The sequence below is a fragment of the Leopardus geoffroyi genome, chromosome A2 (assembly GCF_018350155.1).
Source record: "Leopardus geoffroyi isolate Oge1 chromosome A2, O.geoffroyi_Oge1_pat1.0, whole genome shotgun sequence".
NCBI classification, from domain to species: domain Eukaryota; kingdom Metazoa; phylum Chordata; class Mammalia; order Carnivora; family Felidae; genus Leopardus; species Leopardus geoffroyi.
In genome coordinates, this window is record NC_059331.1 from 95,618,203 (window position 1) to 95,686,226 (window position 68,024).

Sequence of the window (68,024 nt, forward strand, 5' to 3'; positions counted from 1 at the left end):
CCTTTTCTGGCTCCTTTATTCTTTATTTCAGTGAATGGCACCACCACATACCCAATTATTTAAACTAGAAACCTAGAACCATTTTTTTTTTAATTTTTTTTTCAACGTTTATTTATTTTTGGGACAGAGAGAGACAGAGCATGAACGGGGGAGGGGCAGAGAGAGAGGGAGACACAGAATCGGAAACAGGCTCCAGGCTCTGAGCCATCAGCCCAGAGCCTGACGCGGGGCTCGAACTCACGGACCGCGAGATCGTGACCTGGCTGAAGTCGGACGCTTAACCGACTGCGCCACCCAGACGCCCCCCTAGAACCATTTTTGATGGTTCTTCCTTCACCCTCAACTCCCGCACGAAATTCTGCTTCCTAAATATTTCTGAAATCCACCCACCTCTGTCCATCCCCCTCGTAACTCCCCCAGTTTGTGGTACTATCATCTGATGTCCTCTTGATCAAGGTTTTTCCATCCAACCCATTCACACAGCACACAGAGACATTCTTACAAATCAGAAATAACATCGTATAATTCTGTCATAAGAAGGGTTTACAACACGTCAGTCACTCTTAGGATAAAATCCAAACTTAATATGACTTTAAAAGTCCTTACTTTCCCCATCCTACCTTTCTACACTCAGTGTTCCTCCTTCCTCCTTCACTAACATCTCTGAAGTCTCTTGTTTTCTCCTACCTCTGAGCCTCTGCTGCTGACTCTGTAGAACCCTCTTCCCTTTCACCTAGCCCTGTGCGCTTGGCATATTCCTACTCATGCTGAGAGTAAGTGGATCATCCCATGAAAATCCCCCTCAGACTCTCCTGGATTGTGAAGTGACCTATATGGTGTTCCCAGAGCATCATGCCTCTCCCAATCCAAGCATGTATTACACTTCATTTTTCTTTTTTTAAACTCAGCTTAGTTGAGTTATAATTTATGCACAATTAAATTAGCCAATTTAAGTGTATAATTTAATACATTTTAACAAATGTATCAATTGTGTAACAACCACCACAATCAAGATATAGAATATTTCTATTAGCCCAAAAATTCCGTTGTGCTTTTCCTAGTCAGTCCTCCCCCCAACACCTCTGCCTTCAGATTAACCACTGATATGCTCTGCCATTGTAGTTTTGCTTTTCCATAAACATAAATAGAATCATACATGCACACATAGGCAGTCATTCGTGGCTGGCTTCTTTCACTTAATGGAATGCTTCTGAATGAAATTCATCCTTGTTTCATATAAGAGTAGTTCATTCCTTTTTTTTAAATTGCTGTGTAGAATTCCTTCACATAGATATACCAGTTTGTTTATCTATTAACCTGTTGTTTCCAAAATGTTTGCTTCCAGTTTGGAGACATTGTGAATAAAGGTGCTATAAATATTTACTTACAAGTCTTTGGACATATATTTTCATTTTTCCTAGGCAAAGACCTCCAAGTAGAATTGCTGGATCATATGGTAAATATATGTTTAACTTTATAAGAAACTGCCAAATTGCTTTCCAAAGTGGCTGTTTCATTTTGCATTCCCACCAATATATGAGAGGTCCAGTTGTTCTGTCTTGTTGACAACACTTGGTGTAGTCAGTCATTTTAATTTTAGCTATTCAAGTCGCTGCACAGTATCACACTGTGGTTTTGATTTGCATTTCTCTAATGACTAATGGTGTTGAACGTCTTTTCATATGCTTATGTGACATTCATATATCTTTGTTAGTAAAGTATTTGTTCAAATATTTCTCCCACTTTTGTATTAGGTTGACTTTTTATTATTGCGTTAAAATGTCCTCTGTATATTCTGATACAAGTCCTTTATTAAATATATGTTTTGAAAATATTTTCTCCCAGGCAAAAACTTACCTTTTCACCCTCTTCTAAGGGTCTTTTGAAAAACAAAAGATTTCACTTTTTATGGGGTCCAACTTATCCAATTTTCTTTTATATCACCCTATATTTTAATGGCTTTATTAATTGCCTGTCCTTCCTATCACAGAATAAGCTCAATGAGGGAAGACTACATGTTTCTCTTGCTTACTATTTCCTGTGCCCGACATGTAAGACACTCAACACCTGGCACATATGGCACTCAAAGATATTTAATCCATTAATTATAATTAGTAAAAATGTGGAGATACAACTAAGCCTTCTGTACTAGACAACCCAATCATATTACCTGCCACACCTACAGTCTATTAGGCTGCTGTGTTTTATACCATGTAGTTCTGTTCTTTCTATTTCTCTCCTTCTTGGCTACAAGTAATTAGGCTAGAGAGAAGCAAGGGCATCCAATCTGCAAGCTAACTGTACAGGCCTCCGATGTGGGAAATCTGTTCAGAGATCAGCTAGACCAATCACTCTTGCTAATAGTGAATTGCAAAATACAGAGAAATAGGCCATTAGTAAAGAGATATGAAACTGAAATGATGCAGAGAAAAAAGCCATGAAATAGAGCAGAAGCCATGAACATGACATGACAAGCCATGACATTCTGAAGATGAATCTGTAAGGTAGATAAGAGAAACCAAGTATACTATGGTAGTTGTCAACCTGACCACACATCAAGATGACTTGAGAAACTTAAAAACTCAATCATCTGGGCCCCATCCTATAGACTGTTATTTACCCAACATATATTTTTTTGAACATCTACTATGTGCCAAGCACTGCTCTAGGCACAGGTTACAGGCGTGAGGAAAACAAATAAAACCCTTATCTTTATTCAGCTTATGTTCTATGTCAGAATCTACAGAGATGGGATTAGATGTATATATTTGCTATAGATTAAATGTCTGTCGGCGCGCCTGGGTGGCTCAGTCGGTTAAGCGGCCGACCTCAGCTCAGGTCATGATCTCGCGGTCCGTGGGTTCGAGCCCGGCGTCGGGCTCTGTGCTGACAGCTCAGAGCCTGGAGCCTGTTTCGGATTCTGTGTCTCCCTCTCTCTCACCCTCCCCCGTTCATGCTCTGTCTCTCTCTGTCTCAAAAATAAATAAACGTTAAAAATTTTTAAATAAATAAATGTCTCCCCACAACATTTATATTTTGAAATATTAACCCTCAAGGTGATGGTATTAGAAAATGAGGCCTTTGGGTGGTGATTAGGTCATGAGAGCAGAGTGCTCATGAATGAGATTAGTATCCTTACAAAAGAAGCCAGAAGAGAGTCCTTACCAGAACTCCATCATGCCAGCACCCTGATCTTGGGCTTCAAGCCTCCAGAGCTAGGAGAAATAAATTTCTGTTGTTTATGAGGCATCCATTTTGTTTGCTTTGTTATAGTAGCCTAAACTGACTAAGATAATTTTTAAAGCTCCATGGATGAGTCTGACTCAGACTTAAGAACTGTTGAAGAAAAGGAGCAAGTTAGAAGTGGAGAAAGGGAGATAACATCAAAAAAGAAGAGGCACAGAGAATTGCTGACTTATATTAAAGGCAGAGACCGGGTCTAAAGATCTGTGAACTCCTGATACTGAGATCCAAAGAGCCACCTGAAATTTTGTTCCAGCTTCATTGAGACTCTCTTGTAGTGTGGTTTCTGCTTTCTTATGAGGCTTAGGTTGTCCCAGGCTTCTGTGAGGTTCTCCCACTCAGCTGAAATTCCTTTACCTTATTTGAAGACTTGAGAGCTTCTATTACTTAGAATGAAAATAACTGAATTAAACCCATGTCCTAAACTTGGCCCTAAACCCGACCTTCTTACCCTAATGGAGGGAGATGACTGACAGCAACATGCCTAGCCTCTTTAGGCCTTCTAGCCTATTCCCCTAGACACTGACTGAGGACCAATAACAACTTAAGGTAGTTCCGAGTAGGACAACTAGGATACTACCATCTGCATATGAGTATCCCATATAAGTATGAGTAAGACTATCCCACCACCCCACAGACTCCTGCTGCCTTTTCTTAACTCACCAGAAAAGACCCCTTCGATAACAGTCCAAACTGAATCTCAATCAATCACTCTCCTTTGGATACTATATTTTGACTGTTAACCACTAGCCTTGGGGTTTTCAGATAGACTGACCTTGAGCTCTGTCTGACCACCCCCAGACCCAGTTTAGTCCCCTACCCCAAGGTGCCTCCTTCCAAGTTATTGATTCATTCAACAAATATTTATTAAGTCCCTAATATGTGTCATACACTAGATCCTCATGGATCTTACAGTTTAACTAGAGAGACTAAAAGAGAAAAAAAAATAATAATTATCAATTATGAATTATAAAAACAAAGAACTAAAAATAGAAAAAAAATTAAAACAGTGAAACCAACTTTAGATAGAGTGTTTAGGGGAGATATTATGAAGAGATGACATTTTATCAGGAGCCTAGCATGAGGAACAGGCCCTGAAGCAGAAAAACATGGCTCAGTTGAAGAACTAAAAGAGCTCCCAACTGAGGGGGTTAGGAGGACACCAATATAACTAATTCAGTCAGGGTCTTTAAAAAAAATCTTTCTGGGGCACTTGGGTGGCTCAGTTGGTTGAGCTGACTCTTGATTTTGGCGTAGGTCATGATCACAAGGTCCATGGGATTGAGCCCCATGTCAGGCTCTGCACTGACAGCAGAGCCTGCTTGGGATTCTCTCTCTCCCTCTCTCTCTCTGCTTCTTCCCCACTTGAGGGCACCTGTACGCGCACACACACACACACACTCTCTCTCTCTCTCTCTCTTTCTCTCTCTCTCTCTCTCTCAAAGTAAACTAACTTTTTAAAAATCTGTTTCTCTATATAGTCATTTTCAGTATATATCCTTTTTGTTTTTCAGAGTAATACTGATATAGCTGTGTTCAAATGAGTGAACATTCCATAGTGACTAACTACTTAGCATTCAGCAAAAGCAATTCACCTTTCAGTGGGAATAGAGAAAGGGAAGCCTTTTAAGGCCTTAAGGCTTTTAAGACGTAGGTGCAGAGATTTTATGGTTTTATGTATATTGTATTGACCAAGCAAGCCACAAGCAAGCCCAGATTCAAGGGGTGGTGGAATAGTTTCCTCCTCTGCATGGAAAAAGCTGCAAAGTCATGCTGAGAAGGCTCACAATACAGGAAGGCCATTAATTACGCTATCAATATATTCAATGCACACTGAATTGTGTGCCATGCTCTGTCAGCTCCCACCTAAGTGTACAGACTCTTAACTTGCTCTGCTTCCTCACTGAGGGCTGCCACTGCAGAGTTAGTCTCTGCAGCTTTATCACTCCTCTCAGCATCTGTCATGCCTTCCATACCAGCTCTTATCCAGGGGCCATTTCCCTCACTCCATTTCCTATTGCTTTGAACGAATAGGCCACCAGGCCTCTCACTCTAGTTCAGATGAGTTGTCAGAGGTTTACAACCTTGTCTCTGCCATGAGGACAAGCCTGGGCTGCCTTTTGAGCACAAAGATAACAAGATAAAAGACCAAACTATAGCTAGCAGATATCAAAACATGTGAGTGGGCCCAAGCTAGGTCAGCAGAGCCATCTACTCAACCCGTACCTGACCACAGACTCACTAATGAGGCCAGCTGAGACCAGAACTATCCCACTGATCCATAAACTCCTCAGCAATTATAAATAGAAACCAAACCAAAAGTGCATTCTTGTAGACTAGCCCATGCTAGCAGGAGGTGGGAGAAAGAACTATAACTTAGTGCCAACACGAGGACTCAGTAGCAGTAATCCCTCAAGAGAAATTGGTAAGGAGATGTAATTCAGGTAACAATTTAGGATCCTGAATCTGGGAAGAGGAAGATTGTGAATTTGATTTTGGATGCTTTTGATGTAGATGGTAGAGATGTTCAACAGCAGTAGGAAATGCAGACCTGGAGCCTGGAAAATAGTTGGAGTAGATTGCTGAGACAGTAGAGGAGGAAAAGAAAGCTGAGGCCTTAGCCTTTGGGAATGATCAAATTGGAGAATATAAAAAAGATAAGTCACCTTTAAAAAGAAGAAAAAGGACAAAGTAAACAGAAGAAGAACCAGGACAATGTGGTCATAGAAGACACAAGAGCAGAGAATTTCAAAAAGGAGGAATTAAACAATGTCCAAAACCACAGTAGCATGAGGGAGAGTAAGAACTGAAAAATCCTATCTGGAGATCAGTGAATGAGAATGAACAACTATTTTAAGACTAACTCACAGTGAAAAGTTTAGTAAAATAAGGGCTTTAATTAACAATTTGGAAGCATTTAACAACGTTTTTGAAACGTCATACAAGCCCAGAATAAACAAAATATAATAGATGGGGGAAAGAGTAAGCAGGAAGTTAGGCAGCCAGTGCGGGGGCCTCAAGAAGAAAGGCATTTATCAGGAAAATATAACCACTATTTTTCTATAATTCTCACTATTGCTTATAAAAACCACAATACTCCTTGAAGTTGGAAAACATTTTGAATATGCTTCACTCTGTGGATTTGGAAACAGTACCCTAGAGAGGATTCAGTTTAGAGGAAAAGGAACACCCCCCACCCTGCAAAATAGATTGCATAAGAAGCCAAATATAATTTTTCTTTGATGGCACTCACTGAGTGTTCTCTGAATTTACAGTCAAGGGCTTCTAATTGATAAAGCTTTGATAGCACAAAAGGTCATCATGGATTACTCAGTCCTGCTTTGCAACATGCTGTGGTTTTCACAAACATTAGCAATTAATTGCAATAGATAATGGCATGATTCATCCTTTTCAAACACAGGACTGCATCCTGAAGCCCCTCACCTGCAGTAAACAGCAAGTAGGAACTGCCCTTTCATGTAAATGCATGCCACAGTTAAATTGGTCTCTGAAGTTTGTTTGATATTTATTCCATTTAACGCACACAGTTATATGGGATCTAAATCTATTTCCACACATGATAAGAAAAAATCCTATTTTTCAAATAAGATCCTCATACCACAGTTGATATATGTATGAACTTGCCATTTAAAAATACTCTCTTTAATTAAATTATTCCTTCTTTTAACCAAGAACCCTTTATTGTCCTAATGATTTATTATTTTTATTCAGTCCAAATGGCAAGAGGGAATTAGGTACCATTCTGTTATAACATGTCTCATTCCCATTCCAATTTTGTTCTCAATAAATGTGTTACAGTTCTTCCTCTGGCAGTCAAGGAGACTTCACACAAAGGCAGCATTTACTTTCAGTTATAACAGAGCCAAGTAATACATATGCTATTCGACAGTTTGGAGTATCTGTTTTCCAGCATTCATCTGGAGCTGTTATTGGAACCATTAAAATTATTTTTTTTTTAGTTTTTAAAGGCCCAAGACATATTAATTTGTCCTGATAGATGGTATAATGTGTTCATGTAAAAGAAAAACAAGTGTTACATAAACCAGGACTAAACTATCAACCACCGCTTCTTTACCTCACTTTTGACTCTACATATTTAATTTATTCTCCATTGAAAAGGCAACCAATAAAAGAATAAAACTCCATTTTTATTTACTTTTTACTTGGTGATAGTCACACCCTTTTTCACAATGAGCAATGCCATTTTTGACCCAAACTAAGAATGAAACTTTTGCTTTCAGACAAAAGTAAATACAGATAGTTTGATAATATTACAGAACTTTGTACAAACTGTTTCTTTTAAAGCAGGCGCATTTAATGCCATATTTCATTAAATATGGCCTGTCTTAAATCAGACAGGCTCTGCTACAAGGAACCAATCTTTATCTTTATTTAAACTCAGAGTAGGTGGCTTGTCTGTCACTCTAAGACATTGTCTTCTTTGTACTGGGATAGACATTAAAGCTGAGAAGCAGGGTGAGCCTCTTTAACCCAGCCAGGCCAATCCAATTTGCAAACAAATTGTTTCCAAAGGTTCTTTTTCAGTCTGTTGTGGGATTTTGAAAGCATTTTACCATAGAAACAATGGTATAGGGGCGCCTGGGTAGCTCAGTAGATTAAGCATCTGACTTCCGGCTCAGGTCATGATCTCACTGTTTGTGGGTTTGAGCCCCACGTTGGGCTCTGTGCTAACATCTCAGAGCCTGGAGCCTGCTTCAGATTCTGTGTCTCCATCCCTCTCTGCCCCTCCCCCACTTGTGCTCTATCTCTCTCAAAAATAAATTAAAAAAATTTTTTAAAAAGAAACAATGGTATACTCAGTGGTTAGATGCTTAGAATAGGCCATAAAAGCCTGTTTTACACATCTTATAGTTGTGTTAACAGTTTAACAGTATCAAAAGGCACCTGTACTAAATAATACTATAAAACTATGCAAAATATTTCAATGAGAAAATTCACTGAGAGTTCTGCATTTTCATGCCTTTGACACAGCTTCAGTAACACCCTCTTTAATTCTTCTTGCAGACCTCCCTCCCTGTTGGGCAATAGGAGTTAGACTTTCTTGCCCTAAATACAAGCCACCAGCAACGGCCACTGTTATTTGGGGTCAGAGTTCTAGCATAATAGATGAATCACAGACAGGAGGTGAAGACAGAGACTGGGGGTGATGGGTAAATGTGTGGGATAGTCTAATTGGTAAAGAATAGATGAAAGTCTCTTGCCAGCATACACCTCAGGCCCCACTCTTTGATCTAGCCTATGCAACATCATTCCTTTCTTTTGCCCTGAGGATTATTCTGTCTAATTCACCTTTGATTGCTACTACCTGTTGCTTCTGTCAAGGTTTCTTTCTTCCGCCTGGTCTACTGCACTTCAGAATAGGAGTCTTGATTTTTTTTTTCCCTTTGTTCCTATACATCCTTTTGAAGTTTCCTAAAGATTAGTATAGCTGCTAACAAAGGAAGTCAAGGGATAAAAGAGCACTCCTAAATTTACTTTCTATATCTTTAAAAAAAAAAAAAAGGGGGGCACCTGGGTGGCGCAGTCGGTTAAGCGTCGGACTTCAGCCAGGTCACGATCTCGCGGTCCGTGAGTTCGAGCCCCGCGTCAGGCTCTGGGCTGATGGCTCAGAGTCTGGAGCCTGTTTCCGATTCTGTGTCTCCCTCTCTCTCTCTCTGCCCCTCCCCTGTTCATGCTCTGTCTCTCTCTGTCCCAAAAATAAAAAATAAACGTTGGAAAAAAAAAAAAAAAGTAGATTAAGTTGAGAAAGACAATAGTACACCTGGATGATAACAGTAGGTTCTGGAGAACAAAACGAGGTATGAATTTGTTCTATAACATCCAAGAGCAAGATAGATCACATTAGTGGGTATGCTCTACTTGGAAAAAGTATTGCTCAGCCCCCACCAGCCAGAGGTATCAGGATATTCCAGCTCACATTTGGGAGACTGCCTTTTCCTCCAGGGTGGTGCCCTGGGAATAAGGTAAATCTCTCCTGATCGTCAGGCCATCACAGCCACACTTGAAATGCTTATTGCTTAAGTCTCCTAGTCCATCCAAAGATGGGCCACACCATTCTTCTATACCAGAGATCTCTTAAGTTAGCTTTTTAAAATTATTATTAAGTGAGTTCTACACCAAACATAGGGCTCAAACTCATAATCAAGAGTTGCATAATCCACTGACTGAGCCAGCCAGGTACCCCATAAATCAGCATTTAAGATAGTCATAAATGCTCGCCATTCATAGGATTAACATGCCCCACTTCAACTCCCCATCAGAAAACCTCACTATGAGGACAAGGGGGACAGGCTCCCAGTACTCATAAAGCTGTCGCCTAGATTGGCACCCCACTCCAGTCTCTGAAAACTAACCCACATTCTTGTCAGTTTGTATCCTCTGCCCTCTTCACCAACCTCCTGCCATCTTCATGCCCTTACTGCCATTCTCCTCCTACATCTGTCTCCAAAAACAAAAACTTGAGTGGTGAGATTTTGTTCCAGGTGTCAAAAAACTCCCATTTTCATCCATGTTCTTTTTTCAGGCCTTCCGTATAAAGGCTGTTTATGACACCCTGAAGATGGAAAGCCCAGAATCAGAACATAACAGCTTCTGGAGATGGTGGGAAAAATTTTTAAATTATGTCCATTATCCTCCCAAATATATTTTAGAGGAACTCTCAGACTCAGGTTTCTCTGGGTTTGTTTTTTTTTTCATAAAAGATTTGCAAGGGACATAAATGATACAGAGAGAAGTTCTAAGAATCTTGTAATTAGGGTTGCACAAGAAAGGAGAGAGTGAATAGGGCAGAAAGAAAACTTGAAGAGATAATGTCTGATTATTTTCCAAGACTAAAGAAATATATCAAGATACAGAATCAATATAAATTTTAAGTAGTGTAAAGAAAAGACCATACTTAGGCACAGCAACCAGAAATCATTAATTTTTTTAGATGTGATGATGGTTTTGTGCTGACAGATAAAATTATAATAAAAGTTTTTAGAAATCTTTATCTTTTGCACATATATACTCAGACTTATGGGTGAAATTATATGATGTTGAAATAATGAAGGATACAGGAGTAGATAGGTATATAGATTAAACAAGAATAAATTGTTAATCTTATCATGAGTTGATAATTGTTAAAAGTTGGGTGATGGGTGCAGTATAGAAACTAAATTGAAGGAGAAATCCACCTGGTTTGAGTTCCTTTTAATTGCAGTAAAACACAAATACATACACACACACCTATTATTTTTTACCATCTTAACCATTTTTAAGTGTACAGTTAAATAATGGTAGGTATATTTACATTGTTGTGCAGTAGATCTCTAGAAATTTTTCATCCTACAAACTGAAACTCTATACCCATTAAACAGTTCCCCATTTCTCCCTCCCCTACTGCCCCTGGAAACAACCATTTCTACTTTCTGTTTCTATAAACTTGACTACTTTAATATTTCATATAAGTGGAATCATATACTATTTGTCTTTTGTAACTGGCTTATTTCACTTAACATAATGTTCTAAAGATTCATCCATGTTGTAGTATATGATAGGATATTCTTCCTTTTTAAAGCTGAATAATATTCCATTGTGTATATATATGCCACATTTTGTTTATTCATGCCTCCATCAACAGACATTTGGGTTGCTTCCCTCTCTTGGCTACTATGAATAACACTGCTATAAATGTGGGTGTGCAAATATCTCTTCAAGGTCCTGCTTTCAATTCTTTTGGACATACATTTAGAAGTGGAATTGCTGGATAATATAGTAATTTGTTTTTAATTTTTTGAGGAATCATCATACTGTTTTCCATAATACTGGCACCATTTTACATTCCCACCAACAGTACACATGTTCTACTTTCTCCATATCCTCACCAACACTTGCTTTTTTCTGGTTTTTTGATAGTAGCCATCTGAATAGGTGTGGGGTGATATTTCATTGTGGTTTTGATTTGCATTTCTCTAATGACTAGTAAAGCCATCAAGTTTTTCTAAGATAGACCTGATGAGTTTATGGGAGTTTTTCAGCTATTGAATCTAGAAACATGAGGGGCATGGTTGAGGTCTATACTGCAGTTTGTCTAAACTGCAGCTTAAAGTCCTGTTGAGACGCATGTGTTTGTATGAGACAAAGTGAATGGATTTGGTTCTGTTCAGATTAATCAGAGTGGCCAATATAGTGGCATATTCTTGGGGATAATCTCTAGAAGCCAAGATGGTGTAGAAACAAAGAATGGATATTGTTGGAAAACTATTTTTCATGGGTCTCTCGCATTTGTGCACATCTTTTAAGCTAAGGCAGTAATTTCCTTTGTTCTGGACTATCTTTTCAAGGATGTTTGTATAGGGAGCAGGTTTGGAAAGATCTTGGAACAGATCTTGGAATATACAGATAATATCTCCCTTAGGAGCTTCAAAAGTCAATCAAGCTGGGGTGCCTGGGTGGCTCAGTTGGTTGAGCTTCTGACTCTTGACTTGGCTTGGGTCATGATCCCAGGGTTGTGGGATCGAGCCCTGTGTCAGGTGTCACACTGGGAATGGAGGCTGCTTGGATTCTCTCTCTTTCTCTCCCTCTGCCTCCCAACTCACTCACTCTCTCTCTCTCTCTCTCTCTCTCTCTCTCTCTCTCCCCCCCTCTCTTTCAAAAAGAAAAGAAAAGAAGAGAAGAGAAAGGAAAGGAAAAAGACAATCAAGCTCACTGGCTGTTAGAAAAATTTAGAAAAATGGATAAAGAAGCATGAGGGTTTTGTGTGCATGAATACACACACACACACACACACACACGAATATTACTCAGCCATTAAAAAAATGAGTTATTGCCATTTGCAACAATAGGGATGGACCCAGAGGGCATAATCCTAAGTGAAATAAGTCAGTTAGAGAAATACAAATACCATATGATTTCACTCATATGGCGAGGCTCAGGGAACTAGCACAAATACCAATTCTTAGACTGCTGTTATTGCTATAAGTAACAAACAGTCTTTTCCTCTTATTAGGGGGTCTCATGTCTTATGCCAGCATCCATGAAACTGTGGCAGGCTAACTTGTTACCTTGCATATAGGATAAAATCTCAGATCTTTCAGCATTCTTGACAAGTACCCAGAAAATAAAAGTGATAAAAATAATGCATACCAGAACCTAAGAGATGCAGATAAAGCAGTGCTCAGAAGAGTATAGATAGTCTTATAACTGATATTAATGATAAAAAGAATAAAAATTAAGTATTCACTCAAGAACTTTTAAAAAGACAACAAAATGAGCCTTAAAAAGCAAAAGGAAGATGACAGCAAGAAAAATATTAAACAGAAAATGGGAAAAAAGGCAGAACATTTTTTAAATGTCAGTTCTTTAAGAAAAGTATGCTAAATAAAACAGTCATGATTCTAAGGAAAAAAGTGAAGAAATCACAGTTATACTTTTGAAAGAAATAAAACCTAGAAATAACCACAGAATTAGAATTAGAGGATATTAAAAGAACAATAGACTCCTTTGATCAAATTCATGAACAAAAATCTGAAAATGTATGATTCTTTAGAAAACCATAACATTACCAAATTGACTTCAGAAAAGACAGAAAGTTTAAATAGACCATTATTATTGTCTAAGATTTGCTTCAAAATAATATGGAAACAAAATAATATGAAAGGAGAAATAGACAGGGTGGGGGGAGTAGATGAAATAAGCATGATCATTAATTTATAATTGCTGAAGTTAGGTGATACATGGGGTTACTTTACACTATTCTAACTACTTTCGTATATGTTTAACATTTTCTACAATAAAAACTTTCCCCAATACTATTTAAACTGTCTCAGGCAGGACACCTAGGTGGGTCAGTTGGTTAAGTATCCAACTCTTGATTGCAACTCAGGTCATGACTGCACAGTTCATGAGTTTGAGCTCTGCATCAGGCTGTGCACTGACAGCGTGGAGCCTGCTTGGGATATTCTATCTTTCTCTCTCTCTCTCTCTCTCTCTCTCTCTCTCTCTCAATAAATAAATAAACTTAAAAAATAAACTGTCTCAGGAAACAGAAAAATAAGGAAATCATGCACACATTTTTTTCTTTTTGTTTTAATGCCAGCAAAACACTGACACCAAAACCCAACGTTTGTTGCACACAAAAAACTATAGATCAATTATAAATATCTACTCACAAATCATAATTAAATCATTAAAAAGTGGAATTTAACAGCACATTTAAAAAACTAATACATTCTGGGTTGGAGGGATGGGTAAAATAGGTGATGGGGATTAAGGAGGGCACTGGCGATAAACAACGGGTGTTGTATGGAAGTGTTGAATCACTATATTGTATACCTGAAACTAATATTATACTGTATGTTAACTAACTAGAATTTAAATAAAAACAAATACAAATAAACAAAGTAATACACTCTGGTCAGCTTAGTTCATACCAAGGATGGTAAGATACTCATTATTAGGAAATGTATTAATGTAATAGATCATATTAATTAAGATGAAAAGAAAATAACGTAATCATCTCCATAGATAAAAAGTTGCATTTAATCGTATTCACATCCATTCTTCATTTTAATTAAAGAATTCTTAATAAAATGGAGATATATAGGTTCTTGCTTCACACAATTTTACACGCACAATTTTATAAAATCATACATCATGCTTAACCGAGAAACACATTTCTATTAAAGTTAAGAAAAAGAATATCAGCATGATTATTTAACCTTGTTATAGAAGTATCAGCTGACACAATAATTAAAGGAATGGGTGAAAAATTAAGATAAAATAAATGAATGAATAAATAACCTTCCTGTATACAAACAACAATCAGTTACAAATATAATGAAATAATAGATCCCATTTATAAGAGCAATAATAAGATAGTAATAAAATTAACAAGAAATATGTCAAAGCTATATAAAGAAAAACCTTAAATTATTACTGCAGGTCACATACACGCATAGAGAAGACTTGAATAAACAGAAACAATGTGATACCACAGATAATAGTAAAGAAATGAAACAAATATTTCTCAGTAGAGAAGGAAAGGATTATTCCATAAATAGTGTTGAGATGAATCAAATTTTTTAATCATAAAACTATTAGAAGAAAACAGAAAAATTATAATATGAGAATGGGAAAACCTCTCTAAACTGTGAAAGAATAAATAAATAAATCCAGGGGCACCTGTGTGGCTCAGTTGGTTAAGTGTCCAACTCTTGATCTTGCTCATGTCATGATCTCACAGTTCGTGAGTTCAAGGCCCACAATGGGCTCTGCACTGACAGCACAGAGCCTGTTTGGGATTCTGTCTCTTCCTCTCTCTGTCCCTCCCCGACCTCTGCTTCCCTCTCTGTTTCTCTCAAAATAAATTAAACTTTAAAAATAAATAAATAGGTCCAAGCACATACAAGTTAAAATATTTTAAATGGCCAAAAAAAAAAGTTCAAATTTAAATTAAAAATTATAGCTTTAGTGCAGCCTAAGGGTTAACTTCTTTAATATATGAACAGCTCCTGCAAAAAGACAAACGGTTGAATGGCAGGGCAGGGTTGGGTGGGGGGGTTGGGCAACAGGCATAAAAAGACTATTTAAAGAAAAAGAAATACATGAGGCTGTAAATATTTTTAAAAATTGGCCTGCTTATGTTGTCTGCAGCTGGTTACCAGGCTTTAACATGAGAATATTATGCCCAAATTGAAATAATAGTGAGGGCTTATTATCAGAACGTATGGTTTAAAGCTGTACTCTCCAATATGGTAGCCACTAACCATGTGTGGCTATTTAAATTGAAAATGTAATTAATTAAAAAATTTTTAATTAAAGTTCAGTTCCTCAGTCTCACTAGTCATATTTTAAATACTCGATAGCCAGAGGCTAGTGTCTACCTATTGGATAGAACAGAATAGAGAGGTGCCTGGGTGGCTCAGTTGGTTAAGCATCCAACTTTGGCTCAGGTCATGATCTCATGGTTCATGAGTTCAATCCCCACATTGGGCTCTGTGCTGACAGCTCAAAGCCTGGAGCCTGCTTCTTATTCTGTGTCTCCCTCTCTCTCTGCCCCTTCCCTGCTCATGCTCTGTCTTTCTCTGTCTCTCAAAAATAAATAAACATTGAAAAAATATTTTTAAAAAAGAACAGAATAGCGATTTCCATTGTTGCAGAAAGTTCTATTGAGTAGCACTGGTCTAAAGAATAGTATTGCCACTAAGATGCTAGCCTAATTTTGTCAACCCTTGTTATTATTAATTTATTTTATTATTAATACACTGTATGAATTGACATGAATATTTGATATCTAGATGTGAATAGAAGTATTATACTAAACACTAAGTGTATATAGAATAAATATGTCATAAATTAAAAATTTTTCCCTTGGGCATAAAAAATATGATCATTATAGGTATCCAAATAAGTATAACAGATGTATACCATATAGCAAAACACATGCTGGTTATTCCATTCTCCAAGGCACATTGGTTATTCATATATATATATATATATATATATATATATGTATATATATGTATATATATATATATATATATATAAATCTGAGGGAAGGATTGGGGTTACAAATATTAAAAATTCAATATTCAAATTAGAGATGAAAAATCACAAAATCCAGGCTTAGAGAAATAAAAAATAAATAAATAAAAATGTAGGGGAAGGTAAGGATGAGAAGCAGCAGGCAGAAGACTTTGAAGGCCTGCATCTTGCATCTCATCAGAGGGACACAGTGAAACCTCTGAAGAACTTCTGTTCAGCCTCTCATCACAGCATCATCATAGATGACCACCACCTCCTTCTCAAAATATTCTCTTCTCCTAGGTTCCATGACTCCATACCTCCCCAGTTTTTTTCCACCCAGCCCCCAAATGTTGAAGACCCTCAGGCCAGGACCTAGGCCCTCTTCTCTGCTCCTCCTCTAACACATTCTCAAGGTTTCAAATATCATCTGTATGACACTGACCCCAAAATTTATACTTCTATATCAAAATTCTCCCTCAGGAGTGACATCAGCATGATGACTCAGTGAGACATCCCTTGTTCATACCTCAAGAACAACAATTTGGTGTCTGTTCACAGACAAAATGTGCCTTTGTAGGGGCTGTTGGGTCTGGCACTTTAAACCAAGGAACCCAGGAGGATTCTTTCCCATAGGTAACAGACATAGGTAACAGACATATAGAAGTTGGTCCAGGCTATGGACCCTATAGTGGCCTGTATACTGGCTCCAGCCCCTGCCAGTTATAGTCTGGAAGCCCCTGGAGGACACTGTCTTAAACAATCACTCATATATGAGGAGCCTTTGTAGAAGCCAAGGAGTCCAGCCAAGAAATTGGAGAGTTTGACTTTACTCACATCACCCCTCTCCAAGGCAGCACAGTTCAGTGCCAAGAGGCCCATGATTTCACCTATGGGAGAAAAATGAGAATGTGTGAGTGAGCATCCAGCTTCCTCAGCCAGAAAACAATATACAAATAAAATGAGAAGTTTAAAAGAGAGATAGAATAATAATTAAAAAGAAGTTCTGAACCTGGAGAATACATTAAATGAAATGAAAAATGCAATAGAGAGCACCAATAGCTGCATGGACCAAACAGAAAAAAGAGAATCTGTGAGTTAGAAGACCAGGACCTTTGAAATTACCCAGAGGAGAACACAGAAAAAAAAAAAAAATGAAAAAGAGTGAAGAAACCCCATGTGATCTGTAGGATACCTTCAAAGAAACAATCTATGAATTTTTGGAACCCCAGAAGAAGACAGAGAAAGGGGGCAGAAAATTTATTTAAAGAAATAATTGATGGGGCGCCTGGGTGGCGCAGTCGGTTAAGCGTCCGACTTCAGCCAGGTCACGATCTCGCGGTTCGGGAGTTCGAGCCCCGCGTCAGGCTCTGGGCTGATGGCTCAGAGCCTGGAGCCTGTTTCCGATTCTGTGTCTCCCTCTCTCGCTGCCCCTCCCCCGTTCATGCTCTGTCTCTCTCTGTCCCAAAAATAAATAAACGTTGAAAAAAAAAATTAAAAAAAAAAAACAAAGAAATAATTGCTGACAACTTCTCAAATCTGGGAATATTTGAGCATCTAAGTTCATGAAACTCACAAATTCCTAAACAAACTCAACTTAAAAAGATCTTCTCCAAGGCATATTAAAATAATTGTCAAGGGATGCCTGGTCACTCAGTCAGTTAAGCATCCAACTCTTGATTTTGGCTCAGGTCATGATCTTGCGGTTTTGTGAGATTGAGCCCTGCATCAGGCTCTGCACTATCAGAGCCCTTGGGATTCTCTCTCTCCCTCTCTGTCTCCACCTCCCCCACTTGCATGCTCACTCGCTCTCTCTCTCTTTCTCAAAATAAATAAACTTTAAAAAAACTGTCAAAAAACAAACACAGGGAGAATTGCAAAAGGAAAACTTGTAACTTGCAAGGGAAGCCCCATAAGGCTATGAGTGTATTTCTCTCAGCAGAAACCTTACAATCCAGGAGAGAGCAGGATGGTATATTCAATGTGGAAAGAAAAACACTGCAAACTAAGAATACTCTATCCAGCAAAGTTGTCCTTCAAAAATGAAGAAGAAATACTTTCCCAGACAATAAAACCTTACGCAGTTCATCACCACTTACACTTGCCTTATAAGAAATGCTGAAAGAAGTTTTTCAAGTCGAAGTGAAATGATGCTAATTAGAAACATGAAAACACATGAAAATATACAATACACTGGTAAAGGTATGTGTGGTAACAACTTAACTCTCTAGGAAAAATGTTAAAAGACAAAATATTTTTTAAACTACAATTACAATTTGTTAATTAATACTGCAACTAGAATTAAGTTCTTGTATCATAAGATAGAATGTTATAAGATGTGTTATGTAAGCCTTATGGTAGCCAAAAAGTAAAAAGCTACAGTGGATGCACAAAAGATAAAGAGATGGGAATTAAAGCATGCCACTATGGAAAATAAGCAGTTCACAAAGATAGACAGCAAGAGAGGAAGAAAAGAATAAGGGAGATACAAAACAGACAGAAAACAATAAGATGGCTTTAGTAAGTCCTTAACTATCAATAATTATTTGAAATGTAAAAAAAAAAAAAAAAAAAAAAAAAAAAATCTCTAGTCCAAAGGCATAGAGTGGCTGGGTAGATTAAAAACAAGATCCTACTATATGCTGCCTACAACAGATTCACTTTGGCTTTAACAACACAAATAGCTCAAAGTGAAGGGATGGAAAAAGATATTCCATGAAAATGAAAAACATGAAAAAGCAGAAGTAGCTATATGTATATCAGACAAAATAGACTTTAACTCAAAAGCTGTAATAAGAGACAAAAATCATTATATAATGCTAAAAGGATCAACTCCTCAAGAGGCTATAACAATCAGAAATATATATATGTACCATGGGGCACCTGGGTGGCTCAGTCAGTTAAGTGTCCAACTTTGGCTCAGGTCATGATTTCACAGTTCATGAATTCAAGCCCGGCATCAGGCTCTGTGCTGACAGCTTAGAGCCTGAAGCCTGCCTCAGATTCTGTGTCTCTCTCCATCACTCGTGCTCTGTCTCTCTCAAAATTAATAAACATTAAAAAATTTTTAATAAAAAAAGAAATTCACATGCACCCAACATCAGAGCACCTAAATATATTAAGCAATACAAACAGATCTGATGGGAGAAATACACAACAAATACAATAATAGTCACAAAACAAATCACACCAAACTTAAGAAAATTAACGATATCTTTTCTGACCAAAATAGTATGAAATAAATCATAATGGAGGAAAACTGGGAAATTCACAATATGTGAAAATTCAACAACACGTTGCTGAGCACAGAAATAAAATGGATCAAGGCACCTGAGTGGTTTAGTCAGTTAAGCATCTGACTTTAGCTCAGGTCATGATCTCATGGCTCATGGGTGCAAGCCCCACATTGGGCTCTATGCTGACAACTCAGAGCCTGGAGCCTGCTTCAGATTTTGTGTCTTCTCTCTCTGCCCCTCCTCTGCTCTCTCTCTCTCTCTCTCTCTCTCTCAAAAATAAATAAACATTTAAAAAATTTTTTGAAAAAAAAATAAAAGGGATCATAAGAAACTGCTGTGAACAATTTACACATCAACAAACCGGATGACCTAGAAAGTGAAGAAATGCCTAAAAACATATATAACCTACCAAGACTATCAAGACTGAATCATGAAGAATAGAAAATCTGAATAGACCAATAATGAGAAAGATTGAATCAGTAGTCTAAAAGCTCTCAACAACAAAAAAAGCTCAGAAACAGATGATTTCACAGGTGAATTCTACTGAACATTTAAAGAAGAATTAATGCCAATCTTTCTCAAATTCCTCCAAAAAACTGAAGAGGGAACACTCCCAAATTCATTCTATGAGGCTAGCATTACACTGATACCAAAGCCAGATAAGGACAATACAAGAAAAAAAAATTACATGCCAATTTCCCTGATGAACATGGATGCAAAAGTTCTCAATAAATTATCAGCAAACCATATTCAACAGCACATCAGAAGACTCACACACCAGGATCAAGTGGAATTTATCTCTGGGATGCAAGGATGGTTCAACAAAGCAAATCAAGAAGTGTGATATACTATATTAATAGAATGAGGTAAAAATCATGTGATCTTCTAATAGATGCAGAAAAAACATTTGACAAAATATAACATCCTTTCATGGTTAAAAAAATAAAAACCAACTTTCAACAAATTGGGTGTAGAAGGAACATACCTCAACAAAATAAAGGCCATATATGACAAGCCACAACTAGCCTCACACTCAATGGTGAACAGTTGAAAGCTTTCCTTCTAAGATCAGGAATAAAACAAGGGTGTGCACCCTCACCACTCCTGTTCAATATAATACTGGAAGTCTAGCCAGAGAAATTTGGGGGGGGGAAAAAAAGAAAAGAAAAGAAAGAAAAAAAAGAAAAAGCATCCAAGTTAAAAAGGAAGGAGTAAAATTGTCTCTGCTAATAGATGATATGATCTTATATATAAAAATCCTAAACACCCCCACCAAAAACTGTGAGAACTAATCAACAAAGTCAGTAAAGTTGCAGGATACAAAATCAACAAGCAAGAATCAATTGCACTTCTATAAACTAATAACAAAGTGTCTGAAAAAGAAATAAGGAAAATAATCTCATTAACAATAGCATCACAAAACAAAATACTTTGGAATAAATTTAACCAAGGGGGTGAAAGATCTATACAATGAAAATCACAGGCATACCTCATTTTATTATGCTTCACTTTATTGTGCTTTGCAGATACTGTGTTTTTTTTACAAATGGTAGGTTTATGGCAACCTGGCATTAAGCGTGTCTATTGGTGCCGTTTTTCTCATACCACTTATTCATTTCATGTCTCTGGGTCACATTTTGGTCATTCTGGCAATATTTTTCATTATTATATTCGTTATGTTTCTCTGGGATCAGAGATCATGACTCACTATAAGCTCAGATGATGGTTAGCATTTCTTAGCGATAAAGTATTTTTTAATTAAGGTATATACATTATTTTTTAGACATAATGCTGTTGCACACTTAATAGACTACAGTATAGCGTAAACGTAACTGTTATACGCACTGGGAAACCAAAAATTCATTTGCCTTGTTTTATTATGATATTCACTTTATCATGGTGGTCTGGAACCAAACCCACAAAGTCTCCAAGGCATGCCTGTATAAAACTTTGGTGAAAGAAACTGAAAAAAACACAATAAATGGAAAGATATTCTATGTTCACAAATCGGAAGAACTAATACTGTCAAAATGTCCATATTACCCAAAGCCATCTATGAATTCAATGCAATCCCTATCCAAATGCCAATGGCATTTTTCACAGAAATAGAAAAAAAAATCCTAGAATTTGTATGAAACCGCAAAAGACTCCAAATAGCCAAAGCAATCCTGAGCAAGAACAAAGCTGGAAACATCACACTTTGTGATTTAAAACTGTATTGCAAAGCTATAGTAATCAAAAGAGTATGGTACTAGCATTAAAAGAGACTCATAGAGTGACAGAATAAAGAGCCCAGAAATAAACCTACACAAACATGGTGAACTGATATTTGACAAGGGAGCCACGAATACTCAATGGAGAAAAGGTAAGGCTCTTTAATAACTAGTGTTAGAAAATCTGGATAATCACATAATAAGAATGAAAATGGGCCCCTGTCTTATACAACTCACAAAAATTAAAAGGGATTAAAAACTTAAATATAACACCTGAAACCATAAAACTCCTACAAGAAACCATAGGGAAAAGCTCAATGTCATTGGTCTTGGAAACAATTTTTTTATAATTCCTGTACAGTTAACATACAGTATTATATTAGTTTCAGGTATACAATACAATGATTTGACAATTCTATATATTTATTATTCAGTTCTCATTGTGATAAGTGTGCTCTTAATCTCATTCACCTATTCCACCCATCCCCCTTCCTATCTCCCCTCTGGTAACTATCAATTTGTTCTCTATAGTTAGGAGTCAGTTTTTCGGTTTCTCTCTTTTTTCTTTTGTTTATTTATTTCTTAAATTCCATATATGAGTGAAATCATATGGTATTTGTCTTTCTCTGACTGACTTATTTCACTTAACATTATATACTCTAGGTCCATCCATGTTGTTGCAAATGGCAAGATCTCATTTGTTATGGCTAAGTAATATGCCAGTGTGTGTGTGTGTGTGTGTGTGTGTGTGTGTGTGTACTTCTTTACTCATTCATCTATCAGTGTACACTTGGGCTGTTTTCATAATTTGGCTATTGTAAATAATGCTACAATAAACATAGAGGTTCATATATCTTTTCAAATTAATGTTTTTGTATTCTTTGGGTAAATACCCAGCAGCGAAATTACTGGATCATATGGTATTTCTATTTTTAATTTTTTTTTTTGGAAACTCCATACTGTTTTCCACAGTGGCTGTACCGGTTTGCATTCCAACCAAGAGTGCATGAGGGTTCCTTTATCTCTACATTCTCACCAATGTTTATTGTTTCTTGTGTTTTTGATTTTAGCCATTCTGACAGGTGTGAGGTGATTCTCATTTTGGTTTTGACTTGCATTTCTCTGATGATCAGTGATGATAAGCATCTTCTCATGGGTCTGTTTGTCATCTGGATGTCTTCTTGGGAGAAATATCTGTTCATGTCTTCTGCCCATTTTAAATTGGATTATTTTTTTTTTTTTTTGGTGTTGAGTTGTATATGTCCTTTATATATTTGGATACTAACCACTTATTGAATATATCATTTGCAAATATCTTCATTTATGAAAGAAATTTTAAATATATATTTGGCTTGCATTTGTGGCTCACATTATATTTCTATTGGACAGTCCTGCTATAGTGTATCCATCAGCATCTCCCAAATCTACTGTCATCTCCTTAACTCAAGTTACTATCATTTCTGGCCTGGACTACTGCAATGGCCTCATTATTTATCTTCATGCTTCTCAATTGTCCCATTTAATTGATTCTCCTCACAAATTACAGAAATCCTTTTTAAATGTAAATCCCATATTTCTTATTTGCTTAATATCTCTCAATGGGTTTTTCATTTTCCTTAAGGTCCAAGCTTGCTATCATGCATTTTGAGGGCCTACATATGATATGATTCCAGCCACCTACACTCCTTTCCATCACTATCACCTCTTCAAAAGCCACTTAACAGCACTCACTATTCTCCAGCAGCATGTGACATCCTTCAGTTCCTAAGACACTCTAAGCTTACACCCACCTGGGCCTATGTCTGGAATGTTCTGTGTAAGCTCTTTGGCTATCTCCTTCTCATCCTTCAAGTCTCAACTTATAATTAGTTCCCTAAGAGGTCTTCCCTGATCAACCAATCTAAGGGCTTGTGCCCTTTACTCTCCATCCTAGAAACTCTGTTTCCTTGAAACACTTTTCTCAGTTTATAGTGACATATTTATTTGTATGTTTAACTGTTTGTCTCCCTTCCTCTGCTGGACTGTAAGTGCTATGATAAAAGGGACCAGGCCTGATCAGCCTACCAGTATAGACCCAGTTTTGGTCAAGAAAATTACTTTAAGGGCCCCGCATAGAATATTCAAGAGTAGGGATTGTTTAGAGGTTAAAAAAAATCTCATGGATCCAGGAATTGCCAGAAAAGAATATGTCAAAATTGAAGTTAATTGGTATTAGAAAAAAAGCTTTAAATCTGGATTATCTTTGTGAACATTAGATTAAAATATGTGATCCAGAAACATTCTAATATCTTTTGTTTCTAAATGGGCCAACATTGGCCAAGAGATCCAGTCTTTTTATCAGAATGTTAATTCAATGTATGATTTGGAGATGAGTTTAAAGTTACAGCTCCCCAAGTACTCCTCCTGCTTTCTTGTCCTTGATAACCATTCCAGAAACTTCTATAATGCTGACTGGAAACAAGATAGGATCCCCTGACCAAGCTCGGAGCACAATACCCCATGGTGACTTGATAAGCCCTCTGGGAGGGCAGTTCTTTTCCCTACAGTTCTCAAATGGCACGTTCCCTTAATCAGAGTGTTGTCAAGCCTCAAATTTATCTAAAAACAGGTAATAAATTATACATGATGTGAGAAAATACTCATAGCATATTTATAAAAATGGGGTTAAAATAGTTACTATGTAATAATCCAGTGTCAAACACAATAGTGCATAGTTGGTATTCAGTAAATATGTATTGAACAAATTATTAATTTTAGCTAGAAAAGATACTACATTTTTCACACATGATATATATGCATAATAAAGACTAAAAAGTTATATACCAATATATTAACAAGTGCTGTTTCTGGGGTATTGGGATCATAGGTACTTTTTGTATGTGTGTTTTTCTGTATTTTCCAATGTTGTGAAGTTATATGATTTTGCAACCAGTAAAAACTGTTATTTTTATTTAAAAAACAATAAACTATCAAAACTATTCCTCTAGGCTCCCTATGATCTAATTTTAGCAGTGATCAAACTATGGTAGTTATATAAATATCATTTTGATTGGAAAATGAAAGGAGAAAGGGGTGAACTTAGGTTTTCTGAAGGATCCAGTTGGTCAAGCCATTGTCAAGGTGACTCATTTGTTCGCTGACTCTATGGAAGAAAGTCAAGGAGTGCAAGGCAAAACTTATCTAAGTGGGTACTAATTTCAGGTTGGAAGGATGGGCAGAGGCAGGAGGAGGAGAAGGAAACTTCTCTATCTGACGATAATTTTGTTCTAGTTTGTTCTCAAGTTTTCAGATGTCAGATAGAATGTGAACCGGAATTCAACTTGATGAAGGCATGATGCAGACCGTAAAGACATGACAAGACATCCTGTAACTGCAGAAGTTTCAATCTCTTTTGTGCCTACCATGACCTCTGGTGCATGCATTGTGCATATGGTGCTTTGTACTGAAGATAGTTTACATTTATTCCCAATTCTATCATCCTCCCTTACATATTGATTCTCAGATCTAGAATTGTTCACCCAATCATAGTTAAGTGAGCAAGGTCATTAAAGCTGCTATATTAGATGCCATGGGAGACTCAAGAGCACATGCATTCATACTTGCAGTGTCTTCTAAACAATCAAGAAACCAAGGACAGTTTGTGTTTATTTGATATATAACTATTTTCACATCAAACTCTGATTTCCTCACTTCAGATGACATCATTAAGATCTTAATTAAAAAAAAAAAAATCCTCCTCAAGCTCCCAAGCAAATATAAAATTAACGAAGTAATTGGATTAACTGCAGTGATGGGGAGACAGTACTATCTGACGCTGGGTTTTGTGTACAGACACAACAAACACCACCAGCTTTAAAGATAAAAATTAAATAAAGGAAAGGATCTGGCAGTAGTAACTGAACAAATGCAAAGATGTTGCTACATAATATTGCAAAGCACTAAGATTTGTAACAGATAAGAAGAGAGCTTCAAACCTAAGTAAAAATGCCAAATGTACCCTAATTATATCATTTCAGAAATGTCTGAGACAATTAAACAGTGGCATTTTTTTAAAAGGAATGAATAACTGGGGCACCTGGGTGGCTCAATTGGTTAAGTGTCCAATTTCAGCTCAGGCCATGATCTCACAGTTCATGAGTTTGAGCCCCACATCGGGCTCTGTGCTGACAGCTTAGAGCCTAGAGCCTGCTTCGAATTCTGTGCCTCCCCCTCTCACTGTTCCTCCCCCATTCATGCTCTGTCTCTCTCCTTCAAAAATATTTAAAAAACATTTAAAAATTTTTTAAAGGAATGAATAACCATTCAAGAAAAACCACTCTTGCATTCTTTTAAAAGACATTAAACTACCAGGGGGAAAAAAACACAACTGTAGACAAGAGTATCTGTTTATTCCAGCTTGAGGCTGACAGAACCTACAGATAAAGTGGTACCCCACCAATTCTTTTCTGGTTTTTATTATTTTTTTTTTCAACGTTTATTCATTCTTGGGACAGAGAGAGACAGAGCATGAACGGGGGAGGGGCAGCGAGAGAGGGAGACACAGAATCGGAAACAGGCTCCAGGCTCTGAGCCATCAGCCCAGAGCCCGACGCGGGGCTCGAACCCACGGACCGCGAGATCGTGACCTGGCTGAAGTCGGACGCCCAACCGACTGCGCCACCCAGGCGCCCTTTTTCTGGTTTTTAAAGGATGTTTTTATTTAGTTTAAATTGTCAGCCAGACATACAACTAGCTGACTTTAGAAAACTGTATAGCAAAACCTCTGCCTGCAGTTCCCCCTGCAGTTCATGAAGTTCTGTGTGCAAGTCAGCACAGAGTGATTAGGACCAAATTTTAATTATTTTACCAGTTATGATTACTTTGAATTATTAATTAAATGTGTAATGTATACAACTTTAATTGTTTATCAGTTATTCATCATACACACTAAATTAAATTTTAATTCTGTGAATAACTTATCACATTTAGCTAAATGAATAAGCTGCAGCCATGTGTACTGTCCTATAAGAAACGCAGTCATAGGGGCGCCTGGGTGGCGCAGTCGGTTAAGCGTCCGACTTCAGCCAGGTCACGATCTCGCGGTCTGTGAGTTCGAGCCCCGCGTCAGGCTCTGGGCTGATGGCTCAGAGCCTGGAGCCTGTTTCCGATTCTGTGTCTCCCTCTCTCTCTGCCCCTCCCCCGTTCATGCTCTGTCTCTCTCTGTCCCAGAAATAAATAAACGTTGAAAAAAAAAATTAATAAAAAAAGAAACGCAGTCATATAGCTTTGGTCAGGATAAACAGGCATTCTGAAGAAGGTGAGCAAGTCTGAGAGATACACATTTATATATGCAGAGTGGGATAATGCTGATCTAAGTGCACTAATTTTGCTGTAGATAGACACTTGATTCTTTTTTTAAAATTTTTTTAAATGTTTATTTATTTTTGACAGAGAGAGAGAGAGAGAGAGAGAGAGAGAGCATGAGTGGGGGAGGGGCAGAGAGAGAGCAAGACACAGAATCCGAAGCAGACTCCAGGCTCTGAGCTGTCAGCACAGAGCCCGACGCGGGGCTCGAACTCACAGATCGTGAGATCATGACCTGAGCCGAAGTCGGATGCTCAACCGACTGAGCCACCCAGGCGCCCCGACCCTTGATTCTTGATATCAGTGTGGAAATATAAAGTCGTATACATTTGTTCAATAGAAATGAAGAGTATCTAAACACACACAAACACACATGAAAATTTAGTCTCAGATGAAGATTGCACTTCAAGTCAATTTTGAATGTATAAATTATTCAACTTTACTGAGGTATAATTGAAGTATACTAAAGTGCACACACTTAAAATATAAAATTTGATACATTTTGACATATGTATATATTTACAAAACCATCACCATAATAAAATAATGAATATATACATCACCCCCCTAAAGTCTGTGCCCCTTGGAAATCCCACCTTCATGGTCTTCCTCACTCCACCCTACTTCCGTCCCAGACAACAAATGATCTACTTTCTGTCACTGCAGATTAGTGAGCATTTTCTACAATTTTACATAAATGTAATCATACAGATTATACATTTTGTGTGTGTGTCTAGCTTCTTTCATTCAGCATAATTGCTTTGAGATTCACCCAGGTTGTTGCATATATTAATAGTTCATTCTTTTGTGTTGCTGAATAGTATGCCATTGCATTAATATATCCCAATTTATTTTTTCATTCACTTGTTGATGGATATTGGGCTGCTTCCAGATTTTGGTTATGAACATGTATGTACAAAGTCTTTGCATAGATATAAAGCACGCAATGTTAATATCAATGTAGAATTCAAAGCAAAATGCATTAACTAGGATAAGAGAGAACATTATACTGTTATCTACTAAAAAGATATTGGTCACAAGCCTCTAGGGCCAGGGCACCTAGGTGGCTCAGTTGGTTGAGTGTCTGACTTCAGCTCAGGTCATGATCTCACAGTTAACGAGTTCGAGCCCCGTGTCAGGCTCTGTGCTGACAGCTCAGAGCCTGGAGCCTGCTTCACATTCTGTGTCTCCCTCTCTCTGCCCCTTCCCTGCTCATGTTCTGTCTCTCTCTGTCTCAAATATAAACATTAGGGGAAAAAAAAGCCTCTAGAGCCACCTGGGTGGCTCAGTTGGTTAAGCAACAAGTTTAGCTCAGGTCATAATCTCACAGTTCGTGGGTTCGAGCCCCTCATTGGGCTCTGTGCTGACAGCTCAGAGCCTGGAGCCTGCTTCAGATTCTGGGTCTCCCTCTATCTCTGACCCCCCCCCCCAAAAAAAAACATTAAAAACAATTTTTAAAAAAGCCTCTAGATAAGCCTTCACAGCAACTTTCCGTTGTTAGCAAGGATCTGTTGTGAACAAGATACCAGTCCTAGCTGATTTTACAGGCAAGTTCTGCCAATCTTTAAGGGAATAGATAGTATCCACCATTTTCAAATGGTTCCAAAGCATAAGCAAAAAATAGTAATAAGCTTCCAATTAATTTATGAGGCTGACACAATCCTGATCCAAAAACCTGACAAAATGTTAACCTCCCTCCCCCTAAAACACAAAGAAACTATGCACTGAAACTTCCATAATAACAAGGTGAGATGGAGAGGAAACCTATAGATCACTTCCCCTTGTAAATACTAATGAAAACTCCTAAGCCAAATATCAGTAAATTGAATATGGCATAGGTTGTAGTTCCCTAAAACAAAGGATGATATCAAGAAATCAATGTCATTCATTAATGAACTGAAGAGATGATTTTTTAATTTTTTTTCAAAAATTATCATTTATCCCTGATTTTAAAAAATAAACAAACCTCTTTGTGAACTAAGAATAAAAGAATATGGGGCGCCTGGGTGGCGCAGTCGGTTAAGCGTCCGACTTCAGCCAGGTCACGATCTCGCGGTCCGTGAGTTCGAGCCCCGCGTCGGGCTCTGGGCTGATGGCTCAGAGCCTGGAGCCTGTTTCCGATTCTGTGTCTCCCTCTCTCTGCCCCTCCCCCGTTCATGCTCTGTCTCTCTCTGTCCCAAAAAAAAATAAATAAAAACGTTGAAAAAAAAAAAAAAAGAATATTTCCCCAACTGCATGATAAATAAGCTAGCTGGAACTTTGTTTCTGTGTACTGTTTGAAGGTTTTTATAATGATTCTGTATTCTCAGAGAATAAATTCATTTCCATTGTAAAATAAAAAGAAGAAAGATAATGATTGTAGGCATAAATTGAAGGTACCCTGACAGCTGTGAAAGTGGCATTGGGACATTCAAAATGGAGATGGAAGAACTCTCATACATACTATTAAAATTTTTCACAATTAACACAAAGCTGTTCCTGTACATAAGCTCATTAATTTTCACACAATATTGCTATTAAGGAAAAACAAATTCCAAATATCCATCTGATTAATAGTGAAACTGAGACAGAAAATGGGATTTTATCAGTATGCCTTCTATCTCTCTACCAAATTCCACTCAGAAATTAATCAAAAGGAAGAGCCTGGGTGGCTCAGTCAGTTAAGTGTCCAACTCTTGATTTCAGTTCAGGTCATGATCTTGTTGTTGGTGAGTTCAAGCCCAGCACCAGGCTCTGCACTGACAGCATGGAGCCTGCTTAGGATTGTGTCTCTTCTTCTCTTTCTGTTCCTCTCCTGCTCTCTGTCTCTCAAATAAATAAATAAACTTAAAAAAAGAAATTAGTCAAAAGGCTAAAAAAGAAATTCTATACATAATTTGTTTTTTTTCTTTTTATTTAAAATCTTCGTGAATTGAGAAAAAAAAAAAAAAAAAAAAAAACAAACATGTGAAACCAAAAAGGTAAACATCAACTATCTTGAAAAGACCAGAACAGGGGCGCCTGGGTGGCGCAGTCGGTTAAGCGTCCGACTTCAGCCAGGTCACGATCTCGCGGTCCGGGAGTTCGAGCCCTGCATCAGGCTCTGGGCTGATGGCTCAGAGCCTGGAGCCTGTTTCCGATTCTGTGTCTCCCTCTCTCGCTGCCCCTCCCCCGTTCATGCTCTGTCTCTCTCTGTCCCCAAAAATAAAAATAAACGTTGAAAAAAAAAATTTTTTTTTAAAAAAAGAAAAGACCAGAACAAAGTGAAGATGCAAGACTGTCATGAGGGGGAATACCAGAAACATGAAAATGAGCAAGAAGATACAGAGAGCCAGTCATAACATTCACCATGAGTGCCTTTCTCAGTTCCCCCAAAATGGTCCTACTGCAACTCTGCCTTGTCCCAAGTTCCTGAGTCAACAGGGAATAAACTAAGGAGTGAATGAATGGCCTCAGTCTAGGAACTTCTTGGCTAATTTAGAGTACCCATCTCTCAAGTACCAGGTAGCCAAACCCAAGACCTCCAGAGATGATCCCTAGAGGACCACAATGACTATAAGTCACAGCTCAACCTCCCCAATGTTGGGCAACCAGGCTTCTGCTATGATCTCTTCCCAAAATCTCTCTAATAACAGTCCTGCTATCCTACCTTGATTATGCCAAGCTCTTCCTGCATTGGATAACTGCCTATTATTAAAGTCTGTGGCTAGAGTTCTGCCATCAAGAGATCTCCACTAAATCATACTTCCAGTGTAATGTGTAGAGTATTACAGTCCACAGGGAAGGAGCCAATAGTCAAGTTTATTGGATCTTTAGTCACAGACCATGTACCTACCCAGGCCTTAGAAATTATATGATTTAAGGAGAGAAATGATTGGTTTAATAACCCAATAAACTCTTATAAATGCTACTCATTCTTTTATTCCTTCCTGCTAAGTTCATGATGAAGAAACTGATTTTTTTCTTTAATCTTTGATATTGTCCTAATTCTTGCAGTTATTTGAAAGTCCTCAAGTTTATGCCATTTAAAATGTACTGATAATTTCCATTTAAAAAATTAAGTTTTTGCAGATACATCTGACATTTGGAGAACAGCAAAATGCAGCATTTTTAATGTTCACATTTTCTAGAGTGAAATTTCAACTTATAAAGTATACCAATGGTGAAAAAATGATATTATGTATAACACTATGGAATACCGAACTAATGTCGGTAGGATTTTTCAAAAAATTAGTAATGTACTCAAATTTACTCACTCTGTTTAATAGAGGGGGACTGACTAGAGAAATTCTGCCTCATCCAAATGACAGAATTTCATGCAAATGTTAAAAATTGTGTTACAGGTGAATACTTAATTGATTCTGTAATTAAATGATTACTAAAAAAATAGTATGTTCAGGATCTATCAGGTTTTTTAAAAAGCAACTTATAAAATACACAGTTTGATCTCAATTTAAATATATATGCCACATACCTACTCATATCACATCCATGTACGATATACTCTGCAAAAAACAAAAAACAAAAAAAGCAGAAGTCCCCAAATGCTAATCAATTATCTCTGAAAAGTAAAACTATAGTTTTTCTTTTTTGTATTTCATTTATTTTCCATTTTTCCCATTATAAACATAGATTTTATTTTTACTCATGAAAAAAATATAAAAATTTTGTTTAAAATGTAAATTTTTATAATTTTTAAAAGCATAATTTTTATAATTTAGAAGTTTCTAAAAGAAGGTATACATACATAAAGTATGACATCCTAATCTTGCCTGACAGGCATTATCCATTTGTTGCTACAAAGAGGTTGTCCCTCCCAGCTTCCCAGAGATGTGCTGTGTTGTACTGCTGCGCATCCCGCATTTCTCCCTGGCCAAAACTGTTGCTGTTATATCACCCATTGCCATCCCAGGTATAATCATCATGGCCAGTTGAGGATCAACATGTATGATATATATATATCCTCTCTATATAGGCCTAGGATCCCCTCCTTTTTTTTAATGCTCCTTTATATTTTATTTACATTAGCCATAAAGAGAATACAGCAAATACTGGAGAAGGGATTTTAAATAATTTTTGGATGTAAAGCATAACACTTAAAATTATGCTTGCTTCCCCCACCCACACCAACTCAACATGCAGGTATTTCATATATGCTGATCCTAGTAGTGGAATTACTGGATCATATGGTATTTCTATGTTTAATATTCTGAGGAACCTCCATACGGTTTTCTACAGTGGCCACACCAATCTATATTCCCACCAACAGTGCATTAATGGCTCCCTTTTCTCCATATCCTCACCAACACATGGACGCTAGCCATTCTGACTGGCGTGAGGGGATATCTCATTGTGGTTTTAATGTGTATTTCCTTGTTAGTGATGTTGAGTATCTTCATGTATCTGTTGGCCATCTGTATGTCTTCTCTGGAAAAATGTCTATTCAGATAGTTTGCCCATTTTTTTTTTTAAGTTTATTTAGAGAGAGAGAGAGTAGGGGGAGGGCAAAGAGAGAGGGAGAGGGAAAATCCCAAGGAGGCTCCAGGCTGTCAGAGCACAGCCCGACATGGGGCTTGATCTCACAAACCATGAGATCATAACCTGAGATGAAATCCAGTCAGACGCGTAACTGACTGAGCCACCCAGGCGCCCCAGTCTGCCTATTTTTTAATCAGATTTTTTTATTTTTTTGTTGTTAAGTTGTATAAGTTCTTTTTATATTTTGGATATTAATGCCTTAGCAGATGTATCATTTGCAAATATCTCTCCCATTCACTAGGTTGCCTTTTTGTTTTCTTGCAGGTTTCATTTGCTGTACAAAACCTTTTTATTCGGGTGTAGTCCCAATAGCTTATTTTTGCTTTTGTCTTCCTTGCCTGAGGAGATATATCCATAAATATATTGTTGAGGCTGATGCCCAAGAGATTACTGCCTATGTTTTCTTCCAAGAGTTATGGTTTTAGGTCTCACATTTAGGTCTTTAACCCATTTTGAGTTTATTTTTGTACATGGTGTAAGAAAGTGGCCCAGTTTCATTCTTTTGCATGGAGCCATCCAGTTTTGATGCCAATTATGTTTTATCTCTTCTGCCACCCACGTCCCTCAGATTCCTTATTGCTAAATCCCAAAGCAATACCTCAGAAAATACTTCATAAAATTCAGAAGATGTAGGGAACCAATGCTTTGTTAACAATAATATTTACTCCCAATAATACTATTATACCTATACAATGGAATATTATTTGGGAATAAAAAGTAATAAAATACTGATATGTGCTACATGGACCAAACTTGAAAACATGATGCTAAGTGAAAGAAGCCAGTCACAAAAGACCACATATTGTATGATTCCATTTATATGAAATTACAGAATAAACAAATTTAGAGAGACAGAGAGTAGATCATTGGTTGTTTAGGGCCAGGGAAGGGAGGGGACAATGGGAATTTACTGCTAATAGGCAAAGGGTTTCTTTTAGGGGGCATAAACATATCCTAAAATTAGATTGTGATGATTATACAGCTCTAGGAGTATAAAAAATATTGAACTGTATAATTTAAGTTGGTGAGTTATGTGAATTATTTATCCATAAATCTATTTTAAAAAATATTATTATAACTGTATTACAGCTATCATTGGACAGTTACCATCTGCAAAAAGACTTAAGAGACTCTATATCATCTGATTTTTGCCATCTGTGAGGCCAATTTTTAATCTTACAGCTGAGAAAACAAGTTCAGTGAAGTTAAAATATTTACACAAAGGTGCAGAGCTGGTCAGGAATGATGCCCAGATATATCACTCTAAATAAGTATCTCTCTAAAGCCTATGTTTTCTCAACCATGCCATACTTGCCATCAAATAGTGCATTGGAAATAATTATAAGACTATCATTGACATAAAATGGCCTTGAAAAAGGCCACAGGCATTATGTTTCTATCCATGTCATGAAAGATTTTTTGGAGGTATCACTGATAGGAAATAAGGTTTAAGAGGTTTAGCACCATTGTTATTTAATTCAAAATCCATATCTAGAAAACAAATGCCTCTGGAAAACAGTGGAAAGTAGCTAAGGTCATATAATTTGTCCCTTCTCTTTCAGTTCAAATCAGAGCTAGATTGCAAATGTCTTCAAGTCATTACCTGGTTTGTCATAAGTCAGTGCATCTAAAAATCCCTTGTTCTTTATTTATATTATATGAAATTCCCATAAAACATAAATATATAGAAACTATAACCATTTCTTTAAACTACATTATCAGGTAAAAATATTTCTTTATTTAGACTTTATTACTTACATTTAGTTTTTTATACATTTAGAGGTCTTCACAAACAGTAACTTAGTCATCATTCCAAAAAGGTATGTGGATAAAAAAAAAGTTAATTACAAGAGAAAGAAACACAGATATGCTAAAAGAACCATATTTTGTGACTTCTTCACCTATAATGCAACTAATTATCATTTAGTTCCTATATTCATCTATTTGATGCTGTAACAACAGACACACACTCAGTGGCTTAAAACAACACAAAATGATTATATTATAGTTCTGAATGTCAGAAGTTTGACACATGTCTCAGTGTGCTAAATTTAAGGTCCCAGCAGGGCTGTGTCCCTTTCTAGCAGCACTAGGGGAGAATGTTTCCTTGCCTTTTCCATTTTCTTTGAGGCCACCTGCATTCCTTGGCTCATGGTCCCTTCCTCCTTCAAAGCCAGTAAATAGGGTCAAGTCCTTACATCATATTACTCTGACCTCCTCTATTACATCCCTCTTCCATTTTGAAGGACCCATATGATTACATTGGGCCCACACAGATAATCTGGGATAATCTCCCTGTCTTAAGGTCCGTAACTTAATTGCATCTGCAAAGTCCTTTTCCAGTGTAACATAACACATTCAGATTCTGGGAATTATGACACTGACATCTTTGGGTGGCCATTTTTCTGCCCATCGTAGTTGCCATTTTCTTCAAAGAAAATCAGGATATACCCATAGTAAATTGAGCCTAAGTTGGGGGGGGGGGTAGGGGGAACATACTAATGGTTTAATTGGAGAAGGTAGAACTTGAGATAAAAACCCCTCCTTTCTGGTTTGTCAGATTTTTACTGGCATTTTATTTTGAAGATGAGCCACAATTAGATGTGTGGGAACAGGAGGAATCAGTTGCCATTCAAAACCCTGAGAGGAAATAGAACTATCCAAATGACTCTGTTGATTTTTTAATCTGAATAGGAACCAAAAGCTTATTTTGTACTTTTTATCTTTCCACATATTGTTCTGTCCTGCACTCAGGAAACTACCATTCATAGGACAGTCACAGCCTGTATCATATAATTGGACGTTGTATTAATTAATTCAAACTAGAGAAAAGATAACTGGAAAAACTATACTAGAGCATCCTGACCATGAGTTTTTACAAACCTTTACAGTAAAATATCCGAAGGATCATTAGCAGCAATTTTTGCAGGTTATACAGTATATACAGTTAAGAAACCAAACCTCTCCTTTTTGAAAGGCCCAAATTCAAAATGAGGTATCATTACATTATAAGATACTTTTTAATTCCCCAGAATAATGTTCTGTTCACTGTTTAACTTTTTCAATTTAGCTTTATATCTTTTTTGACTCCAAGATAAAAGAGTGATGTTTGATGTACTGAAATTATAGCCAGCATTTACCAATTCTTTGATTCGACTTTTTAAAGTACTTATGCTTGAATCCAAAATCCGAGGATTTTCAATTATTTGTGATACGCTAATTTTTTCTTCTATGAGGCAGTCTATTTTATCATTAAACTTTTTCTCTCCCAAGAAGACCACATCTGGATAGCTTAAGATAAACCTGTGCACCTCTTCTTCAGTACACCCAAGAGAAAACAGCTTCTTCTTGATATTTGTGTAGTTTCTGCTGACATAGTCATTGGAAAGGTCTAGAATTTTAGCTCCTGGACCACACAGCAGAATGAGCAGCTGCTCATTGTTCAAGTTGAAAGTTGACTGTAAAAACTCAATGTTAGTTTTCACCCGTTTGGTACTCTGAATTAAAATGAAAGGGTTTTTAAAAATGATCTTCCCAACAAAATCTCTGGGCTCATTGTGACCCAATGACAAACAGACTTCTTGCAAAAGTTCAATCATCTGTTTATTCAGATCTAGACTATTGGAGAAGGTACGTGGGGCATTGGTCAACAATCGACAAAGGCATTTATGGGTCAATCCAACTGAGTAGAGGAACTTGATATTATTTTCTAAGTTTAGGTTGTTTCTGGACCGAAAAAAAGATTCAGGAGAACGTTCCAAGATGTTTATAATTTCAAGGTCTGATGTCATAATTCTTCTCCACAGATCCCACCGTTCTGAAAGACTTTCAGGTGTGCGTGTAATGGCTCGTGGGTATCTTGATATAATGCTAGCAATCACTTCTTTGCTAGCTCCTTTGGATAGAAGGAACATCTTCAGGTCTTGCTCTTTAGTTCCCATCCTATTAAAAACTCCAGGCTGTCGTTTTTTCGCCATGTCAACATCTACTCCCATTTTAAGTAGGTTATTCAGTAGTTCTTCATTCTCTGAAGACTCACTGTCTATATTACCACACTTCACACTGTAAAGCCTAAACGAAACTAATTTAAAGAGGATTTTTGCAGGAAACCGGATCATCCAACCTCTTGAACCAAAGAGAAAGTTACCTCTCATACACAAGAAGTTTCTTGATGCCATAATGGTTAGATATCCCAAACCTTTTGGAACGCTGTATAAAACAACATACATAATATTATACAAATGCATGTGTTAACCAGCTTAAAACCCATATTATGATCCTATAAGCACCATGGTCTTTTCTCTAAAAAATATCTGTAGCTCCAGCTTTCCTGGTGTTGTTCAGCCTCTGCATTCCCACTCTCTAGGTCATTGCTTCTGATTATCTGTGGGCCTGGAACTGTTTCCGTTCTTAACGTGAAGAAGTATAATATCATCATTGCCCCAGAATTATTCCTGCCTTTGTCTTGCTCTTTATATTTGGCCTTGTCTACGTTTGCTACCCAAAAACAGTTGCCCCTCTCTACCTCTGCTTTATCCTGGTTTTCAAACTTTGGTTTATTCCTACTAACCAATGCTTTCAATTCTGCCTTGTCTTTCAACTTCCCAGATTTTTGGCTTGCCTCTGCCCATAGATACCAGACTTCTTTGCCCCTGTTCTCTCTTCCTGGTTCCACAAACTCTAAATATAGCCCTGAAAACCAACTCTTCAGACTAATTTCCACCTTAAACATCTTTTTCTAGATTCAGGGTTCTCTTTAAACCCATGCTATCATTAGTCTTAATTCTTAGCTTTATATGGACCTCTGGTCAACAGTTCCCAATCTCAATCTCCTTCAGTTTACCCTATTGCCCGCTTGGTTGTAACCCAACTACCCCAAACCAATTTTTATCTTCAAAACGATCTACTTGGGCTATTTAATCCACATAGTCCACCGTATGTGGAACTGTGCTGAGAGCACATAAACGTTGAAAAGTTACTCTTACCATCTTCCCCCACCCTACATTATAAAAGATGAACCCAGGTCTCTCTGCATCTGTTTCACAACACATAACTTCAGGCAAATGACCGAAACTTTCCTAATCATTTAGAAATGGGGCACAAAATTACGAATTTATATATAATAACCATAGGTCCCTACTAAAATGAGTATTTCCATTTATAGGAAATATTTTATCAGGAAAGCAACACAAAAATTTTCTCCTGTTATTCAATTTGTCAGATGACTTATGTTCTTAAGCTAATTATGGTCTGAGTCATAACATATTTTTTAAATTGTACTTTCTCTTAATTTAGTTTATTTAGAGAGAGAGAGAGAGAGAGAGAGAGAGAGCACGCATGAGTAGGGGAGGGGCATAGAGAGAAGGAGAGAGAGAATCCCAAGCAGGATCTGCACTGTCAGCGTAGAGCCTGATACAGGGCTCAATCTCACAAACCATGAGCACAAGCTGAGCCGAAATCGAGACTCAGACGTTTAACCAACTGAGCCACCCAGGCATGCCTACTTTTTCCTTTTTATCAACGTTTATTTATTTTTGGGACAGAGAGAGACAGAGCATGAACGGGGGAGGGGCAGAGAGAGAGGGAGACACAGAATCGGAAACAGGCTCCAGGCTCTGAGCCATCAGCCCAGAGCCCGACGCGGGGCTCGAACTCACGGACCGCGAGATCGTGACCTGGCTGAAGTCGGACGCTTAACCGACTGCGCCACCCAGGCGCCCCTACTTTTTCCTTTTTAGACTATATAGCTGTGACAAACTTAATTCTTAATTTCTAATTAGTAACAATGGGCTCTTATCACTTAAAGGAGGTATTTCCTTTCTTACCTCTCCTAATTAAACATAAAATAAAAAACAGAGACAGATGGATCCAACTCACCACTAATATCTCTGGGCTTCAGAGATACTGCTTTCAAAGTCAGTATCAAAGAAAGCCTCGGGGCACCTGGGTGGCTCAGTTGGTGGAAAGTCCAACTTCAGCTCAGGTCATGATCTCGTGGTTCATGGGTTCGAGCCCCGCGTCAGTCTCTGCTGACAGTTCAGAGCCTAGAGCCTGCTTCAGGTTCTGTGTCTCCCTCTCTCCCTGCCCCTCCCCTGCTTGTCCTCTGTCTCTCTCTTTCTCTCTCTCAAAAATATTAAATAAATATTTAAAAATGTTTTTAAAAAAGCTTTTCTGTGTCTACCCTTTTAATTATACCAATTTAACAAGAATTTAAGATTATGTCTACAGGCAGGGAACACTCCTGTATTCACAAGATTCTACAGATGCTCAAAGAATTGGAAAAAGATTCCCAAACTATAGAAGCAAATAACATTCAAACAAAAATGAAGGACACTCATATAATAAACATCAAACAATGTGAATATTTATTTATTTATTTTTGAGAGAGAAAGAGAGGCAGAGAGACAGAGACAGAGAATCCCAAGCAGGCGTGACACTGTCAGCAAGGAGCCTGACGTGGGGCTTGAATTCACAAACTGTGAGATCATGACCTGAGCCAAAATCAAGAGTCAGATGCTTAACCGACTACGCCACCCAGGTGCCCCAACAACAGCATATTTTAGATTGCCCTATGCTTTGAGTTCACTATTCTTTTCTTCTCCATAATACTACATACTACTCTTTAACTACAGACTCTTCCAAAAATGCATGAATTTAGAAACTCAAAAACAAGATCCTCCTTCTAACTAAAGAATGAAGGCTCTACTCACACAGTTCAACAATCTGTTCTCTCTTTCAGATGCTTAAGGGTGCCCTCCACTGGATAATGGTTTGGAACACTGACAATAGTAGATACGATCTGTGTTTTGGAATGAGGGGTGCAAGATGATCAAATGGGATACAGGAAGAAAAGAGTAAAACTCCAATTTATATTTGGCTTTGCCTTTAAAAAATTCCACTATATATATATATATTATATATATAACAGTATGGTAAAATGTGTATAATTAGTAAATATACATACATTGGAAGTACACATGTATAAACCTTTTTTACTGAGTGTGTATACAATCAAAAATCTGAAGACGACCATCTAAACAATAAACTCTTGAAATGATTAGCACCATGACAAACAGGCTGAGCAAGCCACAGAAAGTTCACAAGTAACTGTACTAATGAAAAACTAACAGTGAAAATATATGCCAAATTTCTTAACAAAGGAGTCACAAATCTACTAAGGTTTCTACTGAATCTGTGAAGGTGAATTTTACATCTTGTGTATTATTCACTCTCCATAGAAATGTCTTTCACAGGAATTAACATGTCTAAAACTAAACTGAACATCTTTCCCAGCCCCCAAACTAGCCCTCTTCTGATTAATGAAATCACTACCACTATCCTGTCACTTGTGACAAAAATCTAAAAGTGATTGTTTTCTTCCTCTTCCTCAACCCCCAGTCACTGAATCATGTAGATTCAGCTTCCTCAGTATCTTATTTAGTATCTCTACATTTTGCTATTCTTTCCCACCCAGACTATAACAGCCACATAACTTGCTTCTCAAACATCACTCATGCAAAAATGCCACCATAGTATACTTGTCAAACAAAAAAGTGATTACATACCCTATTCCCTGATTAAAGACCTCTACAGTTCTCTCCTAGAGAGCACAAATCTTCAGACTGACCTTCAAAACTCTCACCGCACAGGGCGTCTGAGTAGCTCACTTGGTTGAGCATATGACTTAGGCTCAGGTCATGATCTCACAATTGGTGAGTTCAAGCCCTGCATTGGACTCTCCGCATTCCGCGCAGAGGCCACTTTAGATCCTGTCTCCCTCTCTCTTTGCCCTTCCCCCATGTTCTCTCTCTCAAAAATAAATAAAAATTTAAAAAAACAATAAAAACCTCACCACAGAGTTGCAACTACCTTTCTAGCTGTCTGTTCTATTCTACAACCCCACAACAGGCACTATCGCCTCTCAAACTTCAAATCCTAAACATTCTTCCCCATTCTTGTCTCCCTGCCTTTGTGGAAGCTTTTCTTTCAGAAAGGCCCGTTCTCTGGCTAACATTAACAACTCAGGCAACAACAGATGTTGGCAAGGATGTGGAGAAAGAGGACCTCTTCTGCACTGCTGGTGGGAATGCAAACTGGTGCAGCCACTCTGGAAAACAGCATGGAGGTTCCTCAAAAAATTAAAAATAGAACTACTCTATGACCCAGCAATTGCACTACTAGGTATTTATCCAAGGGATACAGGTATGCTGTTTCAAAGGGGCACATGCACCCCAATGTTTATAGCAACACTATCAACAATAGCCAAAGTATGGAAAGAAATGTCCATCGACGGATGAATGGATAAAGAAGATGGAGTATTGCTCAGCAATCAAAAAGAGTGAAATCTTGCCATGTACAACTACATGGGTAGAACTAGAGGGTATTATGCTAAGCGAAATTAGTCACAGAAAAGCAACTATCATATGACTTCACTCATATGAGGACTTTAAGACACAGAACAGATGAACACAAGAGAAAGGATGCAAAAATAATATAAAAACAGGGAGGAGGACAAAACACAAGAGCCTCTTCAATATGGAGAACAAACAGAGGGTTACTGGAGGGGCTGTAGGAGGGGGGAAGGGCTAAATGGGTAAGGGGTATTAAGGAATCTACTCATGAAATCATTGCACTGTATGCTAACTAACTTGGATATAAATTTAAAAAATAAAATAAAATTTTAAAAAATAGAAAAAAAAGGTCCGTTCCCCTAATATCTATCCATAGTATAAGGTTTCATTCAAATACTAGCTCCCACAAATCTTTAACTTGTTAAACAAAAACTTACTGCTTAAGTGAATCATTTGTTTTCTAATAACTTATTATTAAAGAATCTACAAATAATATTCTATTTATAAATTTTAAACAAGAACCGAACTGGACTTAGAACTGACAACTAAAATTTGGATTTGATTACAATACTGTAAATATAATATATTGACTGAAAAAATGGTATGAGTGGTCTCAGCTAAGCCTGAAAACAATGACACCTATTATCAACTGCTGGTGAGCATGTGAGGAAATGCAGGAAATTCTCTGCAAATACCACTGCTAGAAAGGAATTTGGCACCATCCACCATATCCTTTAACCCAGTATTTTCACTGCATTAAGATTATCCAAAGGAAAGGACAAAACACATTTGTTATTTAAAAAGATGACCATCCTAACATTGTTTGCTATAGCAAAAAAGAAGCCCAAATGGCCACCAACAGTAGAATGGTTAATAGTGATATATCTATGTAACATAATACTACACAACCCAGTTTTCTTAAAAAAAAAAAAAAAAAAAAAAAAAAAAAAGGCATAACTAACACAATAGAAAGATATCCAAGATATTCTAAGGGGCAAACTGCATAACTGTATGGATAAAAAATATCACTTATATAAAGGCGGAAGACGTTAATGTATACGGGGGGGGGGGGAGGTAGATGACTGTTATCTCTGAGAGTTTAAAGGGGTCTATGTACTGTTTCTGAAATTCTGTGATATTTAATAAATGTTATTTTGCAACCAGTTATTAAAAACAAATGTGCAACCAGATAAATTAAAAACAACTTGATATTCCATAATTAATTTCAACGTCTCTCAATTTGCTCTCTTTAATTAACCAAAACCATTATTCCAAGGGCTAAAGTCCAAAATTAACAAATACACTGAAAACCTCTGTACTCATAACTTGTAAAGCCTAAGGAATAAAAGAGGATATCCGTTCTCCTCTGCTCCACAATTCGCTTGACAAAGGCACTTTTAATGGAGATGGTTAATCAATGCCCCCAGGGTACTAATTCTAGATGGTCTTCTTTTGATAAAATAAAGGAAGTTTGGAGATCTTTACAGGTATCCATTTCTCACCTCATTTGTCTTAAAGAGAGAGGACTTTGCATTTCTCCAGGTCTAGAAAACAGCTGTCCCTAAAAATGGCAAATAAATAAATAAGTGGGGGGGGGGGGGGGGGACAAAATATTGTCAGCACTTCGTAATACAGAATAAAGAAATCGATCCCAGCTAACACTGCATAACGTTCTTGTGAAATGAGTAACCTCTTACCTACTAGGCATCTCTCTCAGAGATGTGAGAAGAAATCGGCGAGGACACGCCTGAGTATTAATGGGAGAAAGCTGCGTAATCACGAATATGATTTGTAAAACCAGAGCTAAGGGCTTCACGTACATGGTCCGTCTTCAACCCCACAACTTAAAAGGCATTATTCCTAAAATTTAAAAGTCGGGAAAAGGCCAAGCTCTCTCACAAGTTCTTATTAGCTAAATGAAGCTAATTCCATGGGTTCCATTCCACGGATTGTTCCCCTCTGCCTCCCCAAAATCAACTCCCCCAGGGTGGCGAGGAATAAAGACTCCACCGTACATCAGTATCACCCAACCCCGCTTCTAAAAAGAAAAGGTACAGGCCCAGCTAGCCACAGACCTCAAACTGGACAGTAGCAATATTCGCCAGATGCCTTTACTTCCGGGTCTGGGAAGGGAACTAAAGAGCGGAAATGAACAGGCTAACTTCCGGTCGCGCACAGGTGACGTCGCCTTCCTTGCGCCCCCCGGCGGCCGCGTGGCGTAAACCCAACGCGAAGAGCCCGGCAGGGGGCAGCACGAGACCGTGGTGAGTGCTGGGGACAAGCCTTCTGGCTGGTTTGGGAGACGGAACCCGAGACTTCCCCGACGTCCCTGCCAGAGGCCAAGCTGGCTGCAGGGATGTATTGCCTGCCAGCGACTTGCGGTGGGAAAGTCGCTATCATGTAGATGAACTGCAGCGTGATAGGGTGATTACGCTTATTAACATGATTAACAAGTGCGGGTCAATATCTCGGCGTTTGATGCCAGAAGACTTGTGCGATCCGGGGCTCCTGAAGAGTCTCAGGTGCTCATTCTTTCTTGAGGTACCTTGGAAATCCTGGATTGTGTCTTCTAGTCCGAATTCAGTTTAGGCTTTCAGGCTAGGAAGCAGTTTTCATATACTTCTATGCAGCACGAGTTACCTATGCTTCTTCTGAAATTGTGACTAATTTAGGCTATTATTTCAACATAAATAATAATAATAATAAAGTTTCAACAGAAGCTTAATCTCCACAGCAGATGCATTTTTGCCATTTTTGAAGGCATCGCCTTAAACCTTCCTAGTCCTGTCAATCCCACTTGCCTGGGGATAGTAGCATTGGAGATTAAGCTTCAATTCAAAGCAATTCTGTTGCCTCCAAAAGACCTAGCTTAATGAAATAATCATCCAGCCACTAAGTTATATCTTCCCGAGGAAGTGATTTGGTCTTTAGAAAAACAGAAAGTGGGGGAGAGGGTTGATCCTCAATTCTACTGCATGGAAGAATTTGCTGCTTTACCCTACTCTATGTAGCAGCATATGATAGATTTTTCTTTATCCCATTTCTGCGCTAATTAATGTTTTATCCTCACTCTATCCCTTGGATTACTCTTAGTTGGTATGTTGTCAATTTTTTTAAATTAATTTTGTTTTATTGGTTTATAAGGGTAAAGATTTACCTCTGGGACTTTACCAATAATCAATCTTTCTAGTTAAGTGAAATTACTTACCGCTGTCCCTCCAGATATAAAGTAGTCCTGAAATGTTAGAAATAGTCTCTTTAACACTCCTTATTAAGGACAACAAACTAAGGGTAGATGAGGGGTGGGGGAAAGGGGAAAGTGGGTGATGGGCAGGGAGGAGGGCACTTGTTGGGATGAGCACTGGGTGTTGTATGGAAACCAATTTGACAATAAATTATATTTTTTAAAAAAAGAAATAGTCTATGTGAGTTTCTAAAATCTATTTCTGCATGGAAGGAGCTCTCATATTTGAGTTAATATTTACTGTTATATATAAGTATATAGTTATATGCATAAATACTGTATTTTTAAGCTACTTTACAATCAATGTAAAACAATAACATCTTTTTTAGAAATCTTTAAACTTCAGACTTTAAGAAGACTTGAAATTATGAATCTCTCATGAATCCTCTCATTTTGCAGATATGAGATATTGAAACACAGTAGAAGCGAGCAAGAGAATACATGTGTTATACCTCCTTAACCAGTAAGTATTCTATGACTTATACTACATGCACTTACATATACTACCAAAGGTTATTTCATACTTACTTAGGCAATGTCACTTATGTTTGTTTTAAGTGATGTCTGTAGGTAAAGGAGATTGGTTCTTTTGAAAAATAAGTGCCATATTTCCTATCCAAAGTTTTCTGATTACAAATATATTTTAAATGCATATTGTAAAGCACTAAGAAGAGTAGGAACAAAAGTATAATGATTGCTGGGTTAGGATGGTGTATTATCAATTTTTCCCCCTCTCAGATTTCTGCAAAGAGGTTTAGTATTTAATGATTTGTGAAATGTTGTCATTACCTCCAGTAAGAGCAGTGACTACTACCTCATTGTCATTAGTGGTGTATTACAGTATAACCTGTATGTACCTTGCCTGTATTTCATTCATTGGTTCAGTAAGCGTTAACTGAACACCTGTACATTTCAGGCCTTGTTTTCAGGATGGGGGTGGCATATAGTGGAAAACAAGACAAAACCCCTGCCCTCCTGGGCCTCACTCTCAGCCTGAGTGTCTGAAGCTCTACATGCTTCCCCCACTTCACCACCCCCCAAGACCATAGCTGATCCATCCCCTACTATGTTGATGTAATTAAGAAGAAAGGGTGGTTGTAAACACTGGTGGCCTCTCTGTGTGGTAGAAAACCGGAGGCAGGGAGTAAGCAGTGATGAAGAAACAGAATAAAAGGGATAAGTAGTTGCAACATGGTGGAGGGGAGTTTTTCTTAGTGTCACCCACTTAGGGTCCATGGGCTCTCTAAACAGTAGAAATTAACTAGAGGCCAAAGGGGAGCTCCAGGTAAAGCTTTTATTGCGGCTTATTCTGGAGCACAAGGGAGACAACACAAAGGAAAGAGTCTTTCAGGCTGATTCCCCTAACATAGGCCAGGGAAACTTTTTAAAGAGACAAAGGAAGGAAAGGAGTGACATTGAAGCATGTAAAGCCAGGGATTTCTTGGCGCTTGCACACTTAAAGATTTTGCTTCTTCATGTGTTGCACATCTAATTAGCATGTTAAATCTCCACCCGTGTTAAATCATTAGAATGATTTTTAGTATTATAACGAGGGGGAAATTTGGTGAAAAGTCAGAAGTAAGGTCCACATGGGCCAGACTAGTTTGGTTCCATCTTCCCCAGTGTTTATAGTTCAGTCTCTCCTTTACATAATCATTCTGCTTCCACAATCCTCCCAGATATGCTACTCAAGAAACAGAGTGTCAGCTATCAAGGAAAGCTAGATTTCATGGTCAGGGGTGAGGAGCCCAAGTCAGTCCCTACTCTGTCTTACTATAAGCTGTTCTACAGTTATCATCTTTCAGAGTTTTTTATAGTCTAAAGTAATTCAAGTTTTAAGTTAAATTTGTTTTGTTACATATTTCTTTTAAAATTTCCTTCTCTTAAACTATGGTAATATTAGATGGTATATGTGTTTTTAAATGACTTTACTTGAGAAAAGAAGAAGTTGCCAAGTCTGTATTGGAGCATCTCCTCTCCCTTTTTTTTCATCCAAAAGCCTGTTGCAGGGGAAAGCTAGACTCTGGAGCCCTCCCTCCCAGAATGGGACTTAAGACACATGGGATGAGCTCAAAGTCAAGTCTGGATACAGAATCTTGCTGTATTCAGAAGCACCTCTGCCCTTTTATAACTAAAGTTTTTTTTTTTTTTTTTTACTGTGACCAAAGTGCCTGTATGCCCTGCTCTGCCCAGGCAGTGTCCTTAGTTTTTCATGCAAATAAACTTTCCGCAAACACGGCCCCTTGGTTGACCACTCATGTTTGAATCTCAGCAAGACCCAATTAAGGTCAGAACAGATGTAGCCCTTCAGTGCTCCACCCTCCACCCACTACAGCAATACCCAGACTCCTAGATTCAGTAGACAAATGCCATCCCCACCCCACAACAGCTTTCTAGACAGACCTACCAGCTTCCTACCAGTGTAGTTTGAAGGCCCTCAGAGGAACATCAAGTCTCTTCTTCCATTCTCTTGCCAGAGGTCATTTTGTATGCTTATGAAAACACATGAAAAGGCTACAGATTGCTTACTGCTGAGTAAAGCAGTAAGTAAAGTTACCCTGATAATCACAGGTTAACACTCTGTTTCTAAGCAACCAAAATAAAAAAAAAAAAAACATAAACAAAAACAAAACAAAAAACTTAGTTTAATCCCCTCCACCCCTTTTTCAAAACAGTTGCTTTTTTTTTTCAATATATGAAATTTATTGTCAAATTGGTTTCCATACAACACCCAGTGCTCATCCCAAAAGATGCCCTCCTCAATACCCATCACCCACCCTCCCCTCCCTCCCACCCCCCATCAACCCTCAGTTTGTTCTCAGTTTTTAAGAGTCTCTTATGCTTTGGCTCTCTCCCACTCTAACCCAGCAATAGCACTGCTAGGAATTTACCCAGGGGATACAGGAGTACTGATGCATAGGGGCACTTGTACCCCAATGTTTATAGCAGCACTCTCAACAATAGCCAAATTATGGAAAGAGCCTAAATGTCCATCAACTGATGAATGGATAAAGAAATTGTGGTTTATATACACAATGGAGTACTACGTGGCAATGAGAAAGAACGAAATATGGCCCTTTGTAGCAACGTGGATGGAACTGGAGAGTGTGATGCTAAGTGAAATAAGCCATACAGAGAAAGACAGATACCATATGTTTTCACTCTTACGTGGATCCTGAGAAACTTAACAGAAACCCATGGAGGAGGGGAAGGAAAAAAAAAAAAACAGTTGCTTTTTAACAACCTTGGATTTCTTTTGAAATCTAAAGATTTGACTGTTGGCAACTTACTTTCTCTGAAATGTGTCTAACTGGGGTCTAGAGAGACTTCTTGAGTCAGCCTTCCTACTCCCACACTCATTACCACAAGGGTCTGTGGCAAGGAACTGGATACTTAGCCTGGCAAATTTGCTGATTCCAGACACGATATGATCCTGGATTCCCACAGTAGTTAGAGTGCCACCATCAGCAGGACAGAGTTGGCCAAGTGAAACACAGTAATAATTTGAGATCCCATTCAGCCTCAATTCCATTCAGCCTGGTGAGTTTAAGTGCCTTGTGGTTGTCTGATCTTATAGTACCATGCTTTCAATTCAATTTCGATTCTTAATCACTGGTGGAAAATAGTGATCTTACCACAGAGGAGGGGAGTAAATATTCACAAAATAGAATAAGATCTTCCTTGTCCAAAACTGTCTCACTTCCTCTTTACAGTATTTCTTGAAATTCCACCTTTAGAAAGTTATTCCTTGGTATTTTTAGCATGGTGATTTTAAATGCTAAACATATGTTCTAAATTTAATTTTTATTTATTTGAGAGAGAGAGAGCATGCACATTTGAGTGGGGGATGGGGGAAAGGAACAGAGAGAGAGAGAGAGAGAGAGAGAGAGAGAGAATTGCAAGCCGGCTCCACACTCAGCACAGAGCCCAATGCAGGACTCAATCCCATGACCTGGGATCATGACCTGAGCCAAAATCAAGAATAAGATACTCAACTGCCTGAGCCACCCAGGTGCCCCTAAATCCTAAACATATTTGAAAGTGTAAATAAATTAAGCCAATAGTCAGCAAGCTTTTTCTATAAAGGGCCAGATAGTAAATATTTTAGGTTTTATGGATCATATACCAGCTTTTTTGCACATTCTTCTTTTTTCTTTCTTTTTTCACAGCCCTTTAAAAAATGTAAAAACTGTTAGCTCAAAGGGTACCTGGCCACTGGTCATAATCTGCTGACACCTACATTAAACTATGTTAATAGTATTTAAAAACATCATATAATACTATCTGCCAGATACTATTCTAATCATTTCACCTGTATTACTCCATTTAAATCTATGATGGAGGGGCGCCTGGGTGGCGCAGTCAGTTAAGCGTCCGACTTCAGCGGTCCGTGAGTTCGAGACCTGCGTCAGGCTCTGGGCTGATGGCTCAGAGCCTGGAGCCTGTTTCCGATTCTGTGTCTCCCTCTCTCTCTGCCCCTCCCCCGTTCATGCTCTGTCTCTCTCTGTCCCAAAAATAAACGTTGAAAAAAAAATAAATAAAAATAATAAATCTATGATGGAAATAATATTATCTCCATTTTATGCATGAGGAAACTGAAATAGAGGCTAAGTTGCCTAAGCTCACACAGCTAATAAGTAAGTAGAACCTAAGAAGTCCACTCCAGAGTGTGTAATTGTAATTGCAATGCTATGCTGACACCCAGAGAAACAATATTTTAATTCACTGTAGAAACTATAAAAATAGAAATATTTTTCTATAGAAAATAGAAAAAGAGGGCAAAAAAATTCACCCATAATTCTGTCACCTAGAAATAATCACTATTTACATTTTGTTTATATTCTCCCAGAATACTCCTAAACATAAAATTCTTTCCTTTATTCAGCCTACGAGGTAGGTATAATTTATACACGAGGAAACTGAAGCTTAGATGGATTAAGTGACTTTTTCAGGATCATAAAGGTAATATGTGTGTGGAACTAGGATTTCAACCAAGGTTGTTGCTTCCAGAACCTGTGCTCTTAACCCCTGGCCTAGACTGTTCTTGAGTTTATGCTTACTTGTCACATTTAACAAGACCTTTTCCTTATCATATTTATAAAAAAGTCACTCATATTTTCTTCCAGTACTTAATTATTTTTCTTGTTTTTCCTTTAAATCTTTGAGTCATCTGTATTTTTTTTAATGGTTATTTATTTTGAGAGAGAGTGCATGTGCACATGAGCAGGGGAGGGGCAGAGAGATAGGGGGAGAGAGAATCTCAAGCAGGCTCCATGCTGTCATCACAAAGCCCAATATAGGGCTAAAACTGCCAAACCATGAGATCATGACTTGAGCTGAAATCAAGAGTTGGATGCTTAACTGACTGAGCCACCCTGGTGCCCCAAGTCATCTGTATTTTATTTTGTAATAAGAAGCAAGGTAGAGATTCAGTTCTGGTTTTTTTCCAAGTTGGTAGTCAATTGTTACAACATCATTTAATGTGTACTTTCTTTGCCCACTGCTTTGAAATGCGTCTTTATCATATACTAAATTACAAAGTAATCAATTTTGAATGACTGCATTCCATTTTTGGAAGAGATTTCTCAAAGTTTTGTTGTGATGATCTAACTTAAGGGTTGATATGAAGAAAGGAAAGTAGATTTCAGCCTGGTGTTACGAGAATTTTTCTTTATGGATGATTTATCCCTTAAAAAAAAATAAATACCAAGAAGTCAGATGAGCATATTTAGCTCCAACTCTACAGCTCTTATACAAGTATGAAAAGTGGAAACTCAGCTTGAAGGAATATTGATGATTATCTTGTCCAACCCCCAAATTTATAGGTAAGGAAATAGACCCAATGTGGTAAAAGATTACTTTTCTAATAAATAATAGTGTCTATATACTACATAGACTTCTTTCAAATGCAAGCAAATACAACTCAAATACAACTCAACTAATTCAAGTAAAAAATGGGGGAAATTTTTTTATCTTATAACATGAGAGGAAAAGGGGCAGAGATTTCCTCAGGCATTACTAAATCCAAGAATTAAATTAGGTCCATAGCTCTCTCTGCATCTCATCTCAGATACAGAGGGATGCTTCCCTCTGTATGTATCCCTCATTCTTTCAGTCTCGTCTGTGGGACAAAATACTGGTTGCAAGCATCTCTAAGGCTACATCCTTTTAACTAGAAACTCAAGACAGAAGAGAGAAATTCTCTTAATCTTGAACATAAAATCCAAAATAAGGATTCTGATTGGCTTTCCTGGAGTCATGTGACCACCCCCATTATTTCAGGGGAAGTGTGAGGCACGCAGCGTATAATGTGATTGGTGTTATTGTTGCTAGAATGAAGAAAGGTAAGTTGGGCAGACAAAAACTCTATTACTATAGTTGGAGAGCCAGAATTGGACTTGAGATCTTTGATCTCCTATCTCAATCCCCTTCTCATTCCTGCATTAATTCATTTAACACATATTTACTGAGCACTCTAGCAAGATTGTATTTAGCTGCAAGTAACAGTGGTAATTTACACAGCAAAAGGTCTAGAGATAGGAGTGGATTTTGGCATTGTTTTATATCAGGTAGCTTCACAGTTTCCCAAGCACAACACTGTACTTCCTTGCCTCTGATCCTTTGCCCACTCCTCTGTTCACCATCTCCACTTGTCAGGTACTCTCTTAGTCTCAGTTTGTTAGGGCTATTATAACACAAATGCCATAGACTAGGTTGTTTAAACAACAGACATTTATTTGTTACAGTTCCAGATCAAGGTGGTGACAGATTTGGTGTTTGGTGAAGTCCCACTTACTGGTAGTTGACTGTCTTCTCACTGTGTCTTTACACAGCAGAAGGGAGTAAGAAAGCCCTTTGTGGTCTCTTTCATAAGGGCACTAATCCCATTCATAAAAGCTTCAACCTCATAACCTAATGACTTCCCAAAGGAAGGCCCTACTGCCTAACATCATCACATTGGATATTAGGATTTCAACATATGAATTTTGGGGGAAACACAAACATTGAGTCCATAATGGTCACTTAACCTAGAAAAGGTAATACCATCTCTCCCTGAAGCCTTTCCAGACCCCCATTCAGAATACATCTTTCCCATTTCTGTATTTCTGTAGCACTTTATGTAATCATTGTTAACACCAAATTTATTCTACCTTGTATTTAAATTAATATGGTGCATTCATATCAATCTCTGTTATATCGCAGTTTCTTTTTTTTTTTTTTTTTTTTAATTTTTTTTTTTTTTCAACGTTTATTTATTTTTGGGACAGAGAGAGACAGAGCATGAACGGGGGAGGGGCAGAGAGAGGGAGACACAGAATCGGAAACAGGCTCCAGGCTCTGAGCCATCAGCCCAGAGCCCGATGCGGGGCTCGAACTCACGGACCGCGAGATCGTGACCTGGCTGAAGTCGGACGCTTAACCGACTGCGCCACCCAGGCGCCCCATATCGCAGTTTCTTAAGGGCACAGACTCTCATTCATCTTTGTGGAATCCAGGTGCCAGCTGTCCTCCAATCATCTGGTTCTGCCAGCTGTACATCCTATCCTCCTTTCTAGACCCAGAAGTCTAGAACCCAAAACCACTTAGAATTCTGCCAGAGTAAACCATATCACCTGAAAACATTAGTGAGCAAAGCAGACTCCACTGCAGGCTTTGTCAAGGAGGTTACATAACACATTACACAGAAAATCAACTCTCAGGGCACCTGGGTGGCTCAGTCGGATAAGCATCCGACTTCAGCTCAGGTCATGATCTCACAGTTCATGAGTTTGAGTGCCACATCGAGTGAGCATGAGCTCCACTTTGGGTGAGACCTGTTTCTCTCTCTCTCTCTCTCTCTCTGTCTGTCTCTCTCTCTCTCCATCTCTGCCCATGCTCACTTGCACCCTCTCTCTTCAAAAAAAAAAAAAAAAAAGGAAAGGAAGGAAGAAAAAGAAAGAAAATCAACTCTCAGATCCTCACTGGCTCATATTTTCTTCTTCCTGGATCATCCTCCAGACTTCAAACTCCTTTCCCCAATTTTTTGCCTAAATTCAGAGGTGCTCCAGCCCTATCTGTACACTGGCACACCTAAACCCAGCATTAGGCTCCATAAAATAAAGTCCTGTCTAGGTAACAGGTCTCACTCTTCCCAGTAGTGGGGTTTCAAAACAGATAATATTAAATCATGCTTATAATAGTTAACATTTGTTATTTACTGTGTATAATGTACAGTCATCCCTGCAAGGCATATGTTATTTCCATTTTACAGTTAAAAAAAAAAGGGAAACAGGAAAAGGGTAAATAAATAAATAAATAAATAAATAAATAAATAAATATTACACAGCCAGAAAGTAAGAATCAGAAATCAAAATCAAACCCAGGAAATTTGAACCCAGAGTCTGGGCCCTTAATAATTGAACTCTACTAACCTCTATAGCACCTAATACAATGCCTTTCCTGGTAAGTACTCCAGATATTGGTTGGATTAAATTTACTTATATTTCTAAGATCATCAGAAATATCCTAGTTTCTTATGTTTCTTTTTTTTTTCCCAGAAGTAAAAATTTATTTTTGTTTATGAAATACCAAATATCCATTGTAGGAAAAAACAAATTATGTTAAACTAAAGCAAAAATTATGAGTATATTGCAACTTTTTGGTAGTTTTATTTTTCTCAGCTTTATTGAGATATAATTGACAAATAAAAGTTATATAATATTTAAAATGTACAGCATGATGATTTGATATATCTATCCATTGTAAAATGATTACCATAATCAAACAAATTAACATCCATCGCCTCACATAGTTACTATTATTTTACACTGTGGTAAGAACACTTTAGACCTATTGTTAGAAAATTTCAAATGTACAATATTATTAACTATAGTCACTAATGCTGTACGATGGATATCTAAAGCTTTCTGTTTGTTCTGGTATTAACTGAATGAACGAACTGACTAATTTACTGACTATGCAACTCAGCTCCCTTATCTGAAAATTCATTCATTCAGTTGGTCATTTAATATTTATGCATCTACTCCGTGGGCACTAGAGAAACAATGAAGCATAAGAAACCCTCCCTGCCTTTAACAGGTCTGTGGAGATATTCACAGTCCAAAAGAGAAGTGTTAAACCAGATAATATTGAAGGTCCCTTCCAGCTCTAAAATTTTGTGATTCTGTTGAATGGGAAGTTTGCTCTGGTGGTAGATTACTGTCCTTGTCTAGATATTGGGAAGGAGAGATGAGAGCACTTGTCAAAGAATCACTGAGGACAGAATTTAAAGCTGCCCCTAAACCAAATAGCAAAGAACAGGAACCCTTGCCTACTGCCCTCCAGCCTTCCTCACTGTACTCCTAACTCCACTATGGGTTCAGATGGCTGGTATCCTCCTACTTCCCTTTGAGTCCTCCAAACCCCATTTTGACACGAGGCAAGCCAACTGATTATGAAGTGTTCCCTACTCCAGAGCTGCCCATAGAGTATCTCTCTTCACCTTTACCCATGATCTTGACCTTTCCACTCTGTTTCTCTGGTATCCTGCTGTTCTCAGTCCTAGTTGCACATCACCCAGGGAGCTTTTTACACATACTGACACCCAGCTCTCCACCTCACACGTACTGATGCCCAGCTCTCCACCTCTAGGGATTCTGATTTAATTGGTTTAACATGAGGCCCAGATACAGCTCTAGTTTTGAGGGGGGGGGGTTGTTTTGTTTTCTTCTTAATCCTCAGCAGATGATTCTAATGTATAGCCAGAATTGAGAACTACTATACCTTAGCCACAAATAGCTTAATTTTCCCCAGCTGGTTAAGGCCACTCTCTGGATTCTGGGACCAATTCTGTTTGCAGCTGGTAAAAATTCAAAGAACCTTAGCTAGCAGCTCAGCAGCTCAGGGCTTAATCCCGCTGTGGCCTAGACTCCCAGTTCCAGCAATTAAAGACTGTTGTTCTTTCTTGTGATTAACCTCCTACCCCAAAGGAACATGGGGGAGTAAAAGAAGGTGAAACGGTTGCTGGGGAGGCAAAGCTAGAGTTAAGCAGGTGTTTACTCTAATGCCCTCATGCTCCTTCTGCCCCTTCTGCCATTCCCTGCTTAAACCTCGGTAACAATAAAGAGTATTATCCTGAATAAAGAGTGTCACTTGGTGACAGCCATAGACAGGAAATTATCTAACCTCACATCTCTCAGCCACACATATGTCAACCTGCCAGATGTTTTTCTTTATTTCAGTACACACACTTCTGTTAGTGATACCTGAATAATCTCTTTCCCTAAGATATTTCATCTTTAATCTCCTTTCCTTTTTTCTCCCTCTTTTAAACTTGTATTTAGCTAAATCCAGAATCTTCTCCTATCTCTTAATCCATTTCTACAAACCTCCCTCGACATAACTGTGATCATGCCTAAGCATAAGACTAATACCAGCAGTGTCTTTAAACCAGAACAAAGGGAGGTAACATTTTTGAAAGTGCAGTTGTGACGTGAAAAGAAAACCTCTAGAGTCCATGAAAGTGCTAATAAAACTCTTCGCAATTCCCACAAAAATCTATATTCTCTTTATTGTCCTCTAATAAAACCTTTTATTCAGGAACCAGCATTCAACTTAAATATTATTTTTAATCAGTTTGTTGTTTTCTGCTTTGATACTTGTTTTACACAGTTTTGGTTTTTACTGTTTTATTGAGCTGTTAATTTCCATATATATATATTTTTTTTTAATTTACATCCAAATTACTTAGCATATGGTGCAACAATGATTTCAGTAGTAGATTCCTTAATGCCTCTTACCCATTTAGCCCATCCCCCCTCCCACAACCCCTCCAGTAACCCTCTGTTTGTTCTCCATATTTAAGAGTCTCTTATGGTTTGCCCCCCTCCCTGTTTTTATATTATTTTTGCTTCCCTTCTCTTATGTTCATCTGTTTTGTCTCTTAAAGTCGTCATATGAGTGAAGTCATATGATTTTTGTCTTTCTCTGACTAATTTCACTTAGCATAATACTGTCCAGTTCCATCCACGTAGTTGCAAATGGCAAGATTTCATTCTTTTTGATTGCCGAGTAATTCTCCATTGTATATATACACCACGTCTTCTTTATCCATTCATCAGTTGATGGACTCTTTCCATACTTTGGCTATTGTGGATAGCTCTGCTATAAACATTGTGGTGCATGTGCCCCTTTGAAACAGCACACCTGTATCCCTTGGATAAATACCTAGTAGTGCAATTGCTGGGTATTAGGGGAGTTCTATTTTTAATTTTTTGAGGAGCCTCCAGACTGTTTTCCAGAGTGGCTGCACCAGCTTGCATTCCCACCAGCAATGCAAAAGAGATCCTCTTTCTATGCATCCTTGCCAACATCTGTTGTTGCCTGAGTTGTTAATGGTAGCCATTCTGACAGGTGTGAGGTGGTATCTCCTTGTGGTTTATTTTGTATTTCCCTGATGATGAGTGATGTTGAGCATTTTTTCATGTGTCGGTTGGCCAACTATTTTTTCTACTATTATTTATTATAGCACTTTATTTTATAGATTAGAGTATTCCCCACCCCCTTACTCTCAAAGGACACGTTCCAAGACCTCCATTGGATGCCTGCAACTGTGGATAGCACTGAACCCTGTATATACTATTGTTTTTTCCTGTACATACTTATCTATGATAAAGTTCAACTTATAAACTGAGCACAATAAGAGATCAACAAGAATAATAAAAGCGATTATGACAATATACTGTAATAAAAGTTACATGAATGTCTCTCTCCCTCTCTCAAAATATGTTACTGTAATGTACTCACTCTTCTTGTGATGGTGTGAGATGATAAAATGCATACATGATGAGATGAAGTGAGGTGAGTGATGTAGGCATTGTGACATAACATTTGGATACTATTGACTTTCTGCTGATTCGTCAGGAGGATCATCTGCTTCCCGACTGCGGTTTACCGCAGAAAATTGAAACCACAGAAAGTGAAACCACAGATGAAGGGGCCTATTGTATTCTCAGATTAGCACCACCTATAACACTGTCTTAATCTAAAATTCTACTTTGGGTACCAAAGCTTTGGAACCCAGTTCATCTGTAAATTGAAGACTACACTCCCTTAACTAAGAAGTTTGCTTTCTAAGGTCACAGGAACTGTTCTTAAGGTTTGCCAAAGAAGAGGAATGAATATGACACAGATTTTAATGGCATCTGCTTCTGTTGATAAGATTGATGACTTCCCAGCCATATGTGAGATGGAAGGAGTTACTCTCTTCTTTTGCCCAGGGGACTCTACTATATATTTGATTTTCTTAACTCCAAGGAAAGTATGGTGACATAGTACCACATGTACCCATTTAATTCCATGACAATCTGAAGAATTGATCCCTAATTATAATGTCTACAACTATTCTCAGAAGAGTGCTTTTAAAAATCAAACATTAGTCTAATTAAAGATACATTCTAAAACATGTTAATTTTTTCACATTAAATATAAACTTTAGTTTGATTTTTTTTCTCTATTTTGACCAGGTACCGTTATTCTCTGTGAACATTAGCAAAAGACAAAAAAAAAAAAAAAAAAGAGGGTGAGAGAGAATTTTCAAATGTTTTAAAGCACATGAAACAAAATTTTTTTCTGTTATATAGTGAAGTATGTGTTCTGCATTGCTCTTGAGAATGTCACAATCATGATTTATGATCTTTATGTATTTTTAGTACATATTTAAATTAGTCATTGTGAATCAGCTATCCTAAGATCATTTAATTAATTACCTGCATTATCTAACCCCTACTTAAATTTCTTCTCTAGACATATTACTCCTACAGACTAAATTATTCATCTCACTAAACTTTCTAAGCTGACAAAGCTAGCTAAAGTGCTATTGTGAAAGCAATTCTCAGCTCAACAAATACTTTCTCTTTTATTAAAAGATAAGGGTAAAGAACTATCATGTCTAAAAATAGATACTTGGAGCTTAAAATCTGTCAGACCATATGTTGTACAACTCCAAGATCCAGGAAACAAAGACATCTTTCTCCTGGGGGTATGTATTATTATAGTCATTCTAGGAGATCAAGTGCCAGTCCATATGTATGATTATATAGTCATTTAAATATCTTTAGAGGAGAAACAGATTATGAATTCCTGGGGATGGTGAAGGGAAAACATTAGTCAGCTGGCACTGATCTGATCTGCATGTATTTGTACTTAGTTGTGAGAATGCATGTGACAATGTGATTTTTTTCCCAATGTCCTTGAGATTTCTTTTAAGGAAATTACTTTTCTTGTTTCTCTTTAACAGTCAGTGGGATGAACACAAAATATAAGATTTGAGGCTATCTTTACCTATAAGCAGGATAGTATTTTACAAAATGTTATATAATCTTTGTAATTCTTTTTCTGTATTGAAATTTTAAACTTTTTTTCTTGTGTATGTATGATTTTATTGTTTTAAAATTTAAAAACTCCTTTTAAAACAAATATGTTTTCAAACCTACCTCAATTAATCTCTAAATATGTTTTACATATGTAGTACACATTTTATAACATCGTACATATTCTATATGGTGCAAAACCAACCATATTCAGAGATTTAATTATAGTTTGATGCTAAAATATTGTTCCGAGACTGTGTACATAGTACACTGAAGCAATTTGGCAGTTACTGAGTTCGGACCACAAACAGTTCCAGAGGGGATTCTTCTCAACTTTTACAACTATCAGATCTCCACTTCTCTTTAGATTGCAGAGACCCAACTACATTGGCATATTTACAAAGCCAAACGCTTTTAAAATGTTAAGGGTAGGGGCAAAATGGGTGGCTCAGATGGTTAAGTGTCCGACTCTCGATTGTGGCCCAGGTCAGGATTTCACAGTTCATGGGTTCAGGCCTCGCACTGGGTTTGAGCTAACAGTCCAGAGCCTTCTTGGGATTCTCTCCCTCTCTCTCTCTCTCTGCCCCTCCCCTGCTCGCTCGCTCTCTCTCTCTCTCAAAAGAAATAAACTTTAAAAAATGTAAATAAAATGTTAAGAGTAAGAGGTTCAACTCTTCTCTAATTTCTTGGCAATGATTGCACAGGCTCCTTGTAAAAGTAGAAATGTCTGCTCTTTGTCAACTATCAAAAGACTTTCAGTCCTCTTCAAGTGATGGAAAGGGAAGGAGGAAAGGAATAGCAATATCAGACAGTATTTCTTCAGAGACATGAGGTTATATTTCTTTTAGGTTAGAGAAATGTTTGTATGTACTTATATGTGTATGTGAAGAAAAATGTACATACATGATATAAAGATACAAAAGTATATATAATATAAATTTAAATCTCTCTCCTTTTCCTCAGTTACCCAGTTCCCCTCTCTGGAGGCAAACACTGTGCCCAGTCTCTTAGAGATTCTTCCAATGATAATCCATACATTTGCCAACATACGTGTATAATTTCTTTCTTTCTTTTTCTCTTCCTTCATTCTAAAGGTAGTATACCATTTCCTTTTCTCTGTTCCTTGAGTTTTCATTCTTGAATATTGTTCCAAATAAGTACATACAAAAGTCATTATTCAAGCTGTTGTCTGTATAGTAAGGAATCCACTGTACAAGTATACCATAATTCATCTAGACAGTTTCTTAGTAGCAAGTATTTACTAATGTTTCCCATTTTTGCTATTACAAAGGGGCCACAAAAAATATTTCATTTGCACATATTTTCTGTTGTACATATGCAAGATTATAGAATAAAAACATCGGAGTTGAAAGTACTGGGTGAAAGCATTTGAACATTTTAAATTTTGACAAATAGAACCAAGTTGCCGTCCATGAACACTGTACCAGTTTTCACTCTGGCAGTAATTTATGAGAAGACAGCAATGTTTTTGACTAGCGCCCACTTCATATTTGTACTCCAAAAGGAATCAAAGCACCACTGTATTTTCTTACATGTTATAAATGTCAGGAAACTCTAGCATTTGAAAAATGGAAAATATAAAGAGATAGAAAGCTGACAGAATATAGTAACCATTCCATTTGTTGAAAAGCAAGAAAGTTACCATGTTACAAGAGAGAATTTTGAAATATATTTTCTCAAATCATGAAAACTATTAAATCTTTCTATTTCTATTGATAATGCTATTATTAAAAGTAATAAAGAGTCATTGCTAATAATAACAAAAGAGATATTGAGTAGAGTATTCAAAATTGTCATGATACATAAAACAAATATATAATTGGACTGTGACTTTTTAGAAATATGTATTGCAATAATAGGAATCATAATGTTCCAAGACTCTAACCCTCAAATTACTAATAGCTATTCTGGAAGTACATCTTAAAATAATTTTGGAGAAAAAAGCCCTTGTACGTATATTTAGTTGAGCTATAAAAATTCTTGACCAGAAGATCAGATACTATGTTATTCATAAAGTGAAAAAAGCTTTATAGATTTATAAAAATAGCAGAAATGGTATAGAAAAATCTAAGTGCATAGTTTTGGAGGTAAGAGTCTTAAGCAATATGAATATAAAAACAGATAGTTCTGCCTTTGGTAAGGTTTCTATGAGTACCGGGTGATTGTTCCATAAAAAGGACAATAGGTATGTATTGACACCAGCTCAGATTGTCACTTCTAGATTTTTGTGATGTAAATAGATAAAAATGTAATTTTATGAACCATCGATGGAGGCACCTGGCTGGCTTAGTCAGTAGAGCTTGTCACTCTCAATCTCAAGGTCATGAGTTCAAACCCCATGTTGGCGTAGGTGTGGAGCCTACTTAAAATTAAAAGAAAAAAAGAAATTATAAATTAAGATCAGAGCAATCTGTTCTATAAAATTTTGTAACAATCAGAAACAAAATTAAAGTCCCCTTTATTAAGAAAAGATTCTCAATAATTCTCAACCGTCCTTTTGTCATCCAAAATTTATTTTGTCATTCAAAATTCATGCTTCACTGAAAGTTAATACCACTGTGTGTATTTTTCTCATAATATTACAGGGATTGGACCGATAGTTCAGTGGGAAACCTCATTATTGAAACTCTGATTATAGAAATGACTGAACAAGCAGTTTTAAAGACAGAGTTCCACATAGCTGGTTATCACATTTAAATTGTGTCTAAAAAATACCAAAGAAAACAATTTGGTCAAACAACTCATCAAGTCAATGAATGAAACATAAAATCAGTCAAACCAGTCTTTTGACATCAAGTAATGGGCAAACTGTCACTTGTCTGGATTTTTCATATTTCACTCAAACATTTGTCATGCTGTAATTGTAGCCCTATCCTCAGGTGACAGCAAAAAAGGTGGGAAAAACACTTCTTCACAATAGTCCTTTAAATTAACCTAATTATATAACTGTCACATATTTCAATACAACGTATTAGTCAATAATTAAGACTACAATGAAGGATGCACAGCCCATGACAGTGAAGCAGTGCTGCTCTTCAAGAATGGGCAAAATCTACTAAAATGATTGTGTTTAACACTAATATTAAATCTTCTGGCCTGATTCACTCACAGTTGCATTTTCATCATCTTCATCATTCCCATTCCCATTTCTAACATCTGCATCATATATGGTACCAAAAAACTAAGTAGTTCTAAGCTTAAAGGCTCAATTCTCTTTATCCTCGTGTCTTTTTGGCACTGATCTCATTTCTGCAGCTATTTGATGTTGGCCATCATTAAGATGTCCTGGAATTTTACACACTAGTATCTTCTCTCTCAAGAGGATAACATTTCATGCAATTCAGAAGGATAAAGAGAATTGATTTGTTATCTCTTCAGATAAACAGGTCTCCTGGTACAAACGTAGGCGTCAATCTCAGGATTTCTAGAATAATGTATCTTACATGTTCCCCAGATTCTGCTACCATGGTGACAGACTAACTGGTAACATTCGGACTGCTTTATTGTAACAACTGGTTATGTTATTTCTTAAAGCAGAAAAATGATTTTAAAAAATAAGTGACTAAAATGAAATATTTTTCAAATCGTTGTCACTTTTTCTATTTATTTATGCTGTCCCAGCTAAACACAAGATCTAGACTCACTTAATATCCAACTGAATTTCTGATGTGCTTTTTCTACTGTTTTCTTCATCCTTATGCCTTTGGAAAGGCATTGAATTCATTAATAAACAGGACATTTAGGCACCCTGACAAGCAGTATCTGCATAGCCAACCAAAAATCATCCATACTGGTTGACTGGATTCAATTATTAAAATATCCAGAAAAAACAGGATGAAGTATTTCTTTTTAAATTATGTTTGTTCTTGAAGCAAAGATTACCAAATGAAGAAATTAGCCAGACATGTAATTACTTCCTTTCACACTTTGCACTTAGAGTCTTAAGAAGACTCTAAGATAAGATCACAACGATTTATTTTCTATAAAAATAGCTATAGGTAATGAATGCTTTACTTTTATTAGCTCACTTATGTCTTACACCAGTCCTAGAAATTAGAAAGTATTGTCCTTGCGTTACAAGTGAGGAGAGTGTGGCTCAGGAGAGTTAGATAACTCGGCTACAGTTACACAGTTGGTGAGGTTGTGGCAGAGTTGGACTTGGAACCAGATCTATCAACTCTGAATACCAGGCTCACTTATTTGTAAGTGAAAGCAGAGACGTTTCATAGATATTCGTCTCCAGAGAATAGAGCCAGAGGAAATTAAATCATAACAGGAAGTATCAAAGGTATAGAGAAAGCTATTTTAACAGTGAGGATGGGATGGGGAAAGAAGCATCCAAGGGTTATTACTATAGCATTGGTAGTGTCCCAGTTCTATTAAGTGGTGGCTTCACTGGTGCTCCTTATATTACAATATTTTATCCCTTATGTATGGATTATATTTTCAGTATGTATTGAAGTACGTAATAAAACATTTTAATTTAATTTTTTAATGTTTATTTATTTTTGACAGCAGGGGGTGAGAAGGGCAGAGAGAGAGAATCCCAAGCAGGCCCTGCACTGTCAGCACACAGCCGAACACGGTGCTTAAACCAACGAATCGTGAGATAATGACCCGAGCTGAAACCAAGAGTCAGACACTTAACTGACTGAGCCAGGTGCCGCTGTAAAAAAACAAAAAAACAAAAAAACAAAAAACAAAAATAAAAACATTTTAAAAGAAAATTTTAAAACAAATGAGTTATTGAGAGGTATTGTGAAATTTTTGTCTAAGTATCTTAAAAAATAAAAACAGATATTTTCCCCTGAGTAAATGTAATTAATGTGTGGGTTCCATGCAGCCCCTCATGGCACACATAGAAGTTCTGACCAAATACTTAACCTATCATTACTGTTTCTTTGCTATTTCTGTGTCAGAACTCAAATGATTCCACTTGGTATTAGAGAAAATCTGTTGCTAAAATAAGATTAGAACAAAATCCCAAGAGGATTAATTCTTCTAGGAAGGTCATTTCAATTCAAGTGGACAATTTTGAATTTGAATTTCAGTATTTGGGTAACTCCTATTAAACCAACATATACCTTTCCTTGATATTAAGATACTAGATTGAGTGTTTAGAATGACAAACCATTGTAATATCATCACATTAAAGTGCAAATATATCCATTTTCTCAAAATAGTAGTGGTTTCTTTTTGCTAGCACAACTGACTTAAAGAAAAGCAGACCAATGCACAATTGCTTCAGTATTACCCCATTCTCACAGATACCTAATAGGCCAACACATACTGTGGTTTGGTTTTATTAATTTTATTTTTTTAATTTATTTTATATTTATTTATTTTTTTGAGAGAGAGAGAGAGACAGAGTACAAGCTGGGGAGGGGCAGTGAGAGAGGGAGACACAGAATCCAAAGTAGGTTCCAGGCTCTGAGCTGTCAGTACAGAGCCCTATGCGGGGCTTGAACCCACAAACCGTGAGATCATGACCTGAGCCGAAGTTGGAAGCTTAACCGATTGAGCCACCCAGGCTCCCCTTTAAGATTTTAAGTAATCTCCTGACCCAAGATGGGCTCAAACTCACAGCCCCAAGATCAAGAGTCACCCACTCTACTGACGTAAACCAGTCAGGTGCCCCTGGTTTTATTTTATTTATTTATTTATTTTTAATTTTTTAATGTTTATTTATTTTTGAGAGAGAGGGAGACAGAGCGCAAGCAGGGGAGGGGCGGAGAGAGAGGGAGACACAGAATGCGAAGCAGGCTCCAGGCTCTGAGCTGTTAGCACAGAGCCTGATGTGGGGCTTGAACTCACGAACTGTGAGATCATGGCCTGAGCGAAGTCGGATGCTTAACAACTGAGCCACCCAGGCGCCCTGACCCTGGTTTTATTTATTTATTTTTTTTTTTATTTTTTTTTTTCAACGTTTATTTTCGGGACAGAGAGAGACAGAGCATGAATGGGGGAGGGGCAGAGAGAGAGGGAAACACAGAATCAGAAACAGGCTCCAGGCTCTGAGCCATCAGCCCAGAGCCTGACGCGGGGCTCGAACTCCCGGACCGCGAGATCGTGACCTGGCTGAAGTCGGACGCTTAACCGACTGCGCCACCCAGGCGCCCCCCTGGTTTTATTTTTAATTGTAAAAGCTATCAAGCCTATGGTCATAAAAAATCAGCCCCTAATCCCACCTTTCAGTGGTAACCATTGTCTTTTACTTTTTTTTTTAAGATTTTTTTCTTTAAGTAATCTCTGCACCCAATATGGGGTTCAGACTTACAACCCCCAGATCAAGAGGTGCATACTCTACCGACTGAGCCAGCCAGGTGCTCCTGTCTTTTACCTATCTATGTTTGGTTCCTTTTATTTCTTCCATAACTCTAAATGACATTTTCATAATGCTGTTTCTTCATTTCATGTCAACTTCTTAAATTTTAATTCTTTACTTTTACTGAAATAACATTTATATAACCTAAAAAGTCAAATAGTACTACAAAGCTTAAATGAGAATAGTAGACTTTGAGGGTCCTGTCTATTTCTGTCTCTCACACTCAGACTCCAGAGGCAGCTTCTTTCTTTCAACTCTTTTATCTCTTTCTTTATTTATATTCATAATTCTAAATAATATGCTTATACTATTCTGTTTATTATTCCATTTTGGATGTGTACATATCTCCTTTTTACTATGAAAAATCTGGATTCAGTTCCTCTATCTAACTTCTCCACATTCCTTTTTATTTTTTAAGATTTTATTTTTAAGTAATCTCTACACCCAATGTATAGAGATCACTCACAATCCCGAGATCAAGAGTCTCATGCTTTACTGACTGAGTCAGCCCAGCGCCCTTCCCCCACATTCCTTTTTACTCACCTTCCAACTTTTGGTCAAATCATTTGACCATTATTTTACATAATTATTACTATTCAATATTATTCATAACTAAGCCACACAGTGTTGTTTCTATTTATCTGTCATAATTGTTTCATGAACTCTTCAACAGTGCAGAAGTCCTTATGAGCAAACATATCAGGTGAGCTCTCAGTTCTGGTTTTCTTCTCAGAGACATTCCTCCTGGGGTCCAGCGCCTCCTGCCTCTGTCTGGATTGATCACTCTCCAGATGTTCTGCATGGCAACAGCCTAGAATTTTACTAAGTATTATCCTAGTTTTGGATACTAAGTATTATCCCAAGTTTTCCCTTTGTGTCTCCCCTTGTGTTGAATCTCTTGTTTCCTGGAGCCTATATCTTCCTGTTTCTTGTTTGTTTTTTTTAAATCTCATTTTAATGAAGTCTATCATCAATAACTTCTTAAAGAGTTCATGAGAACAATATTTTTTAAATCTTGCAAAACTGAAAATGTCTTTAATTTACTCTCCTTAGCAGTTTGTCTCGTAATCTGGAGACTATATAAATCATTTTCCCCTACATTTTTTATGTTGTTGGTCTCTTGTCTTCCAGTTTCCAGTATTGCTGTTGAGAAGCATTGTGCCATCAGGATCCTTGGATCTGGGGTGGGGTTTTTTTTCCCCTGTATGGGAGCTTTTATAAACATACATTCCTTTATTCACAAACATTTATTGAGCAGCCATTTACTGTGCCAGGTTCTGATTTAGAAGCTAGGAACGATAGCATCAAGAAAACAAAGGCATATATCCCCATTTTTGTGAAGCTTACATTCTAGTGGGGGAAGGCCCACAAATAATAAACAAGGTAAGTAAAATATGTAATATATTAGATAGTTATAAGTATTTGAGCAGCAGAGGAGAATATGAAGTATAAGAGGTAGAAATCTGGATCCCTTAGAAGGGAACTTTGAGGAAAAACTTGAAGGAAGTGAAAGAGAAAGCCCCCATATCCAGGGGATGACCATTCTGGACAGAGAGAACACTAAGTGCACAGGTCATAAGACCATTGTTTAAGGAGCAATTAAGAAGGCAGCATGACTGGGGCGCCTGGGTGGCGCAGTCGGTTAAGCGTCCGACTTCAGCCAGGTCACGATCTCGCGGTCCGTTGAGTTCGAGCCCCGCGTCAGGCTCTGGGCTGATGGCTCAGAGCCTGGAGCCTGTTTCCGATTCTGTGTCTCCCTCTCTCTCTGCCCCTCCCCCGTTCATGCTCTGTCTCTCTCTGTCCCAAAAATAAACGTTGAAAAAAAAAAAAAAGGCAGCATGACTGAAGCAAAATGAACAAGGTAAAAGGCAATGAGGTCAGATGGAGTCGGATCTTACAAGAACTTGGCTTAATTTTTTAGTTATTTAAATCCAGTTAACACACAGTGTAATATTAGTTTCAGGTGTACAATAGTGTGATTCAACACTTCCATACATCACCCAGTGCTCATCACAACAACTGTACTTCTTAATCCCCATAACCTACTTAACCCATCTTCCACCCACCTGCCACCTGGTGACCATCAGTTTGTTCTCTGTAGTTAAGGGTCTTTTTCTTGGTTTGCCTCCTCTCTCTCTCTCTCTCTCCCCCTCTCTCTCTCTCTTCCCCCTTGCTCATTTGTTTTGTTTCTTAAATTCCACATATGAGTAGAATCATATGGTATTTGTCTTTCTCTGAGTGATTTCACTTAGCATAATACTTTCTAGCTCCATTCGTGTCATTGAAAATGGCAATATTTCATTCTTTTTTTTAAAGTTTATTTATTTATTTTGAGGGCATAAGAGAGAGGGGGGAGGGGCAGAGAGAGAAGAAAGAGAATCCCAAGCAGACTCTGCACTTGTCAGCTCTCAGCCTGATGAGAGCTCAAACTCACGAACTGCAAGATCATGACCTGAGCTGAAATCAAGAGTCAGATGCTTAACTGACTGAGCCACCCAGGTTTCCCAAGATTTCATTCTTTTTTATGGCTGAGTAATAGTCCTTTGTATATTTATACCACATCTTCTTTATCCATTCATCAATTAGTGGACACTTGGGCTGTTTCCATAATTTGGCTATTGTAGATAATGCTGCTATAAACATTGGGGTACATGTATATATCCCTTTGAATCAACATTTTCATATTGTTAGAGTAAATACCTAGTAGTACGATTGCTGAATCATAGGGTAGTTCTACATTTTTTAAAGTTTATTTATTTATTTTGAGAGAGAGAGAAGAGAGAGCAGAAGCAGGAGAGGGGCAGAAAGAGAGGGAAAGAGAGAATCCCAAGCAGGCTCTGTGCTGTCAGCATGCAGCCCAACACAGGGCTCAATCTTATGACCATGAGATCATGACCTGAGTCAAAACCAAGAGTCAGATGCTTAGCCAACTGAGCCATCCAGGTGCCCCTATTTTTAACTTTTCAAGGAAACTCCATACTGTTTTCCACAGCGGCTGCACCACGTTGCATTCCCACCAACAACATAAGAGAGTTTTTCTGTTCTCCACATCCTCGCCAACACCTGTTGTTTCTTGTGTTTGATTTTAGCCATTCTGACAGGTATGAGGTAATATCGCATTGTAGTTTTGATTTGAATTTTCCTGATGATCAGTGATGTTGAGCATCTCTACATGTGTCTGTTGACCATCTGTATGTCTTCATTAGTAAAATGTCTATCCATGTCTTCTGCCCATTATTAAATTGGATTATTCATCTTTTGGGTGTTGAGTTTTATAAGTTCCTTATGTATTTTGCATACTAACCCTTTATCAGATATGTCATTTGCAAATATCTTCTCCCATTCCATGGGTTGCCTTTTAGCTTTGTTGATTATTTTATTTGCTGTGCAGAAGATTTTATTTTGATGAAGTCCTGATAGTTTATTTTTGCTTTTGTGTCCCTTGCCTCAGGAGATATGTATAGAAAGAAGCTGCTACAGCTGATGTCAGAGAAGTTACTGCCTGTGTTCTCTTGGATTTTTATGGTTTCCACTCTCACATTTAGGTCTTTAATTCATTTTGAATTTATTTTTGTGTATGGTGTAAGAAAGTTGTCCACTTTCATTTTTTTGCATGTTTCTGTCCAATTTTCCCAGCACCATTTGTTGAAACATTCTTTTACCCATTGGATGTTCTTTCCTGCTTTGTCAAAGATTAATTCACCATATACTGTGGGTTCATTTCTGGGTTTTTCTATTCTGTCCATTGATCAATGTGTCTATTTTTGTGCCAGTACTATACTGACTTGATTACTACAGCTTTGTAATATAACTTGAAGTCCAGAATTGTGATGTCTTCAGCTTTCATTTTTCTTTTTCAAGGCTGCTTTGGCTATTTGGGGTCTTTTGTGGTTCTATACATATTTTAGGGTTGTTTGTTCAAGCTCTGTGAAAAATGCTGTTGGTATTTTAATAGGGATTGCATTAAATGGGTAGAATGATTTGGGTATTATGCACATTTTAACAATACCTGTTTTTCCAATTCATGAGCATAGAATATCTTTCCATTTCTTTGTGTCATCTTCAATTTCCTTCATCAGTGTTTTATAGTTTTCAGAATCCAGATCCTTCACCCATTTGGTTAGGTTTATTCCCAGGTATCTTACTGTTTTTGGTACAATTGTAAATGGGATTGAATCCTTAATTTCTCTTTCTACTGCTTCATTATTGGTGTAGAGAAATGCAACAGATTTCTCTATGTTGATTTTGTATCCTATGACTTTACTGAATTCATGTGGCAGTTCTAGCAGTTTTTTGGTAGAGTCTTTCAGGTTTTCTGTATATAGTATCATGTCATCTGCAGATAGTGAAAGTTTTACTTCTTCCTTGCTGAGTTGGATGCCTTTTATTTCTTTTTAAAAAATATTTATTTATTTTTATGAGAGAGAACACAAACAGGGGAGGGGCAGAGACAGAGAGAGGGAGACACAGATCCAAAGCAGGCTCCAGGCTCTGAGCTGTTAGCGCAGAGCCTGACGTGGGGCTCTAACCCATGAACCATGAGATCATGACCTAGCCGAAATCAGATGCTTAACCTATTGGGCCTCCCAGGCGCCCTGGATGCCTTTTGTTTCTTTTTGTTGTCTGATTGCTGTGG

The 68,024-nt window shown here is 37.6% G+C and overlaps 1 protein-coding gene across 2 annotated transcripts; it reads right to left on the bottom strand.

The window, feature by feature from the left end:
* Positions 1-33,816: 33,816 nt before the first annotated feature.
* On the bottom strand, positions 33,817-42,618 carry MTERF1 (mitochondrial transcription termination factor 1). Of its 2 annotated transcripts, none has more exons than XM_045497026.1 (3): positions 42,525-42,618; positions 41,952-42,010; positions 33,817-36,307 (listed from the first exon to the last, which is right to left on the bottom strand). In XM_045497026.1, exons 2-3 carry the CDS (start codon positions 41,981-41,983, stop codon positions 35,119-35,121), a joined length of 1,221 nt encoding a protein of 406 aa, XP_045352982.1. In that variant the 5' UTR covers positions 41,984-42,010; positions 42,525-42,618; the 3' UTR covers positions 33,817-35,118. The 2 variants fall into 2 exon arrangements, with proteins under 2 accessions (XP_045352982.1, XP_045352983.1); XM_045497027.1 differs by lacking the exon at positions 42,525-42,618 and adding an exon at positions 42,465-42,486.
* Positions 42,619-68,024: the final 25,406 nt, after the last annotated feature.

Coding starts and splice junctions, on each gene's coding strand:
- MTERF1 (XM_045497026.1), bottom strand. CDS start 41,983: ATGCAAAGTCCTCTCTCTTTAAGACAAATGAG. Junction 36,308..41,951: donor CTCTCTTTAAGACAAATGAG/GTGAGAAATGGA, acceptor TGTTTTATACAG/CGTTCCAAAAGGTTTGGGAT.